The following is a 71,157-nucleotide window of genomic DNA, read 5'->3' on the forward strand; positions in this document are numbered from 1 at the left end:
TGATTTGGACTTGGTTTGGACTTAACTGGTCTTCAACTTTGTTTTGGACCAGTTTAGGACTATTCTTTCTTTTGTTTCTGGACTGGGTTTTCTGGCAGGTTTTGGACAAATTTTAAGCAGTTTTTTTTGGTCTTTGTTTTGGACTTAGTTTAAACTGGTTTCTGCCTTGGTTCAGACTGGATTTTGGATTGGGTTTAGATCAATTTTAAGCTGGTTTTCAAATTGGTTTTGGACCAGTTTAGAACTATTTTTGGACTTTTAGCTTTGGGATGATTTTGTAATTTGTTTCAGACTTGGTTTAAACTGGTTTCTGCCGTGATTTTGGGCGAGTTCTGATCCCGCTGGGCTAGTTTGGTGTGTCGTTTGGTGTGTAATTGAGTGTGTAGTTTGGTGTGTAGTTGAGTGTGTAGTTTGGTGTGTACATGTGTGTCTTTTACAGTCTAGTTTACATATCTGCCCGTAAATCAGCTTTTTACCCACTCCCCCCTCCCCCTTCTCCTCCCCCTCCCCTTGAGGAAACAGAGTGAACAGATTGCCCCCCCCCCCCCATCCTTTCTTCCTCCCCCCCCCCCCTCCCCTCCTCTTCCTATCCTCATTCACCTGAATCCTGCTGCGGGAGAGAGAGGAGGCGAGAGACACTGAGAGCAGGGGGGAGGGGGGGAGGCGGAGAGGAGGGGCAGCATGTAGTGATGGAGGATGGAGGGTGGGGGAAACTGGCGCCTGCGCAGTTCCTCCTTCATCCCCTCCGCATCGCCCCCCCTCTTCTCCCTCCCTCCTCTCTCTTTTTCTGCAGCATCAGTACCACACTCCCCCCCCTCCCCCCTCCTCCCTCCCTCCCTCCCTCTCCCTACCTCCCTCTCTCTCGGTCGGTTTTCCTGCCGGGCTGCTGCTGCTTTGCGCGCTGCGGGGCCACACTGCGACCGCACCGAGGAGGAAGAGGAGAAAGCCTCGGACCAAGAGGAGGGTCAGCCTGAGCACGAGCGGCGGAGAGGCGTCACGAGGAAGCAGCAGCAGCTGAAGAAGAAGCAGCAGCAGCGAGGAGGAGGGTTTGAACGCGCCGTCAGCGCAGCAGCAGCAGAAGGCGGAGACGCGTCACACCGCTCTTCCTCCCTCCATCTGTGTCCAGGGGAACCGAACAGGAGCTCAGCGCCGACCGGGAGCACAACCGGAGGAAATTGTTGGAATCTCGGAGCGCAGAACGACGAAGGACGCGGTGTCGCTAGCCTCCCCCCCTCCCCCCCGGACCAGGGCCGATTCTCCGTTTTCTAGCAGCCAGCTCGGCGCGGCGACACCATGAAGGACCGTACGGCGGAACTGCGAAGTGTAAGCACAATTTTTTCCTCTCTCTTCATCCCTGTCGGCCTCCATGTTCCCTCCTCCTCCTCCTCCTCCTCCCTGCCGCCTCCCGCCGCCTCTCGGCCTCGCCGCCTCCCCTCCGCTGCGCCGGAGGAGCGGTGCGGAGGAGAGCTCGGGGAAAACGGCGCTAAAGGGCCGGATTGTGCGGGTTTGGGAGGCTGTGCGGAGGCTGTGCGGGAGCCCGTCATGCTGTGAATACAGAGTGGGTGAACGTCGCCGCAGCGCTGAGAGGATGGAGCCTGAAATGGAGGCTGCTCAGACGCTGTGTTGGTTTGTGTGAGTGCGGGATGTTGGGTTTTGCGGTGCGGTGAGCGCTGGCTGGAGGTCACGGCTGCAGCGCGCGCTCCGCTGTTTTCCGGTGTTTTCCGGCGGGGTTTAGACGCAGAGGCCCTGCTCCGGTCTTCATGGCGTTTTTTTTTTTTTTTTTTCCGCCTCATGCAGCGCCGCGTGCATGATGGGTAAACGGCTGCCATCCATGCTAATTGTAATCGGGCCGTGCGTGTCCGTGCGTGCCTGTGTGACCTGATGGAGGAGCAGAGACTCCAACAAGATGCAGTGATTTATTTTTTTTATGTTTTTTTTAACCGAGGCCGCATCCTGCAGCCAGCGCGCGCCTCCTCCCTGACGGAGCCGCGTGAGTGTGGGGGCATCAGTCCGGATCAGTTGGGGGGGGGGGGATCGATCCAGGCTGGATGGATGAATCAGGATGCAGGTGGAGCAGGGGATGCAGCTTTATCACCGCGTGCTCCCGTACGGTGATAGTGGAGGGGGGTGGGGTGGGTAGGGGGGGGGGTAGTATGGAGGGGGGGGGGGCTCATTGTCCCACAGCCTCACCCATTTTATGGCCGAGTCTCCGCACCGGGTGAAACGGGAGTCTGCGGAGCGACGCTGCTGATGGAGGCGGTTGGGCGGAGGGTGGGGGGCTGTAGGATGGGTGGGTGGGTGGGTGGGGTGGGGGGTGTCACATCAGCTGGTCAAACTCTGCGGCTCCACGAGACTCCCGCCGCCGCCGCCGCCACCACCCGGGTTCAACCGGGTTTGCCTGAGGCAGACTCACCTCCTCTTCATCCTCTTCATCCTGCCCAAGTTCACAGGGATGTTTTTTTATTTTTTTATTTTTTTTTTGGGGGGGGGGGGGTGAGTGGGGGAGGGGGGCTGATGATCAATGGTATCTGATTAATAAATCAGCATCTGAGCGGTGTGTGTGTGTGTGTGTATGTGTGTGTGTGTGTGTGTATGTGTGTGTGTGTGTGTGTGTGTGTGAGTTTACCGCACTGCTGTCCGTCCATCCCTCCTCATCCTCTCACCTCCTTTATCACCTCCACATGCTGCTTCCTCCTCTTCCTCCTCTTCCTCCTCGTCATCGCTCCACCTGTCGGCTTCATTTATGATTTTCAATAAAAAAAAACACCTGAGTGGAAATTTTAGAGACATTTCAGAATATATTTTGCTTATTTGTTTATTTTTGCAGCATTTTTGTTTGTTTGTGAGTTAACGTAGAAACAGAAAGTGGAACCCTGAGTGATGAAGAGCAGGACGAAGGTTAGGATAATAAAATAATAATAAAATCAGCTCGTCAAACTTGACTGGGAGGACGATTCTGATTGGACGATACACATCAGCTGATTCGCTGTTGGCCCTTCGACTCCTCTGAAGGCGTCCGGTACCGAGAGGTTTCAGAGGTTATCCGGTCCCGTCTCACACCCTCGAGGAGCCTCATGTTGGGCTCCAGAATGTGGAGGTCCGGGTTCGCAAAGATCCGGGTCGGGATTGAATAAATAATTTTACGTAAGTAATCCGTGAAAATCAGAAGTCCATGTTGACTTTTGTTTCATCACAAACTCGAACGTCCGGGTCAAAGTCGACGTTAGCTGTCCTTCTACCGCGTCACATGACCTTCGACCTGGCTCGTCACGGCGTCTGTCCGTCCGGTTCTGATTCTGTCAGATGCAGATTGTATCCAGATGATTTCTGAGAGTCTGAACACATCAGGAGGTCTGAAATGATTCCAGTTAGATTTGCTTTCAAACCACAGACTGTTTATAAAAGTGTTCGTAGCTTCCAGGTCTAAAAAATGTGTCCGATGCAGAAGTGTCTTAAGCTGTAATACCAGCGAGTGCCACTAGAGGTCGGCTCCAAAAAGCATCCGACTCCATAGACTCCCATTCAACTTCTCTCATCAAATCCAAAGTGAATAAAATGTGTCCATCAGTTATCTCGGTGTTGTTAGCTAAAGTCACTCCTTCTTATTAGTTTTCTGGAGGTCCATCTGAAAATAATCCCTCATTCATTAGAAAAGAAGATTCAAGAAGACCTGTTTTTAGGGGCGTGTCTGTTTGATTGACAGGCCTGTGGTGCAGTCAGGTTACAGCTATCGGTGGGCGGGACGTAGTATCGTCAGGTTTCCAATCAGATCAGTCAGATCCACCGCTTGCTCCTCCCCCAGCTTGTCCAAATATGGTTACTTCCTGCTCCAAACCGTGGACATGATGAACTCTGTACGATGTTTTAGACGTTAATGTCGGTGTTCTACGTTTCAGACCTGGAACTTGGACATTTTTAATGACAGAAACAGGAAGTAAGGGAGGAACAAAAAACAAAATTTATAGGTTAAATGATTAAAAATATGTAAAAGTTTTGAACTTAAATTTGTAATCACTTAATATCTTAATAGTTTTTTTTGCAGTTTATTTGTCCGTTCACAACTTCACGATGACTCTTAAAATTCAGAAACGTAAACGCCTGCATTTATTTGTCTGTGAACGTTGGAAATAGTGAACCTGCTACAATTTGAATGTAAAACTCTTTTATTTTGACACTTCCTGTTTCCAACAGGTGTCAGGTTTAACGACCTGAAGTCTGAACGTCCGGCAGAATAAAGTTGAGTCAGGAAATATTTATAAAATCAAACTGACGTTTCGTTTCACTGCTGCTCTGTTCGAACTGTCACACAAACTTATTTTCATTAATAAACTACGATTAAAGATTTAGTTATATTTTTCTGGACATTTAATGAAACCACTAAAGTCTAATGGTTTAATAATATACAACAATAAAATAAAAATGTCATTTGTTTCCACTGCATAGAACAGATTTATTATTAATAACTAAAATACTGAACTGTTACTGAAACATAAGAACAAATTACTGACAAGAATTCTACTAAACTGTGAATCAGGGTGGAGCCTATTATCTACTCATGTGACTCTAAACAATAGAAGAAGGAGGTCATCATCCGGGCATCCATCCAGTTAAACATCAATCATCCATCATCTAAACATCTAATCATCCATTCATCCATCATTCATTCATTCATCAACCATCATCCATCCATCCATCCATCCATCCATCCATCCATTCATTCATTCATTCATTCATTCATCCATCCATCCATCCATCCATCCATCCATCCATCCATTCATTCATTCATTCATTCATCCATCCATCCATCCATCCATCCATTCATTCATCCATTCATTCATTCATCCATCCATTCATCCATCCATCCATCCATTCATTCATTCATTCATTCATCCATCCATTCATTCATCCATCCATTCATCCATCCATCCATTCATCCATTCATTCATCCACCCATTCATTCATTAATTCATCCATTCATCCATTCATTCATTCATCCATCCAATCATCCATTCATTCATTCATTCATCCATTCATTCATTCATTCATCCATTCATCCATCCATCCATCCATCCATCCATTCATTCATTCATTCATTCATTCATCCATCCATCCATCCATTCATTCATCCATTCATCCATCCATTCATCCATCCATCCATTCATTCATCCATTCATCCATCCATTCATTCATTCATCCATTCATCATCCATCCATCTTCTTGTCGGTTCCATCCTTTCTTTCCTTCTTTTCTTTATTCATCCCTCCATCATTATCCTCCACCCTTCTTTTCTTGTCACTTCTCATTTCCATATTTTCCCTCCATCATCCTGTCATCACCTCATCCTCCCACGTCATTAATCCATCCATCTTTTTCTTCATCCTCCTCCTTCCTGTTTCTCAGAGGCAGATTATAATAGTATTATTATTAGTACTATTATAATTCCATCTCTCCTCAGTGACTTCCCGTCTCCCCCTCTCCGTCCCTCTCCGTCCCTCTCCGTCCCTCTCCGTCCCTCTCCTTTCCTGATGACTAACCCTCGTCGTTCCTGCGGTCAGCCGCGTCTCTCTTCTTCCTCTTTTTTATTTATTTTTTTTCCTCCTCTCTGACTCGCTCTGTTCCTGTCGGCCATGTTGGACGATCACCGGAGAGAAATCCGGCTCACGTAATCCTGCCGGTAACAGATGCTGCTGTATCATGCAGCCGCAGCGGCAGCAGCTCTGTAGTAATAATTATATTTTTATGTAATCGTCCACATCACGGTGACGCCGTCACCCCGCGCCACCCCCCGTCACTCACTGAGAGTTCAGAGAAGATCGGAGTGTTTCCTCTCCAACAACAGTCAGTTAAAAAGCTCAGATACATCTTCATTATTCATCTTTAGATTCATGAAAGTCCAGAATTAAAAAGAGTTTTAATGAAGCAGCTTCCTGATGAAACGACACAAACAAACAAACAAACAAATCTTCTGTTAACGATGTTGTTTTCTGTGTTTTTAATGAATAAAGAAACAGTTTGGTTTAATGTTAAGTTGCTAGTGGGCGGAGCTAGTTTCTATTGTTGGGTTTCTGACCGCATGAAGGTCAGTTCATGTCATATTGATCAGTTTTATTAAAATGAAGCCGTTCGACTTTTAATGTTTTTGTGATTTATTCTGAAGTCTCAGACTGAAACCAATAAAACGTCATTTTATTCTCAGTTTAAATGTTTTTACCCACAAATTCTATTTTATGTTTTTTTTATGCATTAAAAAGATGATATTTAATCATATTTAACTGGAAATTAGCAAAACTAAATATCATAAAAACATAAAATTGACTGAAGATGTTTCATCCTGGATTATTTATCTTTAAATTTGTGTTGGTGAGTAAAAATCACATTTAATATCTGTGAAATATTTCCTTATGATTCACTGTGATGTCATTATTTAACAGCTTCAGGAGTCCTTGAAGATTTTTTTTTATTTTAGTGAACTCTTCAGTCAGAATATTTTTATCACATTTCATCAGGTTTTTAAAACCACTGCTTTCAGAGTGTTTTTAAAACAAACACAAGATAAACGAGTTGAGTTTTTAAATAATTTAAACTTGTTTAATAAAATGTGCGTGGGCTGAAGTGACTTGAGGAGTTTGAGGTTTTTCAGATGAAAGTTGCTGCAGGTGTTGACAGTGAACGCATCGTGAGGATGAACAGTTTTCCGTCAGTCTGTTGCTCCTCGCTGGTCAGAGTCGTTCAACGTCTCTCTGACGGAGGAACGATGTGGCTGCTGCAGGAAAAACGCTTCGTCATGTTAGGCAGCTTCTGTCGCGTGATGGTGACGCTCCGGTTTTCTGTGACGCTCGAACGCCTCACAGGAGGGCCTCATGTTCGAGGCCGTTTTCAGATGCCGCGTTGGATGTGTTTGGACTGCGATTGTACGACTTCGTTGATTCGTTGATGTGCTGAAACAGCTGTTGATCATGCTGCTTCTTCTGGTTGTTCTGCTTTTTGCCGCCAGTCAACGTTAGTTTTCAAAGAACTGGATTTATATTCTGTTTAAATGTGTGTGTGTGTGTGTGTGTGTGTGTATTAGCATATCTTATTTCAGTCTCATTGATGGTAACAGGCGGGTGGGGGTCTGAGTGGGGACATAATTCACCCTCCGCACACACGTTCTTGTTTGTGTCACTTCTGAGGACATCACAACGACTTACATTAATTTTCTGCAGAGGTAAACGAAGATCTGTTTATTCTCTTTGGCGACACCTGTGGTGGTCGGCTGTAACTGCAGCTGTGTTTGGACTTCACTTCGCAGAGATCCAAACAGTGTCGCCTCTGTGACATCGCTCTGTTATAGGAGGGTTAGCCTTTAGCGTTAGCTGAACCAATCAGAAACCTCTGGGTCTTAAAAATAAAAACAAAACCTGCAGTTCCTCGAATGTCCACTAGTCAGTCCGCTACATGTTGACAGCAGAAATAAACAGAAATAAACATGTTTACAGTCTTTTCCAACAAACACTTTTGACCTCTGTTGTTAATTTATTCGTTCACGACAACTGTTCAAATTTTTATACAACTCACCGTTTAAATTACATTTAGACTGCAGAATTAACGGCGGGGCTAATTTGACTGACAGGTGGGTGGAGTCACAGTCAGCAGGCTGCTTGCGGGTTTCTATTTTATTCTATTCTTTAAAATGGCTGCTGCGTGTTCAGGCGTGTTGCTGACACACAGTCACATGTTTCTGTGTGTGTGTGTGTGTGTGTGTGTGTGTGTGTGTGTGTGTGTGTGTGTGTGTGTTCAGTGTCTGACTGGCATGTGGTTTGTTTTGTCCTCCTGGCAGCAGCAGGTGGGTGGGTCTCTGTGTGTTTGTTTTGACTCAATTTAAACACACAAAGAAACACACACACACACACACACACACACAGAAAAATACACACACCTGCCGTAGTGACTTGCTCAAGGGCACCTTGATGGCAGCAGTCTAATGCTTTCATATTAAAGTTTCTCCGAGCTGCTGCTGCTTCAGTCGGCTCCGAGATCGGGTCGGTTCTGGACGTGAGCTCAGAGTTAGGAGGTCGTTTTCATAACCACGGTACCAGGATGTTGTTGTTTTCTTCTGTTTATGAGTCACGAGTCATAGTTGCCAGGTGATGTGTTCAACTTTCATCATACTCCGACCAAAACATCTCCGTCATTGTTATTAATTAATTAGTGGGACAGAAACACTGATTGGACTCCGACCAAGGGGGCGGGGCAGTGAAAATCCAGTCCAATCAACCCCCCGTGTTGGTTTTTCTTGCGTGTTACAGCTAAACAACATGTTTCATTCAGGCCTTCTGTCATCATGTGACACGTGTGTTTAAAAAGATCATATGTGTGCAGACAGAGAGGACCTGCTGAGGCCAGTTAGTCAGTAAAGATACGGTGACCTGAAACTACAAAAGAGACACGAGGCAGCGACGGAGAGACAAGAGACGACTGCAGAGAGACAGATTATGATTTATGTATGTCCGGTTCCGGAGATGTGGACCTGTTACATGTCTGTCCCTGTCCAGTGTCCTGATGTGTCCATGAGAAGAGATGGTCAGATGATGATTCAGATGGTCGGCAGGTTTTTAACCACAGGCTCCGCCCTCTGATCAGCTGATCACAGGTAACCAATGACTCCTGAGGCAGTTTGATGAAGACAATGAGGAAGAGTTTACAACAAACTGCAGCAGAAAATACATCTGTGGCTACAGGCTGGACGCTAATGATAGCTAGCTCATCACTGTGTGTGTGTGTGTGTGTGTGTGTGTGTGTGTGTGTGTGTGTGTGTGTGTGTGTGTGTGTGTGTGCCAGTGGCCATCCTTCAGCCAAGTCAAGGGCAAACCCTCCATTACTGCCGGCACACAGGAGGTCACTGTGACATCACCGCGGTACTGCCTGCTCACATGGACTCTATGGAGATCTACTGACTCCATATTAATATCTGCTGATATCTCCACTGATATCTTTACTAATATCGATACTGATATCTCTCATAATATCTCTAATGATATCTCTACTGATATCTTTACTGATATCTCAACTGATATCGCTAATGATATCTCTGATTGTCTCTCTACTGATATCTAATGATATCTAATGATCTCTAATGATATCTACTGACTCCATATTAATATTTACTGATATCTCTAATGATGTCTCAACTGTAATCTACTGACTCCATGTTAATATCTACTGATATCTCTACTGATATTATTAGTGTCTTTAGTTTTCTTTTTCTTTTTCTGTAAAGCTGATAAAACAGGAGGTTAAAGCTCATAGCTGCCGTGCCAGACGTGAATGAATCACTGTTTGTACATTATAGTTCTAAAAACAGAAAGTCTTCACATTGAAGAAACGTCCTTTTAAAAATGCCCTCACTCTCTAAAATATAATACAACATATGAATAAATTGTCCTGCATTTAAGAGCCATAAATACGTCCATGAATCCAACACCTTCAAACGTGTTCTGGGAGACGTCAGGGATGTCCTCGCAAAATAATCCCAGAAATATTTACATTTTATAAAATGTTGTGCAGAACATGATCCCATGTCCTCCCGTTCTCTTAACGTCTGTATTTTCTCCAAAATGTCCTCAGTAACCAGGTGTAAGATGAGGTCCCCACAATGACAGCAGAACCAGCGCTCTCACACTCCTCCTACGTAATATTGACCAAGCGGTATCTGCTGACTGAAGACAATCCCGTGTGTGGGCTGATTGGTCGGTAGGAGGCTGGTCATGTGATTTATAGCAGCATCTCCATTTAATGGCCCTGCAATCGTCCCTGGTCTCCCTCCAGTGTGTGTGTGTGTGTGTGCGCTCATGTATTATAGATGTACCCCTCCCCCCGCCACAGCTCAGCGAGCATCCTCGTAACAGCAGCAAACATCCTCCTCCTCCTCCTCCTCCTCTTCCTCGCCTTCCGCTCTGAACCTCGTTTTTTTTTTTTGGTTCGTTCTAAAGATGAACTCGTTCTCTCGGCCAATCAAACGGCGGCTCTGTTTGATTAGTAGGACGGCAGGTGACACGCCGAGAAGGTCGTTAAACACAGAACCGGGTTCGTCCTCGTCTCCGTTTCCACAAAGCCTGATGGGAAGTGTAGGCGAGGCGGTGATGTCATGCCGATGTCACAGGTGTGTCCTCTGAGTCACGGTGTCAGGACCAGTACGAGATTCATCACCTTAGTCCGGAGACAACCAATAATACAAACAAACAAACAAACTGATGGAGACGACGGCCGACAGACAGCTCTGAGCTTAAGTTAGTGTTTTTTTTTTTTTTTAAAGGAGTCTGGTAGCAGCGATGTAACGGCGTCAGGTGTTGAAAATATTCTGAATATAACAAACATCTGCTCACGGATTCACTTCCTCCATGTTTACGTCGGCATGACGGCGTAGGCGGTGTCGTTTTGTTTTTTTCAGTTTAAGTTGTGCGTCGTCTCCGAGGTTGCGCAACAGCTGTTTCTATGGCAAAAAGATACATACAATAATCAATCACGTTTGTTTCCATCGCTTTGATTTAATCAGCAGTATAATCCCGCTGTTTTCAAATGTTATTACTCATCTGAAGTGTTATCGTCTGATTTCAGTCTCAAAAGCTTCCTGCAAATGTTTCAAAATAAAAGCCTTGTTAAAGTCTACTGAAACATTAGAGGACTTTTAATTTGAAACAGATACAGGAAGTGTTGAGTTTGTTTTAACAGTGTAATTCAGTAACTTTTAAAAAGGCAAACGGGAGCGGATCAAAAAGCTGCTAACGTTTTATTACGTCATTTGGTTAAAAAGTGGGCGGAGCGTCGTTCAGCTTTACACCTGTGGACATGTTGTTGTTATTTTCTGCCCCCACAGGAGCTGCAACAATTAGTCAGTTAATTGATTAGTTGTTCGACAGAGAATTCAATCATCGAATATTTTGATAATCAATTAATTGGTTTGAGCCTTTTTTAAATTTTTAATTTCAATGATTTTATTCTACTTTATAAATATTTTCTGTTTCTTTTCTCCTCTGTGACGATCAAACGGTTGATTGATTAATCCAGAAAATAATCGACAGATGAATCGACAGTGAAAACAACCGTTAACCTGCTTTTTGAACCACGTGTTCGCGTTGACAGCCGTTTGCGTCGTGAACGTTACCGCTCACATCTTCTCCTCTGTACTCTGTGTGTAACTGGAGGACTCCACCAGAGGGCGCCACACATGAACAACGATGTAATCAGAACATCAAAACACGCCGTCGGCTCCGCCCACATTCTGTTTTTCCAGGAAATGTCTCTGACTTGTTTACATTCAGTTTAGCAGGTCCCTGTCACAGCTCCACACTGCCCCCACAGGTCATCTGTGTATTACATCTGACCGCCACGGCTCCACACTGCCCCCACAGGTCATCTGTGTATTACATCTGACCGCCACGGCTCCACACTGCCCCCACAGGTCATCTGTGTATTACATCTGACCGCCACAGCTCCACACTGGCCCCACAGGATCTGAAAACAACCACATTTAAAAAATGACGTAAACAAACCAATAAATTTGACATGACGATTGAATCTGAACGGATCGTTGAGGCTCACTGTGTGAGCGTCGCTTCGGTTTCATCCGGAGAGCAGCTAAGCGTTGGTTGCTCGTGGGCACGTTGGCAGCTCAGACAGCTGTTCCTGCCGTCTGTGTGTCGGTCGAACGTCCAGAGGAGGAGGCGAGCGGTTTATAAATAGTTCAGAGATTACTGGCAGTTATTGAAACTGAATTAAAGCACGAAGAGGCCGGCGGACGGCCGAGCTCAGAACCGGGCCGCACCTCCTTCAAATGGACTCCTGCAGCTGACAGGAAGTCATCTCACAACTCGGACGTTCACCGTCGAGTCCGACCGGTGAGCTGAAATATTTTGTCTGTAAAGTACGATCACCCCGATGAAGCCCGATTGACATTAAATTAAAAGTTCTGACTCGACTCGGAGGCCTCAGAGACCGACTTGTTTTAAAGAACCACTTTTTGAACTGGACTCGAGTGATGACTCGTTTTTTTGTGTTTTTTTTCAGAAGATTAAAGTCTTGACTTGAATTTAGTCTCTGACTTTGAATGTTGACAAAGTTCGATTCCTTTTGCGTGAATAGGACTCGACGTGGACGTTTGGATTTATTTTGAAGGACTTTTTCATGTCGCCATTAAAGAAAATCACATCTGTGTCGTGAATGAGAGAAAAATCTGATTTGGGTCACGTTCACCTGCAGCATGAACACACACACACACACACACACACACACACACACACACACACACACACACACACACACACACACACACATACATGCAGTAACACACATGTTAGCGTGTTAACGCTCTCTGGGGAGCAGGAAATGGAATCAGGACATTTCAGGAACAGGAAATTGATCCTGAAGGACGTTTGGATCTAAAAACACGTTCAGTTTCGTTCACAGAAAACGAGGCGTTAACGTTTTCTATCGATCCAGATATTTACGATCAATAATAGAATTTACTCTGAAAACCACCTTTTTTTTTAATTAATTTTTTTTAGATTAAATTACAAAAACGTTGTGTGGATGTTATTTATCACTTTGTGGTCGTTTAGCATCAGGCTCCGATCAATTTAACTCTTTGCGGACATTCTGCGTCTCTTTTTTGGTTCTTTATGGTCACATCGAACAGAGTCTCTGGTTGTAGATATTTCATATTTCAGCTTTCATCCACAGAGCTGATGTGTTTCCAGCCGGTTTGATCTTTAAATTACTAAAATAAAACAGATGTGAAGGCGTTCGAGGTTTTCGAGGGCTCGTGCAGCTTCCAGCTGTGGTTTCGTGTCTCTGTGTGAAAGAGCCGAATCAATAAACCGATACAGCTTCATCTTCTTAATGAATCATTTACTCCTCGTTACAAACCGACGCATTTAATTCCCCTTTCAGCGGTCGCTTTGTTTGTTTGTTTTTCGTTTATTCATTGATGTGGTGACACAAACAAACACAGATTTTTAGAAAACAGCGAGATGTTGATTCAGAATTTGAATAATTGAGTGAAGTTGAGCTGCGATGTGACGACGTTGAAACAAATCACACGTGTAACCGCGTTCATTGATCGACAGTCAGAGAAGAAGAGCTGAAGCTGATTGGTCGATACCTGATCAATACTGTGTTGATGCTGGTCAGTTAGTAGCTAACAGATGTTTCAGGAGGTTTAATGTATTTATTTATTAGTTTTAGTTCGATGTAACTTCTGTTGGATTCTGGATGAAATATTCTGACTGCAGGTGACAAGAGTTTCAGTTTAAAGGAACAGTTCACCTGATCAGAAAACAGAAATCACTCCCCGACAAACAAACACTGTAAACACGTGTAAACAAAACAAACACGTGTAAACAAAACAAACACGTGTAATCAAAACAAACACTGTAAATACGTGTAAACAATCATCTGTGAATGTGGTGAAACAAAAGGTGACATCACAACATGAGATTTATTACAACTAAAGAGCAAATCATTAAAACAAGTAAAAAGTTAATTTAACTTTCAGGAGGCGGGGTTTTAAATATCGAAGCTCCGCCCCTCCGCCGCCTGTCCACTAAAGCAGAACGCTGCTGCGAGGACGCACAGATCCGCTCTGAGGCCGCCTGCCAGCCGCCGGCCGACTAAAAGAAGATTATCTATCGATTCATGACTCACTGCATCCTGGGAAAACGGCTAGATTACCCAGAGTGCCGCGGTGCTGCTGAGGAGAGGGAGGGGCAGGGCCAGTGTGGAGGTATTTTGAGTCCACATGATGTGAGAACATCCTTCAACGTCTCATCTTTATTTCTGAATGAATAGAAGCCGAATAAATGAGTCAGACAGGAAATCAGGAGAGGAAATCGGACAGGAAGTTGGACAGGAAGTTGGACAGGAAGTCGGACAGGAAGTCCCTCTGAAGGAGATCAATCACAGCAGAACATTTCTGTTTCCTGGAAGTTTAAACTGCTTCCTGTAAAGATGAGGTTTTTTTTTTTATAAAGCTCCAGGAGGAAATACAGCAGAATGACCCTTTAAAGACGCAAACAGATCAAACAGAAGTTCTTCTCATTTTAGTTTTAGTTTTTTTTAAGGAGACAAATAATCACGATTGGAGACTTTTTGTCTGTTTGACGAACACATATTAACGTCTCTGATGACCTTTGAACCCTGAGCTTTTTTCATGAGCTGTGAGGAGCGGATTAAATTTGATGCGACTTTAAAGTCGATTGTCTCCGCGACACTTCGTCGCACGGACGAGACGATGACGTCGTTGGAAAGGTCAGGTCGCGCCGTTTCATGCGACGCGCGCCGCGTCTTCTCTGTGACGAACGGCTGCTGTGTAATTCAGCCGAGGAGGAGGGGTGGGAATATGGACCCTACGGGTAATAAAACACCTTAAGAAGAAGAAGAAGAAGAAGAAGAAGAAGAAGAGGAAGAGACGTTTATCCTTCATCCTTCATCCCCTCTGACCCCCCCCCCCACACACACCATTAGAGACCCCATCGAAGCTCCGCCCCCTCGTCCTTTCTTCTCTTTATCCGCCCCATTCGTCCCTCTGGCGTCTCAACGATGAGGACAACGAGTCAGCCGTTTATTTATAGACGCAAAGAAATAAAGAAAGAAGGCAGACAGTGTGTGTGTGTGTGTGTGTGTGTGTGTGTGTGTGTGTGTGTGCATGTGTGTTTTAATTTAACATGAAAGGGTGAAGACGTGATGAATGTAAAACCCTGTAGAGGTCGAACGGAGCAGCTGATCTCCGACCAGGTGGTTTCCTGTTGCCATAACGACCAGACGTTGATTAATTAATAGTTGATAGTGAACCTTCGAATGTTCAACCTGGGTCTGGATGTGAACCTGGTCTCTGGTGTCTCGGTCCTGGTATGTTTTAAAAACATTTTTTTTTTTTAATAAAGTGAAAATTAACGATTTTTATCACGAAGAGATTTTTTTTTAGAAATAAGAAAAGTCTTCTGTCACTTTGTTTTGTTTATTTTACAGAACCAATGAAACTTTTCTCATTTTAACATCATAAAGTTTTTGTTTTTTATCAAAACAAGGAACGCTGCAAATGTTTAAGAATCAGTTTTGACCCAAATCTTTGATTTCCAGTTTCCTGCCGGCGTTATAATGTCACGTGATGAAGCCGGTCTGCAGACTGACGGTGCGTTCAGGCGCTCACTAAATGCTCTGAATTCTCAGTGTCTGTCGGATTAGAAGGAGAAACATGAAAGCGTAATTTTTTTGGTTTTGTTTTATTTTAAATCAGATCTCTGTAGGTGAATCTGGTTCGTGGAGGAACGAACGGTCACACAGAGCACAGATGGACTCTGGGTAGAGCCAGAGATCCCAGAGGATTGTGGGTAACACAGCTCGCTGCTGGCATGGTTTACTGCAAACACACACAGAAATACAGGGTGTGTGTATTCATGCATGCAAATACACACTCACACACACACACACACACACACACACACACTCACACACACACACACACACACACACACACACACTCTGCTGGCATGAGAACACACTCTGACACCTGAGGTCAACGTCCTGATTTAAGTCTGCATGACATGAGAGGGAGGGGGGGGGGGGCAGGAAGGACGGCGATGAAGAGGAGGCATAAATATATGAAGGAAATAAAGAGGAAGGAAAAATAGAAATCAGAGGAAAGACACGGATGTGAGGAATTAATGGAATAAGAGCTTCTTTAAAAAAAAAAAAAAAAAAGAATGACAAAGAAAAAAAAATTAAGAACAGGAGATGGAAAAAAAAGAAGGAATTCAAATAATAAAAAAAATGTATTCAGTTATTCAGGGGCACTTTTTTTTTTTTTTAATGAAACATTTCTTATTGGTGCAAAAATATTTTCACGTTATTATGAGATGCCAGTTCATTTCGTTTTTACGATAAATTGCTCTCGTTATCACAATTCATGTTTTTATATTTGTTTTTTTTACAAGATGATGAGATTTGTTGCCTTTTAATTCTAAAAAATTCTCATAACGAGAAAATGTTTACGTTACAACAGAATCTTTCTTACATTATTCAGACGTTTTCTTTTTCTTAACGAGATAATAAATAGTCTGACGTATAATTTTATCTTGTTATTAAAGAAAACAAACAACGAATCTAAACTAAACAACGAAACTCTTGTGAGAAGTTTGAGGTCGACGTCCGTCCATTCAATTAATCTCGTTACACTGAAACGAGTAACGTCACGTTCACTTCACCTGTCCCTCCTCTGCTCCGCTCCACGTCTCTGTAAATCTGGTTTTTAGCCCCGCCCACAGAGCAGAGACTCAGTGAGCTGAAATAAAAACGTGTTTATTCTAAATAAATAAGTAGAAAACACTGAAGTGAGATGAGAGAAAAAGGACTCGTGTTTTTTTGTTGTTGTTGTTAGTGTTTTTATTTTTACGTTGTTGTTGACGTGTGTCGGCGGTTTATTTGAACATGTATTTTACAGCAGCAGGACTCTCCCCCCTCCCCCATCCTGTAACTACAGCCCCCCCTCCCCCACCCTCCCCTCTCTCAGAGCTGCTCAGTCAGTCACGTTAATCACATTAATGTGCTCGTAAACACACAACACATACGTGTTCCCACGTTGAACACGAGCGCGTCAAACGACTGACGAATCACGTCTCGCCTCGTTTGACCTCATGACCTCGATTCCGGTTTCCACAGCGACCCCAGAAATCCGAGTCTCAGACCTCGTGATGCGGAGTTTAACCGACCAATCAGACGCGCTCGTTCAGTTCGACTCGTTCGTCTGAACCCGGTTTTATTTCATAGATAAATTAAATAGTTTCAAAATAAGTGTTTCAAACAACATAAAGGCATCGTACTCTTTACAACCTAATTCTTTGGTATCGTACGTTAGCATCGCGTTCTTTAGCATCGTATTATTTAGTATTGTATTCTTTAATATATTTTATCATCGTAAAATAAATAATCCGTGTTGAAATAGTAAAAGTAAAATCAATAAAAAAATTCTGTAAAGTATCCACGCTTTTAATTTTTTTGTTTTAAAATTTTTACATAATTTTTCTTGAATTTCAAGTGTTTGGTTAAAATATTGCAAATCTTTAATTATTGTAGTTATTTCTTGAGATTTTACAGATTTAAACTTGAAACTTTACAGCTTTTTATCTTGTGATTTCTGTTTCTTAAAATATTTTACTTTACCCTTAAAATCTGTTTAAAGATTGATTTTATTTAAACATTTTCTAAATTCTTTTCTTTTCTTTTCTTTTTCTCTCTTCTTTTTCTATTTTTATTGTCTGCGGTTGTCGTGGCGGCGGTGGGCTCGGTTTATCTCCTGGGCGTCTCACAGATCACTTGGTTCTCTGAAGGTCAGGGAGTCCTCTGCTGTCACCAGGGGGGCGGGGGGAGAGAGGGGGGCTGCTGCGATGCCTTCAGGGACCATGTCTGGTTCAAACATTCACACATGCCTGCTCTTCTGTCTTTGTGAGGACACGCTACGTTTCTCAGAACCCTGAAACCGGATTTAATCCTGAAACCGTTCTGACCGATTTGATAGATCCCATTGGACCCTTGTAGACCCAATTGGATCCAGTTAGACCCCATTAGACCCCGATGGTTCCAGTTAGACCCCATTAGACCCCGGTGGTTCCAGTTAGACCCCGATGGTTCCAGTTAGATCCCATTAGACCCCGGTGGTTCCAGTTAGACCCCGATGGTTCCAGTTTGATCCCATTAGATCCCGATGGTTCCAGTTAGATCTCATTAGACCCCGATGGTTCCAGTTAGACCCCATTAGGCCCCGGTGGTTCCAGTTAGACCCCATTAGACCATGTTGGTATCAATTACAACCTGGTGGTTCCAGGGTAGACCCCATTAGATCCCTGACATGGTTCTGTACCTCCTGAGGCCTCTCTGAAGTATTTCCCAGCATGCCCTGCACCTTTACGGGTGTCCGGTTGGGTGACGACCCTCCGACAGATGTGACGCAGCTCCGTGTTTTCTGCGGTTTATGTTGGCGTGTTGACGGCAGCGTGTGATTGGTGGACGGAGGCGGCTCGACCTTATCAGCTCGGAGCAGACGCGCGTTTCCCATGATGCTCGGCGACTGTTTGTCCCGTCAGAGACACACAAATGTTGTTTTTATCTCGTTATATTTCTATTAAAAACAAAACAACAGCAGCTTTTATTAACGTCTGATGACGTGTTTCCATGGTAACAGAACGGCGTCCACACAGCAGGTTTAACCACATTTACATGAGACGCTTTTAGTGTGTGTGTGTGTGTGTGCATGTGTGTGTGCATGTGTGTGTGAGCAGGACGGAGGCAGCTGATCGCTGCTATCAAGGCCGTCTATTTCTGTCCGTATTGATCTGATCTGATCTGATCTGCAGAGGAGAAGCTCTCTCACACACACACACACACACACACACACACACACACACACACACATACACACCGACACACACACACACACACACACACACACACACACACACACACACACACACACATACACACCGACACACACACACACACACACACACACACATACACACCGACACCGACACACACACACACACACAGACACACAGAAGAGTCACAACAAAGAAGTTGAGATGATTTTGTGATAGATCTCTCGTGTGTGAACGCGGGTTCATTTTGTTTCCACCATGAGAAGGACTTCATTACCCATGATGCTTTGCTCCCTGCTCAGCTGTAGCTTTTATGTTTAAACCTGCAGCATCAACAGCTAAAAAAACAACAATAAACAAAGGAAGCAGGAAGTTTCTCTGTTATGATCTTCAGGAAATACATCAGCCAATCGAGCGTCGTTGAATAAATATATAAATAATAATAAAAAATGACACAGTCACGAGAGAAATAAAACAATTTGATCTGAAATTAGAGTTAAACATCTGATTTATTACAACATCAAACCTTTTCTGGATCTGATGCTTTCAGAACGTCGCCATGGAAACAACACAGAACATTAAATGTGTTGGGTCATGATGTTATTTATAATATCTCATTTAATTTTTTATATTATTTATGTTTACATTATTTACATTATTTGTATTATATTATTTCAATTATATTATTTACAATATTTATATTCTTTATTTACATAATTCATATTTCAATTATTTATATTATTTACATAAATATGAGTGAAGGTTTCAGAGACTTGCTGATCTTCAGGGGAAGTGCTTTTATTTTGAAGTCCCACGCTCGGGCCTTTTTTAGTTTGTTTGTTTTAGTGAAGCACCTGTCCACCTGTCTGTCCACCTATCCACTTGTCCGTCCACCTGTCTGTCCACCTATCCACCTGTCCGTCCACCTGTCCGTCACCGTTCAGTGTTCCCCGGAAACATTTTGGAGTGTCTGCAGGTGGTCGAAGGTTTTCGTCTGCGCGGCCTCCAAAACAACGACTGTATTTTTCTGCATTTTTGACTCAACCCCCCTCTTTTTGTTTGTTTGTTTGTTTGTTTGTTTGTTTGTATCGGAGGTCAGAAAACTGTATTTTAGTGGAGCTGACTCTCTGACATAACGCTGTCTGTCTGTCTGCTATGTGCTGACATCACGCTGACATCACGCTGACATCACAGTGACATCACAGTGACATCATGTTTCCTGTCTGCAGGCTAAGGACAGCGACGATGACGAGGAGGTGGTGCAGGTGGACCGGGACCACTTCATGGACGAGTTCTTCGAACAGGTGAGACACGACCGCACTCACACCTGCAGGGACCTGCTGAGGGGCCACGAACCTCATGTTTGTCAAAACAAACACGAAACGTCAGAACTTTTTAAAAAAAAGCTTTAAAATATTAAAATATTTGATTGAAACTATTAGAAACTCCTGCAGGGATGTGATGATTCCTGTTGAACTTCCTGCTGGTTTAATGGATCGTCTGTAGGGATGTGATGATTCCTGTTGAACTTCCTGCTGGTTTAATGGATCGTCTGTAGGGGTGTGATGATTCCTGTTGAACTTCCTGCTGGTTTAATGGATCGTCTGTAGGGATGTGATGATTCCTGTTGAACTTCCTGTTGGTTCAGTGGATCGTCTGGAGGGCTGACCTCTCTGTGTTTGTGTCCAGGTGGAGGAGATCCGCGGCTGTATAGAAAAGCTGTCGGAGGACGTGGAACAGGTCAAGAAGCAGCACAGCGCCATCTTGGCCGCACCCAACCCTGACGAAAGTAAGACTCAACACACACACATTTTATTTTCTAATGAATGAGGGATTATTTTCAGATGGACCTCCAGAAAGCTAATAAGAAGGAGTGACTTTAGCTAACAACACCGAGATAATTGATGGACACATTTTATTGACTTTGTATTTGATGAGAGAAGTTGAATGGGAGTCTATGGAGCCGGAGGCTTTTTGGAACCGACCTCTAGTGGTACTTGGTGGTATTGCAGCTTAAACACTTTCTGCATGTGCTCGTAGCTACGAACTCTTTCATATCCCGTCTGCGTTCCGGACACTGTTGGACCGTAAATACAGAGATGACGTGTCAGAAACCTTCGGTCGGTCGACCTCGAGCCTCTGGGTGAAATCTGATCCCGTTAACGACCCGCTGATGAGATCCGTCCCTTCGGAGCTCCTCCTGACACACGAGGAAGAAACGAAAGAGCTGGATGCTCGGCGAGTTCAGCGCGACCCCGACGCAGCGTGACTCAGCAGCCGTAACTCAATGTCACCGCTGGCGCCCGGGGACGAGGCACCGCTGTCAGGAGCACTGCAGCGGAACAAGCACGGCCTCTTCATCGGGTCAGCTGGAGGAAGAGGAGGCGCAGGTTCCCACGTTTATCTTTAACCCCACCGAATCCAGAACTCTTCTTCTGCCGAGGTTCATCATCTCTGACGCGCGTCCTGAAACACAGTTCAGAAGTCCCCTGAGAATCTGTCCCATTTTAGGTTTCCTTCAGTTTCACTGTGATCAATGGTGTTTGTCTGATTACCCATGATGCACTGCAGACAGGAGCTGTTCACACACAGTTCGGCTGCTGTTAAAGGGACAGATCGCAAAAATAAAACAAATGGAGGCTAAAAATAAGTCGTGACAAACCGGTTGGCTTTACTTCCTGTATGCTGTCGATGTTCAGCTTCCTGTTTGTTTGTTGTTTTATTTACCTTGTTGTTGTTTGTCCTGCATGCTGCTTTTATTTCATGTTTTCTCTTCTGTTGTTGCATGAAAATGATGATTTTTATTTTCTGTTTTCTCGTCCTTTGTTTCTGTTCCTTTTTCTTTCTTTGTTTCTGCCGTCCTTCCTCCTCCTCTTCCCTCCTCCTCCTCTTCCTCCTCCTTTTCCTCCTCTTCCACCTCCACCTCTTCCTCCTCCTCTTCCTCCTCCTCCTTCTTCTCTTCCTCCTCCTCTTCTTCCTCCTGCATGCTGCTCTGCATGATGAAGATGAAGATTTTAACCCCGGACTGACGAGCTTCTCGCTTCTTTCTGTGAGTTTGAGCTGAAAAAACATTTTGTTTGTAGTTGAGTTCAACAGGCTCCGCCCCCATGCTTCAGGGGCCAATCAGAGCCACCGTACAGATATATACCGGAGGGTAACTCCATGAATGAATTAAAATCATTTTAGTTTTTCCTGCAAAAATTAAATTAGATTTTATTTTCTCATCATAAATAATCCAGATTAGATTCAGTATTGTTTGCAGGGGGAGGAGTTTCTGTCGAGGACACGCCCCCCGTTAACAACCTTCCACCACCTCAAAACCGACTGCGGTAAAGCTTCTATTGTGAAAAGCTCTTGAGGAAGCATCTCCTCCTGAGAAGCTGAACGGGGATCAGAGAGCTGGAGATGATGAGTTAGAGTGAACGAGCTGATGAAGAGGAGGAGGCGGTGACGAAGGCGCCCAGAGAGTGAGAAAGCGGATCGGATCGGTGCCGGGGTCGGTCGGATCCTCACACTGATCTGAGGCGACGTCCCGACTCCTCTTCTTCCTTCTGGTGAGAACATGTCGCCTCCTGTCTTCCTCACTTCTGGGTCAGCTCGCGCTCAGCTGCCAGCGTCCCGTCATGCACAACGCAGCCCCGTGAATAATGCATGATGGGAATTGTAGTGAGAGCAGCGGAGTGCGGCTGCAGACCGCAGCCATTCATAAAGAGCCTTCCTCCTCCTCCTCCTCCTCCTCCTCACAGCTCAGTTATCTTCGTCTCGACCGACATCGTCGCTCTGAGGATGATGAGGGAGAGTCACAACAAACAGGAAGTGAGCAGCTGCACACGATCCGTGAGGAAACGTTTCTGCACTTCAAAGTAAAAGAAGTTGTTCAGAGAAACAAACTGAGGAGTCGACAAAAGAAAACACACAGAAACTCTTTTTAACACAAACACAGAAGAAATGTTTTAATTTTCGCAGTAGAAACGTCATCGAACGATGAAACGGCTTCGATTCCGGTTTCTGCCGACGTAGGCGAGTCTCCGATGACACAAACGTGTTTCAACTGCTGATCAATAAAATATAACAACAACACACTGACAGAGTGTGTACACACCGGCTCATGACACTGATTGGTCAACAGAAACCACCCGCCAATCAAACGAAGAAGAGTCGAGAATTTTTTCATTAACAATAAGTCAGGACTCTTCAGAGTTCAGGTTTACAGGTCTTATCGGGACTCTTCAGAGTTCAGGTTTACAGGTCTTATCGAGACTCTTCAGAGTTCAGGTTTACAGGTCTTATCGGGACTCTTCAGAGTTCAGGTTTACAGGTCTTATCGGGACACTTCAGTGTTCAGGTTTACAGGTCTTATTGGGACTCTTCAGAGTTCAGGTTTACAGGTCTTATTGGGACTCTTCAGTGTTCAGGTTTACAGGTCTTATCGGGACTCTTCAGAGTTCAGGTTTACAGGTCTTATCGGGACTCTTCAGTGTTCAGGTTTACAGGTCTTATCGGGACTCTTCAGTGTTCAGGTTTACAGGTCTTATCGGGACTCTTCAGAGTTCAGGCTTACAGGTCTTATCGGGACTCTTCAGAGTTCAGGTTTACAGGTCTTATCGGGACTCTTCAGTGTTCAGGTTTACAGGTCTTATCAGGACTTTTTTTTTACACCTGAGGTTTGACCACTTGACCGTCCTCCCTTCAGAAACAGGAAGCAGCGAGACGTCAGACGGTGACTCAGACGGCTGAGCACCACTGCAGCGCTCGTAAATCTGACCGCACCGCTGCTGCGCTGCATCCAACATGGCCGACGTGATGTGATGTACTGCCGCTCCTCCTCCTCCTCCTCCTCCTGAGGACCAGTCAGCATCCGTCGGTCCAACACTCAGTGTTTCTGTTGCAGGCGGACGTCCATACCCACTTTACTTCAATACAATTATTAATACATACAAATAATAATATATTTATATTTTTACATTATTATGTTGTATGTTGATTTGTGAATCTTTTTAAATGTGATGATTTGCTGCTTGTCTTCAGAAGTTCACTGAGTTTTTACAAACCAGTCGATCAATATGTGGAGGAAATAATCGGCAAACTTTAAAATGACAAGACGGGTAATGAAATAAGCTCCGCCTCCGTGAACGCGGCATCACAGTAGACCCTTCTGTCCACTAGAGGGAGCGTGTGAGCGTCGTCCAGACGTTGGAACACAAACAGAAACAAACCGTCTCTTTGTTCCTCTGCAGAGACCAAGCAGGAGTTGGAGGACCTCACAGCTGACATCAAGAAGACAGCCAATAAAGTTCGCTCAAAATTAAAAGGTACGTTCACAGAAGAAGAAAATATTCAGAAACAGAGGAGGTGATTTATCAAAGTGGAAACACAGAAACACACACAGAAACACACAGAAACACACAGAAACACACACACTCGTCGTGCAGCATCGTTGGTTCTTGCTGAGGGTTCAAGGACATCACTGCTTTAATATGAACAGCCAGAGGAGGGACGACACACACACACACACACACACACTCACACACACACACTCACACTCACACACACACACTCACACACACACACACACACACACACACACACTCACACACACACACACACACACACACACACACACACACGCTCGCACGCACGCACGCACGCACGCACGCACGCACGCACACACACACACACACACACACACACATATGTACATATGCAGTCTGAGAAAAGCTGTGATGCTGAGATGAAGCTATAATTGGAAACCCCACCAGGCAACAACACACACACACACACACACACACACACACACACACTGCAGCATCTCCTACTGTAGATTTTGGGTGGGGGTGGGGGGGCGGGAGGGTAGACAGGCTCCGCCTCCAACAGATTTGTGTTGTGGTCATCTTGTCTGACTGTCAGAGTTCAGGCTGCTCAGATTGCTAAAGTGACAGTACGTCTCATTTAAATGACATCATGAAGGCTTGAACTGCGACGCTCAGTTTTGTTGTTACGACACGGAAAGTCGCGTTGCTAGGCAACGGCAACATGGACGGTGTCTAGAAGCTACAGAGGCTAACAGCTTAGCGAGCTAGCAGGCGGGTAACGTAACGCAGGAAATGTAGCTGAGTCACCTTACAGAAACTCACACAGTTCAGAAGTCCACTGAGAATCTGTCTGATTTTAAGTTTCCCTCAGTCTCAGTGATCAGTGACGTTTGTCTGATTACCCATGATGCACTGCAGGCAGGAGGTGCTCACACACAGTTCTGCTGCTGTTAAAGGGACAGTTCCACAAAATTTAAAGAAATTCAGGATTAAAGTTGCTGTTTGACCCTTTTTGAGCCCCCATTAAACACGTCAGTTTCATTATTTCCCCAGAAACCAACCAGCGATCGGTTATTGATCATCAATCATTAAAAAATATCAAAACTACTCGCTGCTGCCTCTCAGAGGGAAGTTTAACGTTTTCTATTGATGATATGAAGCAAATTATTCTACATGAATGGAAGACAGGATGAAGAGACTGTTAATAATATGTTTACATTTCCAACAAATTTCCAATTAATAAAATTTATAGAGATTGCCGATGAGACCCATCAGCTGACTCACCGAATCCACTTCCTCTTTACATCCGCTCCAGAAGTACGAGTATTAATAGGGAGGTCAATATTTTTATCAATACATTTCATCTTGATATTTCGTCGCCGTGGTTCCCAGAACGGGTTTTTATGTAAGAACAAATAAACACGAGTTTGTTGTCTGAAACTAAAGATGCTGCAGACGTCCTCAAACAGACACACGAGGACTCGCAATCTGTTGCTTACTCACCTAGTTTTCATCTCACTCACACACACACACACACACACACACACACACACACACACACACACACACACACACCATCAGTGCTGTGTGATATCGCTGAGTCATCGCGGATCCAGCAGCGAGCAGCTGGGCCACGAGCCAGGAAACACACACACACACTCATGTTTTCATCACTTCAGAGGACTCAGCGTTCACTTCCTGGAGACTCACCAGAAGCTCCGCCCACCCTCAGTCTGAGTCTACACAGGTGATCGGCGTTGATCACCTGTTAAAAGTTAGAGGAGTCCACGCAATGTGGCCGACAGATCCGGGTCCCCACAACGTAGGCAAGACGGGAACACACGCTCAGTGGAAAACATTATGTAACCGTTTCAAGTTGATCTCATCACACGCAGGAGACATCGGAGTCACATGACACTAGGACACACCTGCAGCCGGTCATCACACACACACACACACACACACACACACACACACACACACACACACACACACACGCACATCATCAGCTGTGATTTTTATCTTCAGATCTGAAGTGTGTGTGACCTCGCAGGACTACACCTGCAGCTAAACTGGAGGTCTGTGGTCCTGTCAGCGCCCCCTTCAGGCTGCTGGCGTCATTACAGCCACAACATCCACACCGTGAAGGCAGCGAGGCCCCTTAAATAAAACGCAGTGCTGTCGTCTCTCCTGCTCTGTGAGCTCAGCTCACATCACAACATCCACACACATTATTAATCTGAGTCTCCCCGGCTGAATAACAAGAGTATTGGAGGAGGAGGAGGAGGAGGGGGAGGAGGAGGAGGGACAGAAAGATGAGGTGTCTCTCCGTCAGCTCTGATAAAAGTCCTGATCTGCTGCTTTTATTGTGGTGGAGACAGCACTGTCAAACCTTTCACAATAAGAGCACCGGCTAAAATTCAGTGAGGATATTTTGTTGCTTTAACTTTATTTAACTGACTCTGTGTGTGTGTGTGTGTGTGTGTGTGTATTCCTGCAGCAATCGAGCAGAGCATCGAGCAGGAGGAAGGTCTCAACAGATCATCGGCGGACCTCCGGATCCGCAAGACACAGGTGAGACGAGCAGCTGTCAATCATCTTGACCCTGCAGTATTCTGCTCTGTCATTGGCTGCTGCCTCCCTCCTCTTTATCAGTCCACTCTGCTGCCTCCCTCCTCTTCATCAGTCCCCTCTGTGCTGCCTCCCGGTGCACGAGAGGAGAACTGCAGCGCCTCGCAGCAGCAGCATCTTACACCACCACAGATCTGTGTGTGTGTTAATGTTATTGTTGTTGTTAATATGAATCTTTCATTCAATACAATAGACCAGATAAAACCATGACTAAATAAAAAAAATAAATAAATAAATAAAGTGCAGAAACTAAATCGAAGTATTAAAATTCTAAACATAAAGGTTTGTATAAAAGTTTGTAATAGTTTTAAAAAGTGACTGAATAGTTTTTTCAAGCTGCTGAAAAACAAAATTCCAGATAAAAACGATTGATGTGAAAGTTTCAGTTAAACTGGTTTAAAAAAAAAAATCTCTGCTTTGGTTTGTTCAGCTGTTCTTCTCACGGATTCTTCTCCTCTTCCTCTTTTCTTCGTGTCTTCGCAGCACTCGACGCTGTCACGTAAGTTCGTGGAGGTGATGACTGAGTACAACACCACGCAGTCCAAGTACCCGCGACCGCTGCAAGGACCGCATCCAGAGACAGCTGGAGATCAGTGAGTCTGCGACACGGCAACAACACGGCAACAACACGCCGACAAAACACGGAAACAACATGCTAACAACACGCCAACAACACTGCTGGATGAGGCACGCAGAGGGAACATTTGTTCAGTTTTACAGGAAGTCGTTTGGTTATAATGAAGCTCATATTTCAAATTTAAGAGTTCTAACACAGAAACACGGAAATGTTCTCACTTATTTCATTACAGATTTTTTTGTCAGAAAACTCGACTGATTTTATTTCTTGTAATTTAATTACATGTAACACAAACAAATATTTAATAATTACAAATGTGTTTTTGTTTTTTTTTACAAACTGAAAAATCTCTGAAGCCTTCAAGTTTCAGTTTTTAAGTTCCAGCTGTACCTTTAAACATTTATTTATTCACACACACACACACACACACACACACACACACACACACACACACACACACTCAGACTCAGGTTGGGCTGATGCAGACAGATAAACACACTGCAGAGGTAGTGCAGCTATTTTTTCTCTCAACAGTCGAGTGTTGACCTTCACATGCACACACACATGCGCGCGCACACACACACACACACACACACACACACACACACACACACACACACACAGCTGCTACACAGCTGCTACAAACACACCACACGGCCCGGCGATGCAGCGTTTTGTTTTTCACTCTCAGACCACGCACAGGTGAAGTTTAAGCTCCACCAGTCATGATTTCAGGCTCTGATTTAAGGATGGGGGGGCGGGCTCTGTGGTTTCCTAGCAACAGAACTTTCATCTGAACCTACATGTGGTTCTACCGCCAGCTTCTCTCTGAATGTCACTGCTGAAACACGCGTGTCGTGTTACCTGCATTTTCCACTGGCCCGTCACGCCACGTGTGCGTCGCTGTTTTGTTCCGTCGTCTGCTTTCTTTTTGTTATTTCTTACGTTGTGCTGCAGACAAAGTTAATCAAGTTTTTTTTGTGGTAAAACAAAATTCATTGTCACATTTATTTCCCATTTAGCCTGTTTCAGAAGGCTGCACGGGGTGTTTTATTTGGAAAATATGCCAGATGCTCCGTCCGGCCGTCATCGAAAACAGACCCCGGCGCCGATCTTTAGCGCAGACGAGGATAACCTGATGCTTCCTGTGTTCTCGTCCCTAAACGACGTCTCCGTCTGTCTCTGCTCTGTCTGCAGCCGGGAGAACCACCACCAACGAGGAGCTCGAGGACATGTTGGAGAGTGGCAAGCTGGCCGTCTTCACCGATGATGTAAGCACCGCACCTGAACCCGGCTGCGGCCGCGGGTCGCTTTAACCGCGCCGTCCTGCGTCCCGCTGCGACGCGCGTCAGCCGTCGGGGACGCAGGACGGCCACGAGGTGCGCTGAGACATCAAGTGAACGCGGACGTTGTCATATCACAGCAGAGGGTCTACAGGAGGAGGAGGAGGGTTGAGGAGGGGGGGGGGGGGGTCAAACGGCAGCCGCGGGAGCTTTTATTTTGAAGGAGTAACCTCACTTACGTCACGTGCTCCTCCAAATTAAAAGCTCTGACTCTTTACCGGCGCCGCCGATGTTGTGTTTCGTAACTGAACACCGAGCTGCGAATCAAAGCGTCTCCCGTTGAAACCACGCCCACCTGTGATGTCACAGTGTGCTGACGGTGCACTTCGACTTCAACCAGCGGAGGTCAGTGAAAACCCGGTTCACAGCAGGTGTTCAGTTACTCTGAAAGCAGGTAAGTCGGTCCTCCAGCCAGAGGTCAAAGGTCACCATCACAGTTTTGACCAAAACAGAGTTGCTGCTGGAAGTTTTCATTGTAAAACATTTCACGTGCAAAATTATTTCAAAGAGATTACGCACAAATTTTTAAAGGCTCACTCACGTTTTTTTTCCCGACACCTGACCTGAACATAGCAGGACGTAAATTTATAGAAAATATAACTCACAGTTAGGTATACAAAGATGGACGTCAGGACAACTCCCGAAAAGTGAAGCCAAACTATTGCAGGAGGCGGGGCTTCATCCCGATGTCTCCGCCCCCGATCACTACTGCACGCCGGTTTTAAACTATGTCACCAGAACATTCTGGCTTCACTTTGAGCCATTGTGACTTTAGATACAGTCTGTGGGCAGAATCCCTTTACTTTTATAGGAGGCTTTTATTTTGAAACGTGTGCAGGAAGTGTTGAGAAATAACTTTTATGTTAAAAGAGAAGCTGAAGCAGCAGATTGGTGAGTATGACCAACATACGGTCGGTCCGTCCTCTTTAATAACGTAATATATTTTCCATAAAAACTTACGATACAGACATTTTCCCGAATTAGTTTTCTTTGGTGAAGCTTTTTATTTGTGAAACCTTTTCGCTGGTTGTTTTTTGTTTTCATGTAAAAGTGTACAAACGTCTCCTGCAGATCAAAATGGACTCTCAGATGACCAAGCAGGCGCTGAACGAGATCGAGACCCGACACACCGAGATCATCAAGCTGGAAAACAGCATCCGCGAGCTGCACGACATGTTCGTGGACATGGCCATGCTGGTCGAGAGCCAGGTGCGTCGCACGAGGGGACAGGAAGTGAGCGCGACACGGCGGAGGTTGCCCCGCCGACGTGTGTTAAACCTTTGCCGTGTGTGTGAATGTTTCAGGGAGAGATGATTGACAGAATTGAGTACAACGTGGAGCACTCCGTCGACTACGTGGAGCGAGCCGTCTCCGACACCAAGAAGGCCGTCAAATACCAGAGCCAGGCTCGCAAGGTAACCAACTTTTATTCAACGTAACTTTATTTCATGACGGAATAAACTCAAATAATGAAGCTGTGAGAAATAAATCCCGTCTTGTAATACCATTTCGCACATTAGGGGGCGGTAGTGAGTCATTATGGGTCTTTATTTTGCCATTACGCTGAAATCTGTCTGCTGCGGCGCTGCGGCTGCCGCCAATCCGATCTTTCTACGACGACTTTCCCGTTTGGTAACGACTGGATGTTTGAGCTGAGTCACGTGTTTAGAGCGACACCGTGTCATATATGTGGCACACGTGAACACAAATCTTTTCCTTCTCCTTTTTGCTTCTTCACGCCGCACGTGAAAAATAAGCGAGACACCGAAACTCATTGACTGCATCTAAAAATGTGAAAAAAATCAGAAGTGAAGCAAATACAGAAGTGCCTTAAAGTTGCAGTACCACCGAGGGCCACTGGGGGGGAGAGCTGGCTCCAAAAACACCTCTGGCTCCTCCCCCATTAGAAGGTTTTTTTTCTGCATCCGATGATTATAAAGTTTGATTGTTTGGAGCCAGAATGAATTTTGATTAAAAAAAAGGTGATCGTAGAAGTCTAGTTTACGTTATAAATTATCTTTTGGTGAGACGACAGTCACAAGAAGGGTAAAAATGTTTTACTTATTTTTGAATTTTCTTTGTTTCCGCTCAGAGTTTTGATGCACACACACACAACGAAGATGAATAAAAATACCTGCTGTTTATTTATCTATTTCACAAATCGTCACCGGGAGGCGGTACGACCTCCTACGAACTTTCAGTAACTCGTCTTTCTGTCGCCTCCCCCCCCTTTTTTTTTTTTTCCGCCCTGCAGAAGAAGATCATGATCATCATCTGCTGTGTCATCCTCGGCGTGGTCCTGGCGTCGTCCATCGGCGGCACACTGGGGATGTAAGACGCCCCGCCCCCCCCCCCCCTTCCCCGCCACCCCGCCGCCGTGACGACCGACACCGACCGACCCGACCGTCCGACCGACAGCCAGCAGAGAAAAGAAATCACCAACGACGACGACAACCCAAAAAAACTTGAAACATAAAATGCAAGACAGATAAACCAATCAGCTAGGAAGAGATAACGATCCAATCCCAGATAAGAGGAAACACCTCGGGTTCGGGTGGGGTTCAAAACACGAAGAAAAAAAAACACAATAAAAACGCCATCACATTATAGCTGACTTAACTACATATAGAAAAGAGGGTACAAATACACATATTTATTACAGATGTACATGTAAATGTATTTATGGAGCAACACGTGGGTTAGCGACCTGTACGAACTGAAGACCTATGATATGACATTCACTTGTTTGTTTGTTTGGTTTGCCTTTTCTTTTTCTTTTTTTTTCTTTTCTTATTTTTTAACAGTTTCTTTCGTTTTTCGGGAGTCTCCGAGGACAGTGACGGTGACGGCTGCCGGGTGGAAGTCCTGCGGGTCTCGGCCCGTCCGTTAGCTCCTCACGTTCGGTTACCCGGCGGGACGGCTCCGGAGCCGAGCACCTTCAGGAACACGTTAATAAATTCCGGAACCACCCGAGGTTCCGTAACGCCGCCGGTCGTCCCGGAGTGTTCCGGAACGTCGCCCCGCAGGACGGACACCCTCCGGCTCCCGTCTCACTCCTGTCACTCACCTCAGTCAGCCCGTCGAAATTAGCTCCGACTGGCGAAGCCCGACCTGCCACGCCGCCACTTCAGATCCGACACGTGGAAAGAGCGTGACGCGCTTCCCGCTGAGACGTCTCTCGCAGCCAGCCGACCGGTTGATGAAAAAACAGCCTGTCGGGGGGGGGGGGGGGGGGTAAGGGTTGTCACTGCTACGAGGCAGGTTTCCACGACAACAGCCTCCCCTTCTCGTCACACCTATCCGACCAAAGAGCAGGGGGGGGAGGGAGGGCCTCCGGTTGTCCTGCTGAATTTGATGAAAACGAGCGTGACGTTTGACTGACAGGTGAACGGTGGGAAGGAAGGCGGGTCGGAGGGTTTGGACAGTTAATCTATGCAGTTTAGATAAAAAGGAAGACGACCGAGATAGCCAATGAAAATCGGGGATTCGCGTTACGGCACCCAAAAGAAAAAAAACGAAAAAAAACAAAGGAGGCCCATCACACCGATCGTCATCGTAGAAACGTGGTAGTCGGGGCCGGAAGTCGTCTCCACGCTGTCACAACTGTTCTTCCGGAAGATTCTAAAAAATGAAGAGAACACATTAAAAAGTAAAGAAGAAAAAAGAAAGAAAAAAAAAAAAATACACGAAAAACAATAACCAGAAAACTTAACAAAACAAGCCAGACAACAAGCGGAGACGGGCCAACAAAAAAAAACCTGCGGACGCTGGTTGCCCCTGGTTACCTGAGTGTCGCGGTGATATCGTCGCTGTTTTTAATTTTTTCTTTCGATGGGGAACATTTTGTCGCTTCGTTGTTTCCGTGGTGCTGCTGCTGTTTTTTGGTGCGTGCGTGACGCGTTTCCGTGACGTATCGGCCCGACATCGATGAGCCGTCAGTGTTTTAGTCTTCGATGCTTCGGCCCTGTTTCCTCCCCCCCCCCCCCCCCCCCCCCCGCGTCCCTCCGTCCCCCCTCCTCGCCCCCCACCCTCTCCACCCCCCCCCCCCCCCCACCCCCACCTGAAGTGTGTTTCATTCACCAACATCTTGAATGCCTGAGTTGCACAGGTGGAACATGTGACACACACACACATGCAGACGCATATATTCACAAACATTCACAACATAACACATGAACACATTTCACATCTGACCCGTCGGACGCGGTGGAACCCACCGCGGAACCCACCGCGGACCTTCCCGTGTTCCACGTCACGTCCGGTGCGACCGCGTCGCTTTGCATGCTGTAGCGTCGTTAGCTCGTGTTTCGTGTAGATCGTGTAGAAGCTGCTTGTTGGGAGAGATTCGGTCCTCCGGTTTTCCTGGTCTTCATTTTTGTTTTTAAAGACGTGTCCTCTGTGTGTCCAGACCGGCCGCCAGGGGGGAAAAAAAAAACAAACAAACAAAGAACGACGTTTTCAGAAAAAGGCGAGTAAGCCGGCAGCTAGCTCGTGAGATTAATTTCGTCAAACTTTTTCCCCCATCGGCTCCTTTACGAACACGTCGGTGGAAAAACGCAGAATTCGTTGTGTCGTCGATGTATTAGCTGTGTTAGTGTTAGCTGTTAGCTGCACGACGACACCGGACCGTCACTCCAATCTGAAATTCTAGCCGAGTACAAATCGCGGGAACGCGAGCGAAAGCGTTCCACGTCGACGCGGCCGACCGGGACAAAACGCACACGTGTTACGTTTCAAAGACCGCGTGTGTCGTCAAAGCTTGTTTGGTTTGAATTCGTCGCCGATAACGTGGTGTTGCGTCGTTGAGAGGTAGCTAAGTGGGCGCGTTGCCCCGGACTGGACCGACGGCGCGTCGGTCCGTCGGTCCGTCGGTCCATAGGTCCGTCGGCGCGTCGGTCCGTCGGTCCGTAGGTCCGTCGGCGCGTCGGGCTCCGTGACACGGAGGGTTCGTCCGCTTCTGTTGAGGCCTACGCTCGACGACGACAACCGCAAACACCAACCGTAAACTCCACGAAATCACGTACACTCAAGTGTCGAAGCAATAACACGAGTTTCATCGGGCAGAAAATGCGTTCGCTGGCTCGCTAGAGCGGACGGAGTTTCTCCGGTTTCACGAATTTTCGGTCGCTTTTTCTTTGTTGTTGTTGTTGTTGTTGTTGTTAACGAGTCGAAGCCGCTTCCCGGCTCCCGTTTGCCGTGGAAGGCTACGCTCCGACGAGAGGCTAACGTGACGCGCTGTTTGACGATTCGCAAAAATAATCATAGCCGCGACGCGACGCGTGATGCTTGTCCAACTTACGATCACGCTAGCTGCTTGGTCATGGCTAGCACGTAGTCGTCGCTTTGTGTCATTGGTGTGCTTCCTGAGGAGTCGTGGTAGCTAGCGCCGTTAGCTTTAGATGTCCATGATGCTGTTTAAATAATTAAAAAAAAGTTTTTTTTAGCTTCAGTTTTGGAAACGAGTGGAGTTTCTTTTTATTCTTTGGCGTCGCAAAAGCCCAAAACTCGCCTTCTGCGTTCACCAAAGCGTCGCGGACACCGGCGACCCCTCCGAGCAGCAACGTCCCACCAGGTGTCCGTTTTAGCGAATCGTCGGTAGATTTAGAGACTTTCTCTGCTGCATGGCTGCATTCTGTCTTCACGAGTGTTTTCCATGTTTGTTTCTTTTTTTAAATGTAGTTCAAACACCGGTAGAGTAAATATAAGTTTCTCCTGTAAATAAAAAACAAAACCCAAGTGTGCTTGTTTCCACGTCTTTGGACTCTCTTAAGAGTTTTTTTTTAAATATTTCCGACATTTTCCGTATTTAGGGAACTGACAGATCCGGAAACCTGAAAATGACTCATCTACCGTCTGTTTCCATCACGGTGCTTCGTTCGTCTCCTTCCCGTTCCGCTCAACGTTGACTTCCGCTCCGTGTTCTCGACGGTCGATCGGTTGGTTCAGGCGGCGTCGCGGTCGCGGCGGTAGTCTTGCGATGTTTTTTTTGGTTTGGTGGCGGTGAGAGTCGTGGATGAAGATCGGCGATGTGAGGATGCCGTCGCAGCACCAGCCAGCTCGTTGACACTGACGTTGCGTTGGCGTGTGTGTGTGTGTGTGTGTGTGTGTGTGTGTGTGTGTGTGTGTGTGTGTGTGTGTGTGTGTTTGAGAGAGTGTGTTTTCTGTAAACTTCCTGTCTTGTCAGCCATCCATCAGGCCTCCTGGGAAAGAAAGCGCGGACAAACATCACAAAACCGTAAATGGCATTAAAAAGGTTCACGAACAACTCGGGGAAGGTTAGTTTGTCCGAGTGTCCAGGTGTCCCGTCCTCTGATCTTCCCCGTTCCTGTTGTGTTTGTAGTTGTTTGGTTGTTCAAAAAGACGACGTTGAGGGGCCGGGAGTCTGCCCCCCCTCCCCCTCCTCCCCGGCAGACCCCGCCCATCCCGCTGTGTGTAATGATTATAACGATAGTAATAATAAAAAAAAAAAAGGCATGCAAAAGCGTTGTGGAGTTTGCATGATGGTGTTTTTGTACCCCACCCCCGCCCGCCATGTCGTGCACTTTACCGCTCATCGGACCCGTTTTCGTCAGCACATTAGCTACTAGCTACGAACTACTTTACTTATTCTGCATTCTCATTTGCGCGTGGACGCGTGTTTTGCTTGTGACACGTAGTTGCAACTTATTTTTGAGGTATCTTTGTTTTTAAACGAACGGTTATTTAGATGTGAAAGGGAAAGTTTTCAGATACGTCAGCCATCTTGCTAACCCCCCCCCCCTTACCTCCTCCCCCCCCGACCTCCGACCCTCCCGCTAGGTTTCACACCACCGTTATCAACTGATGTCCGTGCTTGTTTGCGTCCGCTGTTGCGTTTGCCGCATGCCTCCCTTCCTCTTCAGTGAAACAAGATTGGTGCATAAGTGCACAAACGTGTGTGCATGTGTGTGTGTGTGCGTGTGTGTGTGTGTGTGTGTGTGTGTGTGTGTGTGTGTGTGTGTGTGTGTGTGTGTGTGTGTGTTGGAGCAGCACGAGTTTGTGTAAATGTACGAAGTTTTCTGATCGTAGCTCCGCGGTTAGCGGCCGTATCACAAATTCCGCTGTGTTATTTTATTTTATTTTTATTCGTCACGGAAGAGAAGAAGACATGTTTAATGGACGCCATGATCACTGTTACTCTTGTTCTATTTATTCAATTCAAACCAAAGCGTTTTTTTTTTCCGCCCTCCCTTCACGTGTTCTCAAAAAAAACAACGTTCGAAGAGCACAACGCGAGTCAAGTTTACAGAGATGTTCGTCACAAACGGTGAATAAATGTAGAAATAAAATAACATCAAATACAACCGCAACTATGAAAACAAAAAGGCCCCCCTCCCCTCCCCCCCCTCCATTGCTCCGCCCACCACCAGCCCTCGCTGCATGTTGGTCTGTCCATCAATCAAAACCCCGAGTTATCTTATGCCACAACAACAACATCTGCCCCCCCCCACCCCCCCACACCTGTAGATAGTTTGTGGTCGAAATTTGTGCAAAAAAAAAAAAAAATGACGCACAATCATCCGTGAAAAAAAAAGAGCACGTGTACGCTTCTCTCCTCCACTTGAGGCATAAACGGAGACAACGGTGGTGCTTTTTCTTCTTCTATTTGTTTGATTGCGATTCTTCTTCATGTTATTTTTTTGTTTGTTTTGGTGTCATTATTTTCTACACAGCTTGTTTACCAGTCGTGTTCACGCTCCAGGATCGATGCTTCCCTGCAGGTTTGACGGTTCCGCTAGCTAGTCAGTCGCGGACTTTCGAGTTCGACGGGGCGGGGGGGGGGGGGCCCGAAGCTAACGAGCCCCTTCTCCTCTCCACCCCCCCCAGCCCCCCGTCCCCCCTCCCCCCGATCTGTCGGCATTCAACTGAGTAAATCGGGTTGAAAATAACAGTTTGTGAATAACTGCGACATGAGCGGCACTAGCTAACGCGGCTTTGTCGCAGCTCTCACGACTCTATTGTTTCCTGCCGCCTGGACTGCGTGTCAGCTGCGCTGCGTGTCAGCTGGGCTGCGTGTCAGCTGGGCTGCGTGTCAGCTGGGCTGCGTGTCAGCTGTGCTGCCCGCCAGCGGTCAAATCTGGAGATTCGTAGAAAGAGACAGCGACGAAATACTGACAGCAGCAGTCGGAGGGGCAGCGATGCTAACGTTAAAAAAAAGAAAAAGAAAAGAAAAAGAGCACAACACCAGAATTATTGGTCTAAAAAAAAAAAAATTTGGTAGCGGATACAGAAACATTTCTACCACCTGTATATAATTTGCAAATCATCAGATGGATTCTCAATAAAAAACATTTTTTTAATACTAATTACTACACATGCAGTACGGAGTCCCGCGTGCTTACTAACCTGTTCGCTAGCTAGCTCCCATAAACCTACAGCGAGCGTTTTCCTGTGCGTGAGAAAGGACTGCAGCCTTTTGTCAACTGAAGTCACGTATATGAGCAGAATATATAAATATATATATATATATACAAATCTTACGCCAACATACTGCTATTTCTATACCTATGTGTACGTGGCTGCGTGGCCATTACCGCTTCTGTGGGCCGTGTCCAGTTTCCGTCGGGGAGCGGAAAGCAGGAAAAATCATCCGGAGGGAGTTTGGCTGCAACTCCAAAACTCCAAAGATTGACTTTAACGTTAGCCGTCGGCACGTGCGGTGAACAGTAACGCGGCATGTCGTTTCGCACGTGTTTTTTTTTGTTTGTTTTTGTTTTGTTTCTGCAGACTCGCTGCGTCGGCGGACAGTTTCCGTCTTCCACGTTTGTTTCTCGACAGACACCGAGGATCCGGGCCAGTCGCACTTCTTTTTTTTTTTTTTTCCCCGTTCCTCTGTTGTCGGACGGTTAAACTCCTCTCCGCGATGATTTTTGTCTTCCTGAAACAATTTTCAACAACAACAACAAAAAAAAAAACCAACCTAAACCTGTTCAGTGCCCTGTTCTGGACGACGAGAAAATGAAAATGTTTATTGTTTGTTTGTTGTGGCTTCGATCTGCTCTCGTCAGCAGTAAGCAGCTGCTACTTGATATTAATTGTTGTTTCTGATTTATTTGATGCTCCACTCAAAACCTCCTTCTGCTCTCTTCATCGTACGAGACAGTATTCGGTTTGTATCAGTGGTTTGTTTTTTTTGTTTTTTCCTAGTGGGAGGGGTGGGAGGAGTTAGGGGAGGGGCCACAAAGATACACCACGCCCACATTATCCCTGCCATAGCAAGTAGAAAAGACACTTAAATAACATTAGCATTATTATTATTATTATTATTATTATTATTATTACCATAAATGACAAATAAAATGCAGTAAAACATTTGCAAAAACCCAGGAGTGAACGGCTTCACACAAAGTGATCAAACCAACGTGAAAACTTTAAAAAAGGGAGGTTACGACGATTCTATAATAGCAATGATTTAAAGAAGTACAAAAGGAGTTATGTTATCATAAATAATAGTAGTAATATTGAATATTGAATGCTCGCAATTTTGTCAAACTGAAACTGGATTCTTTGTGTTATGTAATTATTGTAAATAACTTCAAAGAGAGAAAAAATGACTTGCATGTCTATGTATAAATCTACTGAGATATCTATTCCCGTCAAAGTTGACACGTAGTTCGATCTCTGTCCTCTTTTTGCCACTTTTCGTCCCCACGGTAAACCTCCCCCCCCCCATCTCCCCCCTTCCCCCCCTCGAGAGACAACAGCAGAGAGAAAGAGAAACATAGCTTCTAGCATTGCCGTCCGCCACGCTCCGTTCAGACGCCGTGTTTGCGCCCCCCTGTGGTAGGAAAAGGTACGGCGGGGTCTCCGGTAGCAGTACACCAACTCGGAGGCCGCGTCGTACCTCTTCAGGTCTTTCGCGTTGCCATCGACGACGACGACGAGCGGGATGAATCCGGTTTGTCGAGGTGGACAACGAACAGATCTCGGCACGGTGTAAACACGACCGCACCTCCGTCCATCACCCCAGTCCCAGAGGCTCCACCCACTGGCTCCTCTGATGAAAGTGCTTCCCTCCATATTAGGAAAATCAACCCCCGCCTCCAGGGCTTTCCAGGCCACGCCCCCAGCCCCCCCCCCGATCACTTTGGAAGCCCTGTTTGCGGTTTCCGATCTCTCTCTCTCTCGCTGTTCGACTCAAGTCTCTCATCCACTAGCTAGCTAGCCAAACGACACACCTGAAAGTTGGTCTCTTTACCTGCCTTGTTTCCCCCCCCAGAGTTTAAACCGCATCAGAACCAAAATACCAACTCGCCCGGCCAACTAGTAGCCATATCCTGAGATGCCAAAAAGAACGCTAACAGCTTGATTGGCATATCTTAGTCCCGTCGTACGTCTCGGAGCTGAGACCATTAGCTCTTAAACGCTAATACCAGTTTTAAAATCACTTTCTGTTTCGTACCTCAACCTGCCACCGCTTCTCTCCTCGTGGGTTTTTTTTTCCCATCACTTCGTCCTCGCCGAGGAGTTCCTGGAAGAAACCTGAGCTTCAGTTTCTCAAATGCGTCGAAGCGCGCGAGTTTTTCACTCGAAGGTCAATCAGAAAAACCGGGTCTTAAAGTCCGATTTGAGCTTCTCGTTTCTCCCGTTCGAACGGTTTCGCCCGGTGAGACTCGCCTCCGACGAGTTTGAGGAACTCGGGGTCCCGCCACTGTTGCAACCTAAACTTCAGGCCCGGTCACACGCCTCACACAGGCCTATCGTAACAAAGCGTGCAATATTCAGAGAAACAAGGGCTCTCTTCATCATGCAGAGGCGTTCCGGGCCGGGTCCGACGAGCGCAGACTTCCTGCAGGAACTCCATTAACAAAATCACCCATTTAAGACGCCATAAACACGGGGCCCTCTGCAGCGTCGCAGAGACTCGGCAGACATTTTTTTTAAACTACGTTTTTTTTTTTTTAGGGCAGATAAAGGACAAATAAAGACAGAAGCTAACCCCGGGGGGGGGGGGGAACGGCAGACGAGAGACAGAGACGTGAGGTCAGAAAAATATGTTTCCAAACTTTGAAAAACAAAAAAACAAAGACAGAGACGGAGGACAGACCGTCGCTCTTCAGACGCAACTTTGACCGGAAATGCAACTTGTGTCCCGTTTTTTTTGTGTGTGTGTATGTGTGCGTAGCGTAATGTAAAAGCGATCTGTCCCCCCCACCCCCTCCCTCACCCTCTTGAAAAAAACACCCCCCACCCCCGACCCTGTCACCTCCCCTCCCTCCCCCCTTCTCTCGTACTGCTGTTGGCTGTTCTGTTTAGTTCATGTGACGTGCCAGTATTCCCCCCCCCCCCTTCTTTACCCATCTGCCCCCCCCTCTTTCTCCCCCCCCCCTCTCCCTCACCTTCTCTCTCTCTTGCCCTCCCTCCCCCCCTCTCTCTCTCTCTCTCTCTTCATGGATCTTTAAGATGACAACTCTATGCAGATGCTGTCTTTTATAAGTGTGTCAAAAATTTTAATTTAAAATAAAAACTTAAAAAAACAAACCCTGACAGACATATTGAAATGATAACAAAAAATGAATAAAGAAAAGGATTGTTCAGTGTATACTCATGTGGCTCGGCGGCATCTTTATTGCTTTGTGTCTTTTTAATCCCTCTTCAATTCCTTTTTTTGTTTTTATTAAATAATTTATTTATATCCAGTCGCTAATAGAATAATCTTCATAAAGTCTCACATGACGAGTGTCCACTTCCACCGGAGTCGTGTTTTACTTACTTTACTTCTACCTTTGTTTTTGCAAAGGTTCATCTGGAAACACAAATGGCTGAAGAATCTTATTTCCACTCATTTGTTTTTGTTTTAAGACTTGAAAAAGAAGACAATTTCAAACACGATCCTTTTTTAGGATTTTAATTTCATTTGGAAATGTGACAAAATAAAGACGAGGTTTCCGTTCTGATTCTGGACAAGACGTTCAGGAAGTCGTGGCTCCTCTTCGCAATACAGACTCTGTACTTTAATGAACTTCTACAGATTTTATCTCGTGATTTATTTTGTAAGTCATGACAAAGGGGGGGGGGGGTTTGAGCCCAAAACCTTCTAACTGAGAGGCAGCAGTATTAACCACTGCACCATCTATCTTCCCAGAAAGTTCACTGCATTGTGACAAATCTTTGGCTCACTGCAACCTATAACTCCACCGTCCACAAATATTCATTCAAATGCGACCAAAATTGCCGCAGACATTCTTTGGATAGTAGATATACGTGTTTTTAAGGTGGTCTGCAGTGATATTAAATATCTTCCTGTAATGCATAGTGTATGCAAAACTTTTTCAATTTCTCCAAACGTTTCGACTTCACTAAAAGTTAAATCACCATCAACAGGTGGAATCTGAACCATTAATATCAACCTTGGTGAAGTAGAATCTTTTACCTGTTGAGTTAACCAGACTAACCCGTCGAAGATGGTCCAGCGGTCGACGACGCTGCTTCATGGTTCATGGAGGGCGAGTCCTTTTAAGGGTAAGCCACACAGGTTTGGGTTTGTACATGCAGTCATACAAAAAAAAAAAATTACTCCAAAAAGTCATCCAAAGTATGTTGTCCAAAAAGTGACCCAAAAGTCATCATGGTATATATAGCCAGGGCGATGCGGCTAAGTTTGATGTTTCGCTGTGACACAGGAAGTTGATGTTTAAGGTCAAACGATGCTCCAAACCTCTCGAACCCTTGCACATGCGTCAAGCACCGACTTTCATGAGTTTTTGAAGATGTTAAATGTTCGATCTTAGATCGAGAAAAGAATTAAAACTGCAAGTGGGAATATGCGGACCCTCGTGTGCTGCACGTCGGGGAGCCGGCGGGTCGGGCCCGCCGGCTCCCCGACGTGCAGCACACGAGGGTCCGCATATCACTTTAAATTTTATTTGAGCATTTTCAAACTCATTTTTGGTCACGTGAGCTGCAGTAACAGGATGTTTCTCTGCACACGGCTAGGTAGCATGTAGTGGTAGCGTGCGAGGCGTTTCGGGAACATCGGTAAATTGTAGCTCCAGAAAACAACCTGGGTTATGCTCTCCCCCTCTAAACTGCATGAAAACCAGACTATAAAAAAAAAATTATTTTACCGATCACAGTTTTACTTTTTTTTGTCAGCATGATTGATCTTTTCTGTTTATTTCGCCCTCTTTATCTTAACTGTATTCAATGTTGGATTCTATTTGGTTTACCACTGAGTTTATTTTAGTTCATCGTGCTGGATTGTTTTAGCGTAATTTCCTCGGAGAGCATTTTGTAAGTGCTTTTCTTTTTAGGGTTATTATTGTTATTTTAAGTCATCCCCAGTTTCCCTTCCAGGAGTTTTTTTTTCTCTCGGGATAGTTTCTGGGCACAACCTGGTTAAAAACAAGCATTCCTAAGGACTGGCTGGTATCCAAGGCAGAGACAATAAAGTCTCTGTGGCAGCAGCCTACAGCATCGGCGGCCTATACGGGACCCGCGCACGCCTCATAAAGCGAGCCGGGACCCCTCGGCAGCAGGAAGAGGGCCGACCGCTTCGTCCACGTCAGCCAAAAAACCTCACGGCTGAACACCGGCGCTCGGCTCCGCCCCTCCGTCTGCGAGGAAGATGAGAAACCCTCGAATCACGGCGGAGGAGGAAACGTTCGAGAAAACGGCCGGACACGTCGCGAGCGAGTGAAAAACACTCGGCGAGGACGGCGAGGAAAGAAAAGTCTCGGAGCAGAAACAGGAAGTAAAACACCAAGTAAGAAAGAAAAGTAGACGTCAAAACAACACAGGAACAAAACTGACCCTGAAAATAATAAAGGAAGAAGAAATGAAAACAAAGTTTAGTTTACAGCAACAAAATCTCGGTACGTCTGAATTCTGAGAATAAATCAAAGGTATATTTTAGATTACGTTCATTTTTGTCCTATTATACTATAAATGGTAATTTTCTTTTGACACTTTTTGTAATTCGAAAAATCTAATTTTTGACTTATAAGCAACTCATCTCTTGAAAAATGATCCGTAAGACACAAACTTTTTCTTTTGCGTTTGCTTTCTGTGGGCATATTTTTCTTTCGTTGACGACGGTCCCATTTTTAATGACGAAAACCAGTATGACTCTTTTTATTTGTCAGTTTTTGACTCTTAACATAAAGAAAATATATACGTTAAAAACTTGACTGCGTAATCACTGACTCTGAATGTTTGATTTGTACACGGCTGTCTGCTGTGAAACGTACTTTCAAGGTACATGAATATATATATATGAATAATACGAATTTACAATGTTGATTTTAAAGTCATAATTTTATTAACAATCATCTTTCTGTTTATTTTCTTGTCATGAATGTGCTTCTGTTCCTCCATGTTGGATCTTTTAAAGCCTTTTAAAATGTACGTGTTTCATTAAACTCTCGGTTTGATCTTCCACAGATATATTAAAAGTTAATTTGTTTCCGCAGTTGAGATTAAAGTCTGATAATTAATGTCATCAATCAAACGCTTAAGATGATCTCAGAGTCTGTTCGGTCTAATTGTTCCTGTCTAATCACTGGCGCAGCAAAACAGCAGAAAGAAGGCGGAAACGCTGGAACCGCTTCCCCACCGCTCCTCTCAGCGGGAGGTCTGAGCCCGCACAGTCCGATGACGTCACATCACACGGCCGCTTCCAGCCGCTCCGCGGGCCAGTGCTGCACCGCCAGGCCGCCGCACGACTTCGCACCGCCGGCCGCAGAGTGCCCCGGATGCCGCGCGGAGGTGGGGCAGGTTCGGTTCGGTTCGGTTCGGCTCGGCTCGGCTCGGTTTCCTCCAGTTCCTCGCGACAACAAAAGCCCGCAAGATGATCGACGTGAAGGCCCCGCCCTCCTCTCGAGCTGCTGTCGCGTCCCTTTTTTTATTTATTTATTTTTTATTTAATCTGGTTTACCGTAACGGCCGAAGGAGAGGCGCGCGGATGTTTAGGGGGAGTGTCGCCCTGCTGCTGCATGCGCTCAATCAGACGCGGGGAGGAAGGGGGTGGGGTGGGGGTGGGGGGGGGGTTAAGTTGTCAGTGACGTAATGCCGAATTAAAGGGGCAGTAAGGCCCCAAACAAAACCACCCCATCTACTGATACCTGATCACCACACTAACGTCTGGAGTCCATTTCACGCCAATAATACACTTTACAACATGTAAAACAATGTCAACACATAAAGGGGCATTTAGGGTGTTTTTCATGTCGTTTGTGTTGCAGCAGCGGGAGACGCAAACAGCGGCCCGTGGACCAAATCTGGCCCTCAAAACTGAAGTGGTTGGCCCCCTTTTTTTTTTTTGTCCCGACTCCATTAGTTTCCAAATCTGTTTTCTTTAGCTGTTCGTCACTTTCTGTATATACTTTTTTTTTTTTTTTAATCTTCCTCGTTAAAAACAACAACAACAACACGGGGCCAATAGCGGTTCTTCACTGATTTAGGTAGGTAGGTAGGTATTTACTTTATTAATCCCCGAGGGGAAATTTTTTTGCTACAGCAGCATACAGAAGCAATAAGATAATAATAGAAATACTAGAATAAAATAATAGAATAGGATAATAGAAAAGCAATAAAATAGCAGTAAATGGCAGTAAAAAATATAAATATAAAATATAAAATGCACAGTATATACAGTACATTATATATCTATATATGATATACAATATGTTGAAAAAAAAAATAGAAACAGGAAGTTAAAACACCAAGTGAGAAACAAAAATGGATGTCAAAACTGATCCTGAAAATAATAAAGGAAGAGGCCCTCGCACGCCGCACGTTTCTCGATCTCGATCCTTCTTCTTCTTCTTCTTCTTTTTTTTTTTTTTTTTAAATGCGTCTTTTTATCACTTTTTGGAGTATGACTTTTTTCTGAAATGACATGCAAGTCATACCGTCACCGCTGTCGTACGTTTGTCGTCCCAAATATACAGAAAAAAAACGTCATACTATAGAATTAAAATGTATTAATGGGATTTTGGGGGATAAATTTGTGGTAGTTCGGACATAAATCCAAGATTTAGTCACTCGTCGCTTTATTTTTTGTATTTGTTTTTTTTTATATTTGTTTTGTATCAGGGTTTTAGATTCTTTTTTTTAATTATTATATAATATATATATATTTTTTTTTTATAAAGTCATACTATAGCAAAAATGTGACACAATTGTAATTTTTTTTTTATCACATTTTGGACGACAAATAATGATGATGAGCAGATTTGTTTACGACAGACGTTGATTAATCGCAGGACATTGTTTACGCCCTCAGTCTGGATGAAAATGCATCTTTAGGAAGCTGATTAGGTCACAGATTTACTTAAAAATGGATTTATGTTTCCTTTGAGAAGAGGAAATGGTTCATAAATGATCAAACTTTTTGCTGATGATTTGGTCAATCAGCTGATCATCAGTTATAAACCCGAGGAGCTGCTGATATAATGCAGATATCTGGATGTTAAAGCAGCCATAAGCAGCATCCGGATCATTTAATGTGCGTTTTCTCCAGTGTGAGGAGGTTTCAGCCCGGAGAGGAGGCGCGGCAGCCGGCCAGGATGCGAGCAGCCGCTGGGGGATCTTTTCCGGGCTTGAAGTCTGACATTTGGGAATGATTGATGTTATTTTCTCAGAGCCAAAATGGCGTGGCTGCCTGCGAGGGCGCGAGCGAGCGCGGTGCGCGAGGGCCCGCACGTGTGGGCGGGAAAATGCTGCTGCGCCTCTACTCGGGTGTTTCCGGCAGCAGCCTCCGAAGAAGGCTGAACACGCGCGGAGCACCGAGGCGGAGAGAGCAGCAGTAGCAGCCGGAGGAGCCGAGCCGAACTGCCGCTGGAGCAGCCCAGCGATCCGGGGCCCGATTTTTACCCAGTTTTCCGTCGGGGACTGAGGGCACGGGGTGGGTGGTGGTGGTGGGGCGGGGGGGCTCGGGTACAGAAGAATGAGACAGCCCTCTTACCGGAGGGGGCGAAAACATGAACGGGGCCGTGTACATTTCGTTTTTCCAGGGCCAGTTGGAGTCCGTGCTGGAGCAAGTCGTTCAGCTCGCCGTCCAGGAAATAAGCAAAACGGTGGGCTCCAGCCTGAACTCCCTGCTGCTGGAGACGGCCGTGAAGGAGCAGGAAAACCGCCGGCTCAGGGTGCAGCTGCAGTCGCGGGAGAACCGGGGCCGAGCTTCGGACGGCGGAGGCTCCCCGGCGGCTGGTAAGAACAAGGCGGCGGGCGACGAGAAGGCGGACAGCGGCAGGACAAAGCCCGAGCAGCAGCAGCTACACGCCCCCGGGGGGCAGGGCACCGAGCCCGGGGTGCCCACCGACACACGCCGCCTGGAGCAGAGAGGACGAGTCGTAGGTAGGCAGCAGTTATACAACACGCACTGGCGCACAGACACGCAAACAAACAGTCTGGCACTCCTCCCTCCGCGGCGGCACGCTAACGCGGCATTGCGTAACCCTGCAGGCCGATTTAAGGCTTTAAGAGCGAAATGAGGAGCAGAGGAGAGTTGAGGCCTTGCAGGTGATAAAAATCGAGATCCGTGGGCTCCCACCCCCACCCCCTCCTCCGGCATGCTGAGCGGGGCAAAGCAGCCAGAGTGTGGGGGGCAGCGGAGAGGAGTGGAGGCTGGGATGGGAAGGAGGGTGGGGTGGGGTGGGGTGGGGGAGGAGTACGTTTTTAATTGGGGTTTAATTGGAGCAGAAAGGAGGTGAAGCAGGATATGATGACCACGTAGAGGAATGAGGCCTGGCAGAGCTTTGAGTGTGCAGCAGCCAGGATCTCCTTTTTTCTTTCTTTTTCTTTCCTCCATAAATACCATGTCTGGGTGTCATGTCAGACATGTTAACTGTGAAGGCTCCGACAGAACAGGTTCACCAGGAGGAAAGCGGCAGCTCGGGTTGAAACGCAGGAGACGACATAACAGTAAAACACTGCAGAAGCTTTGTAGGTGTTAAAAATTAAATGTCTTCTTCAGGCGTGGAGGGGCGTGGTGGTGTGTGTGTGTGTGGGGGGGGGGGGGGGGGGGGGGGGGGGGGTCCAGGACAAAGGAACAACGGACCGCAGGAGACGGGGGACGGAAGGCGTCCTCACGGTCGGGCAGGACGGTGGGCCGCCACGAGGACGGACCCCGGCGAGGTTTAATCGGCGGAGAAGAAAAGGCCCCCGAGGCGTGAAAAGGGAGGACAAAAGCTTCCGCACACGCAGTGAATATTCAGATATTCAGCAAGAGTCTGTCAGCGATTTTTACGGCTGTCGTGTCAGATTTATCGCCGGAGGCCGAACTGGACGGCCACCAGGCGTCTGCAGCGGCGGGAAAATCAGACCAACGAGGGCTCTGGGAAGTTTTAAAACCGAATTATTGGCCCTTGGTGGTTTTCGTCGGCGCGTGATTCGAATGCATTTAAGATGTCGTTTTGGTTTTAATGATGCGAAGAAAATCGCGAAAGAATTCTTGCGCCAGAATAACGCTTTTGTTTACTGCCCGACTAAAATTTAGTCTTTTAACGGTAAACGAGGATTTAACTGGACAAAGAAAACAAAAGTTACGAATTGAAAGTTACGAAAGTCTTTTGATGTCAGCGTTTCTGCGTCCAACACGTACGATTTCTAAAATCGTATTAACGGAGAAAATATTTTTTACTTCGTATTTCTCGAAATAGGTTGACTAGTGGCCATTGGTGGTAAAGCACATGTAATGTAAGGTGTCTTCTTCTTCTTCTTCTTCAGTGGTCTAATGGCACCGACCGGAGAATCGACGCCACCTGCTGTTTAACTGAGCAACCAATCACAGTAGAGCGTCGATTCATTAACGTTTTCTTCTGCAGATTTTCTCGAGATTCGGTAAAATTTTGACACTTTGTTCGGATGGAAACCAGCCGGCGACTTTTCTGCTGCCCGTCGCGGACGAGTTTTTATCTTCGTTAGACGTTTCAACAAAATACCGACACGTGTAGAACATAATAATTACTCACGACAATTATTGTCCTTGATGATGTCATCTGCCGTTTTAATTTTTTGTTGCTTTTTAGTGAAGTTGGTTAAACTCCAGCCCGCATAACTGCAGCTATTCGGGTTCGATCGTTTTCTTTATTGATCGATCTGCGTATATATTTCTTTAATCACGTAGCTAGTTCGTGAACAACGATGGCAACGGAGGCCGTTTGCTCGCTGTAGGCTGGTCTAGTTTCTGGACGTGAAGCTATAAAGTTATAAACTGGTAACTGGTTTCAGATTTACTCAAATGCAGCAGAACCTCAGAGAGGGAAAGAAAAGCACCAGAGCAGCATTCAAATTCAATAAAAAAAAAAAAAGACCAAACATTTATTGGAAAAGAATAAAATCCCATGAATAAAACAAACGGAAATAAGGCCAAGGAATTTATTTCACCCGGAACGAGAGTGACTGCACCCTTCAGGCGATGTCGGTCGCATTCAGGCACGCAGCTGTTTGTTTGTTTGTTTGTTTGTTTGGGTGTTTGGGTGTGTTTTCAGCTGCAGGGCTGCAGCAGCAGATTCAGACGCGTCCACATGCAGCGACACGTGAGACGGGAAAGAAAGAAAGACGGCGTCGCTCTCGCATGCATGCACACATCTGCTCAACTGGAACACAAACACTGCTGACACGCAGGCCCCCCCCCCCCCGCTGAAACCAGGCCAACGCCACGGTCACGGCCAGGACGGGCGGTGACATCACGGCGGCGGATCACGTCCGTCGGCCGCGAAAGTGCGCATTTAATTCTGAAAGAATCAGTTTTTTTTTTTTTGTGCGTCCCGATATCCGAACACAAACAAGACGGCCCGCAGCCAAGAATGCAACACGCTAACGAACACGCTTCAGCGCCGTAATGAGGCCACGGCCCTCGACACGCTCGGGTCAAAGGTCGCGACGCTCTGTGGAGGAAAAAACGGGGCTACGCTTTCAGTCGGATATCAGCCCACTGTGGAGGGACACAAAGGATGGAGAGGAGGAGGAGGAGGTGGAGGAGGTGGAGGAGCAGCTCAGGGGGTTGTTACTATAAGTCATTAAATAACTAATATAATCCTATGTATTTTCTGATCTCACTTGACACGAACGGCAATAAAGCAGCTCGTAAAACGAATGCGGCTTAAAAGAAGCACAAACGCCGACGAGGCGCATTTTAGAGCGCAAACAAGGCCGATCAACGAAAGTAAAACGACTCGAGGTTTAAAAGACGTTCTTTCCACATCTTCAGACTTCGAAAGTTCGAAGCTCCGTCGTCTCGTTTTCAGATAAAAGTCCTACGAAACAAACGTCTGCATCTTCAGTTTATACATATACATATATATACACATATATATATATATATATATATATTTTTTTTTTATCTCCATCTCCCTTCATTACCGATTTTCTAATTAATGTTGGATTATTTTCAGATGGACCACCAAGAAAACTAATAAGAAGGAGCGACTTTAGCGAACAACACCGAGATAACTGCTGGAAAATAATTTACTGACTTCGTATTTCATGCTTTTTTGGAGCCAGCCTCTAGTGGCACTCAGTGGTATTACGGTTTAAGGCACCCGGCCTCGTTTTTCAGACCTGGAAGCGACTTAAATATTATACACTTTAAAAGTTTTATAGCTAACGTCAACGACAGCTGTATTATAACGGGCTCTGACATGCTTTCTGATAACTTCGTACAAATCTTCCCTCTCCAGTGTGAATGTTTTTTTTAATTATACATATTCACGGTGTCTCTGATCAATAGAGTTGAGGGTTGATTATTGCAGCTTCACAGACGGCTGCTCGGACAAACACCGTAAAAAAACAACGCCGTTTCGCAGATCGTGTTGCAGCTTTGCAGACGAACAGTTCGGCGTTGAAGAGTTAAAAATATATTGTATCCGAGGTGTTTTTTTTTTTTTGTTTTTACCCACACAGCGGTGGATCTGACTGATCTGATTGGAAACCTTGACGATACGACGTCCCGCCGACCGATAGCTGTAACCTGACTGCACCACAGACGTGTCAATCAAACAGACACGCCCCCAAAAAAGGGGTCTTTTTTTAATCTTCTTTTCTAATGAATGAGGGATTATTTTCAGATGGACCTCCAGAAAACTAATAAGAAGGAGTGACTTTAGCTAACAACACCGAGATAACTGATGGACACATTTTATTCACTTTGGATTTGATGAGAGAAGTTGAATGGGAGTCTATGGAGCCGGAGGCTTTTTGGAGCCGACCTCTAGTGGCACTCGCTGGTATTGCAGCTGAAGACACTTCTGCATCGGAACCATTTTTCAGACATGGAAAACCACTTTTAATATCCCGCCTGTGATCAGTTTACTGTCGTGAACCTGAACTCACCACGTTAACCCGACGCCTCCCGTTCATGTCCCCTCAGATCAGCTGAAGTCTGTCATGGAGCAGGTGCTGGACTTCGCCGTGCGCGAGCTGACGAAGATCGTGGAGGCGTCGTTCGACGACCTGCTGCTGGAGATCACCAAGATGGAGCGGGAGCAGCACGTTCTGGAGGAGCGGCTGGTCAAGAGCGCCGAGAGAGGGGGAGGGGAGAAGGGCAGGGCGCCGGGGGGGAACCGGAGGGGGTCCGAGAACGACTCGGTGTCCCCCAGCGGCTCGGAGGACGCCCGCGAGGAGGTGGCCGAGGTCACCGTGTCCAAGGAGACGGCTGAGACAGACGGTGAGTGGTCAGAAGACGTCAAACAGCAGCAACACCAGGAAGTAGTCCGACCCGATCGGCCAGAAACACCACGTTTAGTGAACAGAAAATATCCTCAGTCCTTCCTCACTTACTTCCTTTCTCCCCTTCTTTACATCCTTGCCCCCTCCCTCCCCCCAGGCCCGCAGCGTCCTCCGGTCCTGTCCGTCTCCCAGGACTGGGTCCCCATCCTGGACAAGGTCTTTGGTCAGAAGTGGTGCAGCGATGTCTGGCAGATCAAAGAACGTGTAGGAGGAGGTGGTGGTGGGCGGGGCGAGGGCGGGGCACGGCCCGCCGGGCATCTCTCCGTCCCCTCAGTGACCCTGGAGCCCTCCCCCTCCTCCCCCCAGCAGGACCCCCGCTGGACTCCTCTGGAGGACATGGAGGTGTTTTCTCCTGATGATGAAGACGCCGCCGGCAGTCAGAGGAGCGACGCCTTCAACACCACCTCCAGACTCCCACCTAGACTCCGGTCGGGACCTCCACCTGGACCCCCCCTCAGCCCTACAGGTGAGGGAGGAAGTCTCACCTCTATTAGTAGAATAACAGGAGATACACAAACTGCAAGGCGTAAAAAAAAAAATATATATATATATATATATGGAAGTATTCAAAATAATTTAAATAGAGTATGAAATTAAAAGCTTAAAACTTATTTAAAATATACATATGGACACTTTCAATATTTCCTTCTTTAATTAATCTGCTGGTGTTTTTAGATTCATCAATAAAACATCATGATACAGTGAGATCGAAGGTTATGATCCCAATCAATACGGTATTATTAAAGTTGATCGATTTCATCTGTTTTTTGTACGTTAATATTTTCCTGATCTTAACAAAACAATCTGGTCACCTTCAGTTATTGATCTGTGGCCCCGCCCCCTGCTCCTCCCCCTCCCCCGCAGGTCGCTGCTCCTCTGCCTCGATGCTTCACCGCCTCCTCACTCTGCCGTCTCAGCTGCTGGAGGACGAGGACGAGGACGCCGTCGCCAAGGAAACGTTGGTCGCCCTGGCGACCGAGGGCGTGGTACCTCCCGACCGGACCGCCAAGGAGGAGGAGGACGAGGAGGAGGAGGACGAGGAGGACGAGGAGGGCAAAGGGAGGAAGGTGAGGGAGGAGTTTTAAGACGTCGGCTTTAAACGTAAAACAAAAATAAATCAGTCATCCAACTCTGGCGGCTCTCGGACGGACTTTTTTTTAAATTATTTATTTTTTTAACACAAAAACTCCGTATACAATTTTAAACGTTTATGTTCAGGCTTCGGCCACGTTTTGTTTTGCGAGGTTACCGGTAACCACGGTAACAAACGGCAGTCCTCACGTGTGCTGCGCGCGGTTACTATGGTAACAGCAGCTGAAATCCCGCTGGCCATTTACGTCGTGACTTGTTTTGTTCACATTTCGGAGCGCAGCGGCTGAACTCCCGCGACGCGTTCGCTGGTTCTGGTCCAGAGCAGCTGAGTTCGGGTCGTGTAACAGGTGCAGTGGTCGGCGGTCCGGTTTGAGCTGTGGTGTCTCTTGTGTCGGCAGAAGAAGCGGCGGAGGGTTTGGTCGGAGTGCGAGGAGTGCGGTCGGAGGTTCAGTCGGATGTCCCTCCTGAAGGCTCACCGTCAGACTCACGTCGCTGACAACGCCGGCGCCGACACGTCGTCTCCGCCGGCCGCCGCGCCGCTGCGCTGCTCCGAGTGCGGCAAGAGGTTCTCCTCGGCCACCCGCCTCCACAGCCACATCCAGACCCAGCACGCCGAGGACCGGTCCTGAGCCGCGGACCAACGGAAGCTAAACCGAAACCAGACCAGAGGAGGAATCGCGGACCTGAGACCAGATCAGAACCAGCGATCTGAGACCGCCAGATGTTCCCTGACTCTGGATTTGAGCTTCGAACATTCAAACAGACGGTACACGAATCAGCGGTGGCGGCGGGCCAATTTTACACTGTCTCACAGTTATTCTGAAAGTCAACAGGAAGTTGGCTCCATAAATATGATTTTATGCAGCAGTTCTGAGAACAGACCTGACGTTCTGCTTCGCTGTCATTGGTGCTCTGCAAACCGGGTCGCAGGGTCCAGGTGCTGCTGTGGATCCCGTTCCACGTCTGCAAATATAAAGTCATCAAGTTCAGACACAAACAAAATCGTTTAGGTGGCAGCTTCTCGCCGAAGTCAGATCTCAACTTAAAACCCTGAAAGCCTGTTTTCAATGTCAACTTCTTACAAACACGAAAACTTGGAAACGAATACGAACTTACGGACAAAAACTTACATTAAACTTATTTTCTCACGAATATTTAATATTCCTGAAAACACGTTTTCAGGGGCTTTAAAGTTATTTTTACTTTAAAAAGTGGAAAGTGGATGAATTCAACAAAATTTGGTTGAATCACATCCCGGGGACCAGATGTGAGGAGACGATCAGGGTAGCCATCGGTTATCTTCTTGATTAATCGATTTCATTCAAGATGAAGAAAAGAAGCAAATTCTACGATCTGACAAATTGCAAACAAGTTTTTTGTTTTTTTTTAACAGTTGCGAATGTTTTTTCCTTTTAATTTTAACATTCATGTTCTTGTTCATGTTTATTTCAACACAAGTTGAAATTGAAGAGGACGAATTTTAGGGCTTCAGCTAACGAATTAATCTGCTGATTAATTCAAAATAAAAAACTTTTTTTTTATTCCTTAGCTCAGAGAGATTCATTTCACCATCATGTCAGAAAAAAGTATTCAATTCTCTCATTTGACAAACCGGAAACTTTTTTTTTTTTTTTTTTTTTTGAGAAGCGACTCAGACGATAAATCAATCGTCGACTTGGATGTTTCTGTGAACGGAGCAGCTGTTGCAGCTGTGGACGGTTTGGACCGGGAGCTGAAGATCGTGGGGGAACAAACTGAAACCAGAAGCTTCTGATGACGCGGCCTCGGGTCAGAGGTCACGAAGGGAAAAAAAAAAACGCACACATGCTCCTCCTCGTCTTCTGCTGCTCCTGTAAAAAGGAAACGAGGCCCGAGCTGCTGCAGGTGACTTTCACGTCCGGCAGGAGAGTTCCTTTTTTTTTTTTTTTTTTTTTTTTGCAATAAGCTCGTCGCCTCTTGCAGCCGGCCGGTCGGATTGCCGTTTCCTGTCTCCCGATTGTTTGTTTTCCGTGTTGGATCTGTACGGCGCCGGACGGTCACCGAACAGGAAGTTGTGACCTCTTGATTTTTCTACCCGTTTGGTTTTTAAAGTGCCCTTTTATTGTTTCAACGGACAGAAACCTTCTCTCTCTTTTGTTGTGACTGTTTTTGGATTATCGTCAAGTGCATTTCTGTGGTTATATTTGACTTCTCTGGACGACCTTTCGAGGAATTTGGCGTCTCTACTCGTACAGGGAAACAAAGGATAGACGAACTTGTCGTGCATCAGTGGCATCGTTAGTGTGAATGTGAATCTCAGCGGTTTGTATCCTTTCTACGTTTGTTGTACAGTTTTTACTTTTCAGACACAACTGACGGCGAAACGAGGAAAGAGCAAGACACGGTTTACTTCTCTGCTTCCTTTATTTCCTCCTTTCCTTCCTTCCTTCCTTCCTTCCTCCCTTCCTTCCTTCCTTCCTTCCTTCCTTCCTTCCTAGTTTGGCTCAGAAACCTCACAGACACAAAAATACCTCCCGATACGTACGATTTATTTCAGCTGGAACAAACAAACCAACGATGTTCTCTGTTTGCTTCAGTTCATCTGTATGGAAGCTCGTTTCTGCCGGGGGGGAAAAAAACAAAAAAAAACGCACTGGACGTCCTGAATTCAAAACGCACCTACGAAGTCAAGATTACAAGATACCGAGTCATTCTCTGATTACGTCAGGATAACGAAAGTGAACGGTTGCGAGGATTTTCATTTTCTAGGACTCCTAAACATTTCGTCGGCTTTTTCTTTTCTTGGCAGAAGTGGGCTTCCATATAAAACAAGCACAATATTTATGAATATCTTCAGATCTCTGTGGACAGAATGTCTTCAATCGAACACGGATTTGCCCCGTTACAGCTAGTACAATAAAAAAAAACATACTTCCTGTACATCACGTACAGGAAGTATCAAATTAAAAGCCCGTAGATGGAAACCCTTCCTTTTCTTGAGAAGAGGCTTTTAACGCGAAGCATTTTCAGGAACCTGTTGTGACCGAAATCAGACGGTAAAACTTTGAACGTTGAAATCTGCAGGTTTATATTGAATTATACGTTTCCTGAGTGTTGTACGTAAACGTACCGCCGTTGGATCTTTTAGTCGCTCGATTTGAGATAAAACTGAAACAGAACTCCTTGAAAACCCACCAGACTCTGCACAACGCTGGGTTTCGCTTTTTATTATAAAATCATTCCTAACCTTTTCAGCTGTCCGTTTCTTCGGTGTTCGAAGGCTCATCACCGGCTACAGGTTTCGTAGCGTCCATACAACAGGAAGTGGGGCTGGTGGAGGGCTGCGTGAAGGTCAATGAAAGGATCAAATAACTGAAAATATGTTGGTGATTAATTCTCGTGTATCTGTTGTCGTTTCTGCTCCGCGAAGCTTCAGCATGAACAATCACCGTTTCCATCGTTTTTATGCTTTGTCAATGCGCGAAATGAACCTTTTTTTTTTTTTTTTTTAAATTATTATTATTATTTTAGCGAGAGGTGAACCTGTTTTTACTTGTTTGAACAAAAAAAAAAAAAATTTGTCTCTTAAGCAATATGAAGGTCAAACTCTGCCGAGCGGCCCAGAGTTTGATTTATTGACGTAGAAGAAGAAATGCACGTTCACAACTGAAATAAGCAAAACTTCTGACGTTCGAACCGCCTTCTAAAAATATCCACGACGAAAGACTTGAGGAGGGTTTGATCCGGGCGGATCATGAATCCTTTCTTTGCCTCTGATAGCTGCTTAAATAACTAAAAGCTTGTCTACTTCGCTAACATCTGAATTACCAACCTCTTTTCTGCAAACGCTGACCGTCTTCGGTTTCCAGTTCGTTGCACTTTTCAGCCTCCACACATCTTCACATACCTCATTTTTCAAGATTTCATTGTTCCGTGTTTCCACACAGACCTCATTACCTCAGTAGATTTATTGTGCTGATATTTGACTACATTACCTGTGTATATATATATATATATGTATATATTTTTTTTTTTCTGTCTCGGTTTTTGGGTGCGTCTCAAGCTTTTTTTTGAAACGGAGCCGGAGGCTGTCGGGTAAAAACCACACAAGATTCTCAGGTTTTCAGACAAATACTTTTTCTTTTTTAAGATTTGGTTTGCTTTGTTGCAGATTCCTTGAGAACCCAAAATTTAAAAATAAATAAATTTAAAAAAAAAATTCTTAAATATTTTTCATTTTGTGTATTATTTAAAAAATAAATAAATAAAAAAATTCTAAAAGTAAGTTGTCTTTTAGGACTTTGGCAGCTCCATACTTTTTAAATCAGAATTAGTTTTATATTGTCTCGACACAATTCCCGGATATACGGAGGCTCATTTAAGCCATGATGAGGAAAATGGAAAAATAGGAATATTAAGGTTCATCCGAATTATTAAAGTCCAAATTTTGACTTAACTTCAGAGATGATAAGTCAGAATGATGAGATAAGTAAAAACTTTTACTTAAACCAACAAAATTATGAGCAAATATATCAAATAAATTACCCGGGATGTTATAATTCTGACTTTCCTGTTTGGCATTTCTTATTTTATTATAATAACACACCTTTTAAGAAAGTTTTGGATTTGTTTTTATTATCTATAAATAAACAGCCATCATAAAAGGACAATGATTCAAATAAAAACAAGTTCAAACATTGGAGGAGCAGTTAAAAAACAGAGATAAAGGTAGAAAATAAGTAAAACCAAAAAAGGTATTAAATATAAACAAAAGCTTTCGTTAGAATATTAAGGTCATTCAGTTATGTGGTTTTTACAGGACAGCAGCTGCTTCACTGCACTGTGTACAGATTAGAAAATGCATCCTGCTGCTGCTGTCGGAGGAAAAATCTGCACAAACTTCTTCTGTTGTTTGAGTTTAAAGCTGCACTGAAGAGTCGGACCTACAAACATCTGCAGGGCAGCAGAAAGGCAAAACGCCAGATACAGCCACGTTTTCTGCTGACAGCAGCGGCGTCATGTGACCTGTTAACCAGTCACTGCTCCTCCTGCCCTTGTTTATGAAGCCATAAAAGAGAGAAATGCATCCAGTTGGAAACAAACGAAAAAGGGATTGAAGTTTTTGTCCCCAAAAAACTCCCAAAATACAGAAAGTCAGGGAATCTGCATAAGTTACCCAGAATGCTTTTTGGCTGGAGACGGTGTATATATGATATTGAAAAGCAAAACAAATTAGACCGAGAAAAATTAATGCAAGATAAAAAAAAAAAGAACTTTTACTTGTAATTTGGACTTCATTCTGTATGTTTGTTTTTCTGAGTTTTTTTTTCATAATTATCTCATAAAGAGTTATTTGGTGATTTATGAAATAATTTCAACCAGATGCATTTCTCTCTCCCAATGTAGTTTATAAAGGAGGTCCACAGTTGTAGCACGTCATTCATCATATCATTTTTTTAGCACTGAGACATTCATACGACATTCATATCAGAGCACATCTTTATTCCTGTGAGTTTTATTTTTATGGCAGTTTTCTGAAAAGTGGTTGTGTGGTTCCCGTTTGGAGAGAAAGACGATGTTACTTTGGTTCAGACTTTTTCTTTAAAACTGCGAACGAGTGAAAAGAGTGAAAGAAGGGAATCAGTGCTGCAGTAAAAGATGAAGACGTACTCCGACTTTACATAAAAAGTCGTACAGGTTCCTTAAAGAGACATCCTGTATGCTCAGTTTGTAGAAGTAGAGTTGGTCAAATGTCATGCAGGCGTTCCTCAAGGAATGATTCGAGGTCCTATTATTGTTTGATACAAATGTGGATTACAGGGGATAAAAGGGACATTTTAGTATCTTTAAATGTTGTTTTCAATTTTGATGGTTTTACTTTAAAGCGACTGTTTGTAATGACACAGGGAAGCGTAACTAACAGTCAAACCCTGGAGGCTTTCTCTTTTGTTTTATACTTTAAATCTCTATTTCTACTTCCTGTACGATCTTGATGAACCGACCTGCTCCGTTTGTCAAAAAGAGTTCATCTCAGTGTTTTAGATTCGATGCAATACTTTTGATAAAAAATAATGTGCCCTTTTTGTAAATCAGCACTCAAATGAAACCAAATCTAAAAGTTTCCTATTTAAAGACGATTTTAAAAGTGCTGGATTTGAGGGATGAAGAGTCGTAACAGTTCAACCTTCGGTCGGAGGACTGAAGGCATATTTCCATCATCAGCCAAATGTGAAAATGAACTCAAAATTGGTGTGACCTTTGACCTTTTGTGACCAATGTCAGTTTTGAGTGAATTATTGCCAATTTATACGTTAAATCGGTGAAATGGTGAATATTTACTGATGTTTGGCTGTTTAGTTTTGTGCCATGTGTTGATCACATATGCACTCTGAATGTCATTTACGCCAAGTTAAAACTATCCGCTGTGATGATTTGATGATGAAGGCGATGTTGAGGGTGTTTATTTTGTTGTTTTTAATTTTTACTACCTGTTTTAGTCGATGAGACCGGGTACTTTTTAGTGTTAAAATTGAAATAAAACTAATAAATGTTCACAACTACCCAGCTGGTCCTGGCAACTTTTTTTATGGACCAAAATGTTTTCAAGATGAAATTTGGTAAATTGTGTTTGTTAACTGCTTCTTACGGTAACGAGTTGTTTGTGACACCGACATCGTAACAAGTTTTCTTGTGTCAGGTATTCAGTAAAAGTTCGTATGATTTGAAAGTCCACGTAAGTTTTATATTTTTAAAATCCTGTGATACAAACACGTTTCCTCAAAAGTTGGGCTTACACATGAATCAAAAGATCTTAAAACTATTTTAAAAAATTCGATTACAAAACCTCTTTCTTATCATTATTAGATTTATTCGGGATTTTACGTTGTATTTATGTGAAAATTTACGTTCCATGTCTGACGGGTCAACAAAAGTATGAAAGCATTAATTGAATTAATTAATTGTCGCTGGGCAGAAATACCACAGTTTAATGTATATAACTTTATTACTTATAAAGTCTCAATCTAAAGCTCTGGATTGATGAAGTCTGTATTTTTCTTGGTTTCAACAAATGAAATTCCACCAGACTTCCTGTAGAATAATGTAAATAATGGACATGAAAGTCTTACGGTTGTTTTCACATTCAGTTCTCTCAATGGAACTGACAGGCCTGTATTTATTACCAAAAAATACACGTATATATATTGTATACATATATAACTATAATTACCAATAAACTGGGATTACAATAAATCTGGACATTATTACGGAGTAAAAGACACCCAAGAATGTTTATTTTGTTGAAGTACATAATGTTATTAAACATACTACATATCAAATCCCATGTAAAACCCTTTACCGAACCCCCTTTCAAACATCGTAAAAAAAAAATAATTATAAATTCTGTTTTAAACCGTGTCAAACGCCCCAAAAATCTCAGTATTAAACCCCTTTTGAAATATCAACCCCATTTTTTTTGCCAGTATTAAATTCAATATTCAACCCTTTATTAAACCTGTATCAAACCCCGTATTCAACTCCATATTAAAATTTAACCTGTAACAAACCCCACACTATAACCTGTATTTTAGCCAGTTTTTAACCCCGTATGAAACTCTGTATTAAACCCCATCTTAACAAACTCTGTATTAAACCCCATCTTAACAAACTCTGTATTAAACCTCGGAGCAAACTTTGGGAAATCCCGAAACAAACCCAGTATTGAACCCAGTTTTAAACCCGCCATCAAACTCCATATTAAAATCAAACCCCAAATAAATAAACCCAGTATTAAACCAGGTTATAAACCCGGTAATAAACCCAATATTAAACCCGGTATTGACCCCGTATTGGTCCTGGACTTGCTGACGTCAGTGAATTTCCACTTGACCCCGGTGACCTGTCCCAGCGGGGCGCGTGCTGCTCCTCATTCATTCATTGATTCATATTAGGGAAGCGGCGCGTGGAGGCAGAAGAAGGAAGATCAGAAGGCTGATTGATGTTAGTTCTGTAACATTGGGGCGAGCGCGCGACCGCTCTGCGCGCGCACTGAAAGCTGTACCCACCTACTACCGTTGTCATAGTTACCTACATACCCGCCTGAACGGGTATGTGCACGAGCGAGCAGGAAGGAAAGGAAAGGAAGGAAGGAGAGAGGGAAGGAAGGCAAGAAGGAGGGAGGGAGCGGAATTAGTCAGTGATAGAGGGGAGGAGAGGAGGAGAGGCGGCGGGTGTTCTGCCGAGGTGGACGTGGCGGGTCCGGCGGAGTGAGCTACAAGTGACGGGCAGCCGAACCGAAGGCGGACAGCCAGCCGGCCATGAACCGGACCACCCGCAGGTAACGTACCGCCGCTACCGGCCGCCTGCTCGGCGCCGCTGCGCAGCTTTTTTTTCTCCGTGCAGCTCGCCGCCGCCGCCGCGTCGCTCCGCCAGGTTTCCTGCTTTTTAGACGGGCTGCCGGACCGGGAGTGCCGCCGACGGCCGCCGCACACGTTTACTATTTGCCCCCAGTCGGCTCCTTTTGTGTCGGGAGTGTGAGCCGCTCCCCGCTGCGCCCAGTCAGCGTGCTAAATGCAGAAAGTGTCCGGAGCTCGGAGGAGGCTAACCTCCCCCCGCTGCTGCCTCTCCTCCCCGCCTCACTCTCACTTTCTCCCCATGCTAACACCAGCTAGCCCCGCTAGTTAGCTTAGCAGGCTGCAGACGACGTTAGAGCGATAAACAAGATGGCCACTGGCTAGCTGCTAGCTAGCTAGCCATGGCAGCTTGCCCCGTCTTTGTACGGAAGGAGAGCGGCAGGAGAAGCGTCCCCCCCCCGCCACCCCGCCCCCGCTGTCAGGACCGGTTCCTTCCTTCGGCTCCAGAATCCACCGAACCGAACTCCGTGCGGAGGACGTGCTGTCACTGCGGGGGGGGGGGGGAGGGAGGGAGGTAGGGGAGGGAGACAGAAATGTCCTCCGAGCACAAACCACCGCCAGATTGTGGCAGCTGCCCGTCAGTCAGTGCGCGCAGGCTGCGTGGCGAGCTGGGAGGCCACCTGGAGCGGACAGGTGACCGGCGGACAGGTGACCTCTCCGCCGCCGCGTGAGAACGAAGCTGCAGCTTTATGTCTCCGTGGGGGCGCGTGCACTTTGACTGCAAACTTTTCTGTGTGTGTGTGTGTGTGAGGCCGCTGCAAACACACACACACACACACACACACACACACACACACACACACACACAGTCAGCACTGCAGGAGTTGCGTGTCACTTTAACGTGTTTTATAAAGTGTTAAACTTCAGGACGGTCCTGTGAACATCAGTCATCTTTGTGTGTCTGTCACTGAAAGTTTTATTTAGTAAATTCATCAGCTGGTTTTCTATCGGGAGTCACAGATAACAGGTCCCGCCCCCTCAAATATATACTGTAGACCTCCAGACCGAGTCACAAAACAACAACACAATCTTTGTTGTGATGTCGCTTCTTTCTGTTGTCGTTTCTTTGCGGTCGCGTTTTTGCAGGGTCGTCTTTTATCTTTTAACCCGTTTCAAAGTCGTCCCCGGACCATATTTAGTTTGTTCCTGGACAGTTTTGTGTCTGAATTGTCTCCGGGTGTAAAAGTGTCAGCAGCTGGTTGTCTTTGTCTTAACGTCCGACACATCTCTCGTGTTCCTGTCCTCTCTGCAGGATGGTCCCAGTCAGCTGTGGGCGCTGACGTCCCGGCGGTTGTTGGACACCCAGAAGAGGCTCTCAGGGACTCCTCACCCCCCCGGCCTCCCTCCCAACCCCTCCGCTGTCAGGACAGGACCTCTCAGCAGCAGGGGGGGAGAGGAGGAGAGGAGGAGGAGGAAGGTGGATGTGATAACTTCAGCACTACGTCAGGTGTTGAAACAGAGCGCGGTGAGGAGGTTTAGCTCCGCCCCTCACCATGACAGACTTAGAAACTGAGTGTCTGAGCCTCAGCCTGCCCCCTGAGTGCGGCTCCCCCGCCCCCCCTCTCGACCCCTCCCTCCACGTGGACTGCGGCCCGGGGTCCGCCGGCACGGCCCCGGCGCCCTCCCTGTCCCTCCTCTCCTCCGACTGCCCGACGCCCACGCTCAGCTCGCTGGCGGCGGAGATCGTGGAGCCGCTGGTGATGCTGCCTTGCGTGAAGAGCGAGCCGGAGGACGGAGACCTGGACCCCATCCGAACCGTGGACCTGTCCGAGATCCAGCCGCTGTCCACCGCCGAGCTGGGCCAGGACCAGATCAAGATGGAGATCAGCGGCCTCGACTACATCAAGTCCGAGCATCACGGTCACCACGGCAACCACCACCTAGGCCCGTTTCACCACGGCGACGTCACAGAACTGGACTACAAGTCGCACTACGAGCCCAGCTCCGTGTTCGATTACATCTCCCAGGTAACGGCCGACTCGGCTCCCGTCAGAGTCCGTTCAAAATTCTGCATGTTTAACAGAATCTCTGCCTGAACCGACCTGTGAGGTGTTTCTTCATGTTTTTAACACTTTAACTCGACATCGTGTTCACTGCGGTCTGTTTGGTTTCCAAATCCGATCTCTGCAACATGGCGTGCTGTCCATCCACTCGGTTCTGACCCGACTCGCTCCGCTGAGGTGCTGCCGGCCTGATAGTTATTGATTATGTGAATATGAAGGAGATAATGAATCAGTGCGGATGTAGAAGAGTCTTCTTTTCTTTCTGTTAAAGTCTGCAGACTGAAATAAAACTCAGTGGATGTTTTTAGACTCCGATCAGAAAACCGAACAATTTTAATAGAAAATGGAAGAAATGTGAGACTGAGCTGCAGGAAGCCGTGACCGGACCGGACGGATATAAAACACAACACAACCGTTGTTTAACCTGTCTTGATGTGTTTTTGTTTGATGTTTGTGGAGCGGCGTTTGTCTCTGAACACGACTCACCCGTTGTCCTCGTTGCAGGTCACAGACACTCTGGAGTACATCAAGTCGGACCACCACGTGGACCTGCAGTGTTACTACACAGAGCTGAGCTCCCTGAAGTCCGAGTACCCCGAGTGCAACGCCATGTCCGCCCACCTACAGCACAACGGCCTGGAGTCCATCCACATGGCCGAGCTCCGCACCGAGCTCAACAAGCTGCGGCCCGACGCCCTGCTGATGGACGGCATCGGAAAACTGGACCCTGAGTTTGGCGGCGGGACGCTGTACGAGCTGCAGCCCGCCGAGGACGGGAAGACGGCGGCGGAGGGGACGGCGGCGGGAGGGGGGAGTCTGGTCATCACGACCAAAACCCAGAGCCCGACGGTGAGGAAACCGCGCAACATGGGGGGCGACAAGCCGTTCTCCTGCACGCAGTGCGGGAAGAACTTCAGCACGCTCGGCAACCTGAAGACGCACCAGCGCATCCACACCGGCGAGCGGCCCTACACTTGCTTGCAGTGCGGCAAGAGCTTCGGCCAGGCGGGCAACCTCAAACGGCACCAGCTGATCCACACCGGCCAGAAGCCCTACGTGTGCGCTCACTGCCCCAAAGGCTTCACGAAGGCCGACGACCTGCGCTCGCACCAGCGGCTGCACACCGGCGAGCGGCCGTTCATCTGCGCCACCTGCGGGAAGAGCTTCGGCCAGTCCAAGGAGCTGAAGGCGCACCAGCTGAGCCACACGGGCGAGCGGCCGTACTGCTGCCAGCACTGCGGCAAGAGCTTCACCAAGGAGACCAGCTACCGCAACCACGTGCAGATCCACACCGGCGAGAAGCCCTTCACCTGCTCGCAGTGCGGAAAGACTTTCAGCAACTCGGGCGTCTTGAAAACCCACGAGAAGATCCACTCGGGCGAGCGGCCGTTCGGCTGCACGCAGTGCGGCAAGAGCTTCGGCCGCCTCGGCCACCTGAAGGCGCACCAGCAGATCCACACGGGCGAGCGGCCGTACGCCTGCCCTCAGTGCGCTAAGACTTTCAGCCAGTCGGGCCACCTCAAAGCACACGAGCAGATCCACAAACGAGAACACACGGACACGGCGAGCGACGGCGGTGACGGCGGCGACGGCGGCAGCGACGACGGCGTCTGCGAAGGAAGCGACGACGGCGTCTGCGAAGGAAGCGACGTCGACGACGGCGTTGGTGACGATTGTGTCGGCGACAATTGTGTCGGCGACGATTGTGTCGGCGACAATTGTGTCGGCGATGGAAGTGAAGGCGGCGATGGCGGCAGCAGGAGCAGCGGCAGCACAGTGGGCAGCGACAGCAGCTAAGACGAACTGCGAACCCTTTAACCTCCCGGAGAAACAAAGTATTATTCCTCTTTTTTATAAATACGATATATGAAGCTTTTCCTTATGAGTTTTTCTTACATTTTCATACCTTTTGGCTCTTTTGCATTTTATCTGTGGGCAGGGTGGACTGACTGATTTGCTCTTATGCAAGTGTCTGTGTGCGTACACGTTATACTGTATGTCTGTTGGGGTGGGGTGGGTGGGGCTGTAGATAAAACTGGACTGACTGTGGCGGACCAGTACTTATTTTTGGAGTACTTATGATACACAAGCACAAATACTTCAGCGACCAACTTTGAGTACTTCATTTTTGTATTTCCTGTTTTTTACTGAACCAGACCAGCAGCTCTCAGCAGACCAGGTCCCAGTTTACTGAGGTTACGGCTCCTGAAGGGGGTCCGTGAACGCACCGCCGAGACCAGGGCTCTGAACACTTCGAAGTAGAGGTCGACCGGTAGTTTTAACAGGAACATGATCCGACCCAGCACTTGTTCCGGTGTTTACCTCGAGCCCGCGACGGTTTCTAACCCTGATTAATGCGCTGAAGCAACACTTATCGTACTCATGACGTACGAATAATTAATTACAGACATTATGATGTCACCTTGACTTCACGAACACGCTGATGTTTGTCCGTGTGGGATTAATGCTACGTTCAGAGTCCCACCGATACCGACAGTTTGTGAAGCTTGCCAGATGAATTACATGTTAATTACGTATTAATAACATGCTCATTATGTATTAATTACATGTTAATTACGCAATAATTGTGTTAATTACATGTTAATTACCCAATAATTATGTGTCAGTTACGTGTTAATTGCATGTTCATTACATGTTAATTACATGTTCATTATGTGTTACTTACTTGTCGGTCGACCTCTACCTCATGAAGGGACAGAAGTCGTGTTATCGGATTGCAAAGAGTCCGGTTTCTCCATCAGCAGAGTTTCGATACTGAAAGTTAAATACAGGAAGTCGGTGATTGAGATGCTCTGAATCTCCGTCGATCGTGTCGTGGTTCGACTTCAGGTTCCTCCGTTTGCGTTAATGCAGTAAAAGTACGTACCTCCGAGTACTTCCTGCCAGTTTACTAGTGTGCTCCTCGGCTATTAACCTCCGACATCGTTCGGTATTTTTGATCGATCGGGACACCGCGGGTGTCTCTCGTTTGCCGATGATAATCAGACGACCTCATTTTGTTTTCGTAGCAGAATTGAAAACGATTCTGTCGTCGAGGCGACAACAAACTCAGTTTCCAGCATCGTCGGGCTCCAAAGGACCAAATTCATCAGGACCCCGACCCCCCCCCCCCACCCCCACCCCCTCCTCCCTTCCAACCCACCCCAACCCTCACCCCCGTCCAGATCGCTCACTGTGTACAAATCTTCTATTGATTATGTCATTCCTAAAAAAAAAAAAATGTAATAAAACTACAAAAAAAAATAAAAACCAGCAGCAGGAAGACAGAGGTGAAGCAGCATCTTGTACTGGCAGAAGAATTATTAAAGAAACTAATGGCATTTTCTGTTTGGGGTTTCCTTCTTCTGGGTCTTTTTAAGAGTCGTGTGTACGAGTTCCTGTTCACGTTATAACCAACATATTTTTCTTCTAATGACAAACGTCACTGCTCCCTGTTCCTTCTGCTCTCAGAAATGATGACTTCATGAATATACGTTTGTAGGATCTGATTTATCTATAGATGACTTCATCACCTCTGATGCTGCGTTCAAACGAAACTCTGCACGACTGAAGTTACAACATATTACCTCAACGTCCAACCAAACATGAACTTCCATGACCTCTGACCTTTCGGTCAACGTCAAGCAAACAACCTTCACAACTCGTGAACAAAACATTTAGCGTTCCGACGTGGTGAATACCACAAGAGGGCGCCGTTTATACGAACTCTTCTCGTGTACGACGCCATTTGACCCCAATGAGACTGTTCAACGATATTTTTTCCCTTAATTGACACGTTGATAAAACGACTCCTGATCAGCTGCTGTAGGAAACCGTGGGCCGATTCCCAGCCTGCATTTTATTTCTAATGAAACCACATTAATTATATCTGTTAAACTTGGAACACAAAGGTCATTTTTAAGTTCTACATTCATACAAAACTAAGGTTATTTGATTTGAATCTGAAAACCTTTTAAAATAATGTATCTGCTTAATATAGCTGTTTTAACAGGATGTTACTGTACAGTGGATTTGTACCAAAGTGATTTGGCTCCACCTGCTGTTTATCTAACGAACTGCGATTAATCACTTTTTCTTTTCTGGATTTCCTTTAAATTCTGCTGATATTTGTGCGACCTTTGGTTAATGTGTCTTTTCCACCAATCAAACATTTTATTGTGTTATAAATGACAGAAGTTCTGTGCAACATACCGGTACCTGGTTTTGTTCTGTAACCAAAACTGGACCTGCTTCGGTTTCCTGAAGACGTTTCTCATCCGGAACAGTTCTGACTGACTGGTTTCTATCTGTGTGGGCTCGTTAACACCTCCATGACCGGGTTTCGGACGTTAAAATCCTGAAAACTCCTCACCGGTCAGAAACCTTCCAGATGAGAAACACGTCTTCAAGAAGCTCAAACGACATCCAGCTTCTTTTGAACGTTCTCAGTCCTCCAGCTCTCGGTCCCTCTGAAGGTTCTCCAGACGTTTGGTCGCGAAGTGTGTTGACCCGAAGGTGGCGCCGGAGGAACAGTTCATCTGTGGCTGGAGAACCAATCGGACGACTCTTGTAATCCGTCTACGCCACCCGACCCGCCAGAACCAGACTCGGGTGGGTCAGTTTCACAGACGGCCTTATTTATGCTTCATTTATGTTTCTTGTTTATGTTTCACCCGTTTCAACTGAAAGTGAATAATAATGCGAATATTTATTAATATTTCGGTAAATTCTGTCGCTGGTGTAAACTTCTAAAACGTGACTGGTAGGGAAGGCGTTTGCTTTCCACCGCAGCATTATTTGCAGGATTTAGCGTGAACGACATTATTGGTTGAAGGTTGAGGGCATGCTGGGAAACGGGAGGGGAGGAGTCCAAGAAATGTATATGATGTCACTCGCGATACTGATTGACGTTCTTTTTGTCGAGGCAACACCCCCATAAAACTCGAATTAGCATACTGTAGTGTGTTGGGGTCGGGATCTTTCCCAGCATGCCCTCAGACAATGCGTTTGCGTTGAAGTACACCATTTTAAATCAGCACGGATATAAATGTGGCCGACGGTGTTCAGTTTTTTGGGGTCGTCAGTCGTGCAGGTCTGATGGCGACATTGGAATCAGGATTTTATTCATGGCTGTCCATCAGAGTGGACACGTACGAGTCTAAAAACAACACGAAGCAGCGGCCATACCTAAAGCTACAGTTTCAAACAGGAGAAATTGCGACTCTGCTTGTTTATTTTTTGGTGTTTTATTTCGTGAAGCACAGAAAGCCCGTCAGTATGGCAGTAAAGTTTCCCCTCACGAATCCACCGTCTTCTGATGGATGGAGGTTTAACTTGATGCAGAAAAAAAAAGACGGTTGTAAAGTGGTGAAGATGAGAAGTGGTCTTCGTCAGGAGAAAGTGTTCCCTCGTCCGGCATGCAGGAAAGTTATAGGTTGAGATCTGGCTCTGCCCCCCCCCCCCCTCGGTCAGACAGCCTCGTTTTAATTGTCTGCTACGGACTCCTCGATGACCTTTGTGATGAGCGTCTTGGTGGTGGTGACCGAAGACGAGACTGAAGACGAGAGCGAAGACGAGAGCGAAGACTCGTGTCCAGACGAGGACGAGGACAAGGACAAAGACCTGCGAGAGAAACAGACGAAAACCATCGTTTAAGAAAAAAAAAATTGTACGTTTAAAAAGACAAACAAAAAAAGCTCAAAAGTTCGGCGGCCTCTTCTTACACGGCGGCCTCTCCGTCCAGCAGCCGGCGGTACTCGGCGATCTCCATCTCCAGCCGGGTCTTGATGTCCAGCAGCATCTGGTACTCCTGCGACTGGCGCTCCAGGTCGGCCTTCAGCTGCCCCAGCTGCTCCTCCAAAGACATCACCTGCATCTGGTAGCTGTTCATCTGCAAGCCGTAGCGGCCCTGGACGTCGGACAGAGAGGCTTCGAGAGACGCTTTCTGCACCAGAGAGGGAGACGAGCGGGTTAAAGAGGACGGGAGACGGAAACTGGACCGTGGGAAAACCGGATCAAGTTCCTATTCGGATCTTAATGAGCAAATCAGCACGACGCTGAAGCTCGAAGTCGGTGTTGAAAACCAGGTTCGCTCTCACCATGCTCATCTGAGACTGGAGCTCGATCTCCAGAGCCTGAAGCTGACTCTTCAACTCCTTCACCTCCGTGGTCGTCGACTTCATCGTCATCTCCATGGTCCCCACCTCCTTGCTGAGGATCTCCGACTGCAAAAGAGGAGAAAGACGTGAACGCAAAGAAAACTGCTGCTGTTTGTTTATTTATTTATTTTTGTGTCTACGTTGTTCGCCGGTTCGTTTCGTACCTTGGACTGGAACCAGCCATCGAGGTCTTTGCGGCTCTTGTTGGCGACGGATTCGTAGTGCTCCCTGATTTCCTCCATGACCTTCGCGAGGTCCGCCTGAGGGGCGGCGTCCACCTCCACGTTCACCTGTCCGGTCATCTGGGTGCGCATGGATAGCAGGTCCTGTGGGAGGAGGGGGGGGGGGGGGGGGAGAGGAAAAGAGGGGGAGGGGGGCGGAGCTCAATCAGTGATTAGCTTCTTTGTAAATGATGTACTTAAAGTTTTAGCTGATATGATTCTAAAGTGCTTGTGTCCAGTCTAAGATGCTAATTTAAACTCGTATTTTTTTTTCTACGTTAAATGTGTATTCAGCTGCAGAGTTTAAAACCGGCGTATCGATGAAGGTGATTACCTCCTCGTGGTTCGTCTTCATGGACAGCAGCTCCTCACGCAGGCTTTCGATCTGCAAGCTCAGGTCGGTCTTGGCCGCGCCCACTTCTCCCATCAGCATCTTCAGCCCGGCGATGTCGGCCTCCACCGACTGACGCATCGACAGCTCGTTCTCAAACCTGCACAGAGTTTGTTAAAATGGAGTAAAAACGTACAGAGAAATGACGTTAATAGCCTGAGACCTGCCGTACAGCTGGAAAAAAATGTTTTAAATCAGAAAATAAAGCTAGTCTAAAGTCTAATTACTAACATAACATTTTAGGAGGAATTTAAAATACATACTGAATAAAAAAGTTAAATGAGAATAAATATAGAAAAATAATGAAATTATGAGATACTAACTCATGATTATGATAAACTGAAGTCTTATTTATGAGCTAACGTTTCCACTTGTTTTTTTTTAAAACAATGCGAGTGAATGCGAGCAGCTTTCAAACAGATTAAACAGTTAAAATGCTAAAATAAATAAGTTCCAGGAAGAAATGTTAAAACTACAAAACCACAAACCGTAAAATAAAATAAATGAAGACCATAAAATAATAATAGAATCAAAACAAGAAAAAAACTGAAAAAAAAAAAGTTGAGTAAAAGTGGGGAGGAGGTGCTGCAGTTCAGCTCACAGCCAGCAGAGGGAGCGCTGCAGTACTCGTGGAGATAGAAATGAAAGAAAGACAAAAAACGGACAATAAAAGAAATAGAAAGTCAAAGAGTGTGTCGAGAAAAAAACAGTAAAACAGTACGAAGGAAATAAAAGTGGAGAAAATGAGTCACGTACTTCATCCTGAAGTCGTCCTGAGCGAGCTTGGCGTTGTCGATGCTCAGCATAACGGTACCTCTGGCGATGATGGCGTCCTGGATCTGAATAATACAGATGAAGACAGGGTTAATTTAATCAAAGTTAAAATGAGTAGTGATTTAATAAAATGTACAGAACATGAAAACAGGAGAAAAAAAACGATTAATAAAATCAAATATGTCTTAAAAAAGAAAGAGAAGGAAGGAAGCGAAGAACAAAACCAAGAAAAACAAAAAAGACACATGATGAAGACGAAGAAAAAAAAGAGTGGATTTCTGCAGCCAATCAGATCTCCTGAATTTATTTCGCACCCACCAATCTGACCAATCACAGCGGCTGCTTTTATGACACAAAAAAGTCTCATCTGTGAGAAGATGAAAGCTCATATTTCTAGTTGCAGCTGAGAGGGAGGCGTGGCAGCGATGCACAGGTGTGGTTCACCTGAGAGCCTGATTCATCTCCAGTTACCGAAGGACGTCTTCGGCACTTCTTCTAGTTGTCTTTACTATGGAAGTCAAAGGTTTCCGTAGTCACAACGTTTTTATTTTATCCTAAAGATGAGGAGTTCATTATTATTGTCTTTTGTTTTTATTATTTCAAGAAAACATCTTATTTCGTCTTTTACACTTTATATCTTCTGCAGTTGCTGTTATTGTAGATTGAATTCATTTTATGGTTTAATTTTTTTGTCTTGCAGAAATATAAAAATGTGCATCAAGTTATTTTCTCGTACTGTTTTTAGCTGCTTCTGTCCTTCTTTCTTTAGATTTTTTTTTTCCAGATCAAAAGTGAATTAACTTTGAAAACAAGTTTGTAAAATTGCTGCTTTTAAAACATTTTATGTAACACTTCTAACATTTCTAATTCAAGTCATGACAGTAAACTTTGTTCACTTGATAATTATTGACACCTTGGCCTTATTTGGCTTCCACAGAGCTACATTTTTTAGTTTGAGGAAACTATTTTAACTTTTAGTTTTTTTCAACAAAAATATGTTTGTCACATTGTCGCAAGAAAAGATCTGTAACCTTAAATAATAATTAATGAACGCATTATTGACACCGTTGGTCTTCCATACGATCATGCTGTTTGACTTTTTTTCCTAATAAAAAAGGAGACCACTAGCAGGACTGAGAGCCCTATAGAGACACCACTGGACTCAATGTCCCATGATGCTCCTCTTCCTCACCTTGCCCTGCAGCTCTGCGATGGTGATGAAGAAGGGGCTGTAGTCCCTGGTGGCCGGGCCGGATTTGCTCTCCACAAACTCGCGGATCTTCAGCTCCAGCTCGCCGTTGGCCTTCTCCAGCGTCGCCACCTTGGCCAGGTAGGTGGCCAGACGGTCGTTCAGGTTCTGCATGGTGCCCTTCTCGTTGCCGATGACGCTGTTGTCCACCGCCGCTCCTCCGCCGAAGCCCGCCCCGAATCCGCCACCTGCACCAAAACCTCCACCTCCACCTCCACCTGCTCCTCCGCCGAAGCCGAAGCCGCCGCCGCCGCCACCGCCACCGCCTGCAGAGAAGGTCCTGCTGGCCCGGGAGACGCGGACTCCGCCGCCTCCAGCTCCTCCCACCATGCTGTACGAGCTCATGCCTCCGCCGAAGGATGCTCGGCCGAGGCCGCCACCGCCCATCATGGAGTTCCGTGAGGAGGAGGAGGAGGAATACATCATAGTCATGATGATGGAGAGGAAGAGTAGTTCGGTCTGTCTTCTCTGGAGGAGGGAGCCGGAGAGGAGAGAAGTGAGGAGACACGGACCAGCTGTTGCTTTTAAAGCTGCTGGGTGGGGGGGCGGGGCCGCCCTCAGAGTGGGAATGTAGGCCAGTAGGTTTCCTGCTGTACTGTCCTCCCCAGCCTCGGTGAAGTAACACCTCCATCAACAGAACCGTGTTTTTGCTGGTTCTGCTATTTTTCTCTCGGCACAAAGAGCTGTCTGTTTGACGGCGTCGGCCACGCCCCCTGGCACTCACCTGTCCCCTGACAGCGTCCAACTTCAGGTGTTTGCCATGTGAAAACGCCGCTGGCAGGCAGGGCAAAGGTTTGTTGTGTCGTCATGGTGAACTGCTTGTGTCGCATAGAAAACAGACCTAAAGAAAGTTCAGCCTGTCAAACACTCACTCACCTCTTTATTAGGAACACCTGAACCGGCGGGCGCAGCGCCAACCTGC

The 71,157-nt window shown here is 46.0% G+C and overlaps 4 protein-coding genes across 4 annotated transcripts in view; 3 read left to right on the forward strand and 1 right to left on the reverse strand.

Annotated features, from left to right (window-relative positions):
• Positions 1-834: 834 nt before the first annotated feature.
• Positions 835-39,827, forward strand: LOC138207963 (syntaxin-1B-like). Its single transcript, XM_069165571.1, is given in 11 exon segments — positions 835-1,323; positions 19,634-19,708; positions 20,094-20,193; positions 23,642-23,716; positions 26,217-26,290; positions 26,831-26,896; positions 26,898-26,940; positions 28,122-28,195; positions 29,339-29,476; positions 29,572-29,682; positions 30,522-39,827. Coding segments are annotated over 11 exon segments (867 nt in total). The 5' UTR covers positions 835-1,293; the 3' UTR covers positions 30,603-39,827.
• A 5,309-nt stretch (positions 39,828-45,136) lies between these two features.
• Positions 45,137-57,588, forward strand: LOC138207741 (uncharacterized). Its single transcript, XM_069165221.1, has 5 exons — positions 45,137-45,583; positions 49,599-49,895; positions 50,055-50,423; positions 50,822-51,024; positions 51,448-57,588. The coding sequence occupies exons 1-5, from the start codon at positions 45,208-45,210 to the stop codon at positions 51,676-51,678; spliced, it is 1,476 nt and encodes a 491-aa protein (XP_069021322.1). The 5' UTR covers positions 45,137-45,207; the 3' UTR covers positions 51,679-57,588.
• A 1,441-nt stretch (positions 57,589-59,029) lies between these two features.
• LOC138207957 (uncharacterized) lies at positions 59,030-63,446 on the forward strand. Its single transcript, XM_069165562.1, has 3 exons — positions 59,030-59,363; positions 60,692-61,406; positions 61,947-63,446. The coding sequence occupies exons 2-3, from the start codon at positions 60,933-60,935 to the stop codon at positions 63,237-63,239; spliced, it is 1,767 nt and encodes a 588-aa protein (XP_069021663.1). The 5' UTR covers positions 59,030-59,363; positions 60,692-60,932; the 3' UTR covers positions 63,240-63,446.
• A 3,225-nt stretch (positions 63,447-66,671) lies between these two features.
• Positions 66,672-71,157, reverse strand: part of LOC138207742 (uncharacterized) — a 12,713-nt gene continuing 8,227 nt past the window's right edge. The window contains exons 10-16 of the mRNA XM_069165222.1: positions 70,179-70,860; positions 68,969-69,051; positions 68,156-68,312; positions 67,765-67,926; positions 67,541-67,666; positions 67,166-67,386; positions 66,672-67,064 (exon numbers count right to left, since the gene is read on the reverse strand). Coding sequence (XP_069021323.1) covers positions 66,926-67,064; positions 67,166-67,386; positions 67,541-67,666; positions 67,765-67,926; positions 68,156-68,312; positions 68,969-69,051; positions 70,179-70,860 — 1,570 coding nt within the window. The 3' untranslated portion in view covers positions 66,672-66,925. The remainder of the gene's footprint in view (positions 67,065-67,165; positions 67,387-67,540; positions 67,667-67,764; positions 67,927-68,155; positions 68,313-68,968; positions 69,052-70,178; positions 70,861-71,157) is intronic.

Source organism: Embiotoca jacksoni, unplaced genomic scaffold (genome assembly GCF_022577435.1).
Source record: "Embiotoca jacksoni isolate LCO1_2020_lvr unplaced genomic scaffold, fEmbJac1.0.p SCAF_34, whole genome shotgun sequence".
Taxonomy (NCBI): Eukaryota; Metazoa; Chordata; class Actinopteri; family Embiotocidae; genus Embiotoca; species Embiotoca jacksoni.

Bases quoted from the DNA above. Each gene is read 5' to 3' on its own strand.
- LOC138207957 (XM_069165562.1), top strand. From the start codon at position 60,933: ATGACAGACTTAGAAACTGAGTGTCTGAGCCTCAGCCTGCCCCCTGAG. The intron at 61,407-61,946 runs GTAACGGCCGAC...TCCTCGTTGCAG, and splicing joins TGTTCGATTACATCTCCCAG to GTCACAGACACTCTGGAGTA.
- LOC138207741 (XM_069165221.1), top strand. From the start codon at position 45,208: ATGAACGGGGCCGTGTACATTTCGTTTTTCCAGGGCCAGTTGGAGTCC. The intron at 45,584-49,598 runs GTAGGCAGCAGT...ATGTCCCCTCAG, and splicing joins GCAGAGAGGACGAGTCGTAG to ATCAGCTGAAGTCTGTCATG. The intron at 50,424-50,821 runs GTGAGGGAGGAA...CCTCCCCCGCAG, and splicing joins ACCCCCCCTCAGCCCTACAG to GTCGCTGCTCCTCTGCCTCG.